Source organism: Papaver somniferum, chromosome 4 (genome assembly GCF_003573695.1).
Source record: "Papaver somniferum cultivar HN1 chromosome 4, ASM357369v1, whole genome shotgun sequence".
Taxonomy (NCBI): domain Eukaryota; kingdom Viridiplantae; phylum Streptophyta; class Magnoliopsida; order Ranunculales; family Papaveraceae; genus Papaver; species Papaver somniferum.
Genome location: NC_039361.1, coordinates 8,348,844 through 8,419,784, shown reverse-complemented (window position 1 = coordinate 8,419,784; position 70,941 = coordinate 8,348,844). Strand labels below are relative to the sequence as shown.

The following is a 70,941-nucleotide window of genomic DNA, read 5'->3' as shown; positions in this document are numbered from 1 at the left end:
CGCACTCCGGTGCAACTACGAATAAAAACTTATTTTGTTATCATAACCTGTATTATGCACTCAGGTGCTTCTTGTGTATTTCGTGGATAAATCTAAGTTTATTGCTCTGTATCAAGACGGTAATGGGATTTATTTTAAACAAGTGCAATGGACTGATATCTTCAATAAATAAAACGGCACCATTACCATCAACACTACATGGAAATAACATCATCTTCACCATAAAAAAAAAATCTTGGGTAGCATGTGGACAACGTATAACGGTCACCCGCCAATACAAAAATCATGAATATCATAAATGGAACTCCGAAAGAACTTAGATTGACTCTAATTACAATAGTAAATGTTATAAACAAAATTAACAAAAGCAAACTTAGAAGAAGGAGAGAAAAATGACAGTGGAAAATACCAAATAAAACCCAATCAACTAAACGAAGAGATAAAGTGAAAGTAATATTGCAAATTCCCTAATTCATCTTTATCCCAAATCAAAAAATCATCCAAAACCCAAATTCAAAATCGTTTTTAAAACTTCAATGTTAGGTTAAAATCAACTTAATTAACGGAAACAAAATTGTGGAAAACTAGTTTTGATCGGATTAAATAAAACAAGAAATAAATAAAAAAATATATTAAAATACTAGGATCAAGCTTACTGGTTTGAGAAAAGATTAGAAAAGAGTTTGATAGTAAATCGAATATAGATTACATCCAAAAGTTAGAGCACGTTTTCTTCAAGTCTAGATCTCAAAATCAAAATCAGAGAAGATGATCCATGTAAATTAGGCGTCGTCCTCATTAGAATCGTGTTCATCTGGCCCCGGAAACACAAAGTTATTAGTCAACCAAGATATTTCAGTAAACCACTATAATGACTAGTTACTGGATCTGGTCGAGATACCCAACTTTGGATATTTTGGAGGTATATTAAAGAATCTTGGATATTTAAGCCAAGTTGTATTTTGCATGTCTTCTTCATCCATGAATTCAAATCCAATGGTTAATCAACCAAAAAACTGATTAACTGAACGAAATCAATGCATCAATCTTTTTTCCCTAATGGATCGCTATAAATAAAATGCATATACAACTTTTAAACTCATATCGAGAATATTAACATAGACACTGATTATATGAAGTGATTACACTGTATTTAGACCCATAAATTAGCAATTTGCTGCTCCGGGGGATGGATATTTATCATATATGGGTTGAACCATGGTTTCAATTGAGAATGAATGAAAGTTTAGGTTTGCAAGTTCATTTGGTGTCCGACTCAAAGGAATCAGAAAGGAGTTTTTAGTGAATGGTTTTTAATTCGAATTACCTGGGACCCAAAGGCCTGATACATAGTGAATAACCCTGAAAATAATGCAAACACAACTATGGGAACCCAAACATAAAATAATGACTCTGCTAAGCATCCACAAGGGGCGAAGTGTGCAAAATTTTCCTTCTTTATCGATAAGAAAAAAGAGTGTACAAAATTCATACTAAAATTGTATGAATAACATCTTGGTGTTTCAACACAGTGGGGAATCATATTCGAGCCGAGTTTACAAACACAACCCAAAAATAAACGATAATTGAATATTTAATCAATAATTTAAATATTCGATACACAAGAGAAAATAAAAAGAGATAGTTGCAAAACTAAAATAATACTAACACTAGTTTCAAAGTCTCCCAAAATTTTACTTATTTTGAAGAGACTTTAGTCATGCCAATTTTCATATAAAAGTATGTCCCTGAAAAGTACAAATCCATGAATTTAAAGTCCATATCCGACAACATGACCATTTAAAGGGCTTATATGAAGCCTTTAACCAATAACAACGAGTTTTGATAATTTTATAAAATTAAATGAACTCATTATTCATTAACAATAGTGTTTAAGAGACTCTTTTAAATTATCTAACGACTATTCTCTGAAGCTCTCCGTAATTTTTAATACACTAACTTCCTGTAAAACCCATAATTGAGTTTTGGAGTCCAAATACCCGTCACTCTACTCAAACTCCTTTGTAATAACAGTTTTAAGAAAAGTTCCAAAGTTGTCGTGGCTCTCTCTCTCTCAAATAGTGTTTTCAGAATAAAAGAATATATATATATATATATAATAAAATAAATAACTTCAGTCATGGAGGAGTAAATTTTAATAAAATCTTTGGGTAACAGATGGTTCATGAGCTATAAGGAATGAATCTTGGGTTTGCGATAGGAGTAGATGTAATGATTTTTTTCTTGTTTATATTGATGAAGAAAGTTGTTGTGGTTTTCACTAACATAAGACTTTCTTTTGATCTTGGTTAGATGCCTTTTTTTTATATTGATTCCTATGCGATAAGATTCATGTTAATTTATTTGTGTAGATCGAGGGAGAAAGTTTGATATGGTTCTCTACAAAAACAGGACTTTCTCTGGATCTTGATTGATGCTTCCCTTTCTTTGATTTGTACCTATCTCTTTTCTCCTCCTTTAGGTTGTTGTTGGTGTTGGTTTTTGTTGATATAATATCAACAAAGGATATGGGGTTGGTGCTTCTAATGCTTGCTTGGTTAGTGTGCTCGTAAGATTTTTAGCGATGCGGGTTTTAGTTAATATGGTTCTCTTTAATCTCATATATCATTGATCTAGACTGATTTATTTTCAGTAGTGATGATGATATTTTTTTTATATGCACTAATTGATTCTATAATCTTTGTTGGTTGATTTTGAACTCAGATTGTTTAAACATGGTTTTATTGTTGTGAATTTCTTTTTTGTTTTTAATTCTCATAATTGTTTCTGAAGACTAATTTAGAGAAAATCTTGGTTTGGGATGCGATTGTTTGAGGTAATAGGCATAAATTAGAGAAAATATTTGAGGTGTTTTAGGGGAACCAAAATAGGTGGCTCTAGCTAGCATGGATGATCTTACATTAACCTTTTCAAATTTTAACAATACTAGATTTGTTCCCGTGCTACACACCGGTCGTACCTACCTGCACCTTTTTAAATGTGTTACTTTCGAAAATTGATAGTCGCTCATACCTTTTTGTTACCCTACTCCAACAAAGCTTCTTTTTTTTCGTGATAAAATGTTGATGAAAATTGATAGTTTTCGTATACAGTAGTTTGCATAACAACAACATTAGCATAATTCTACCATTTTCCCAAGCGTTCGTGTTTGTCTTTAAGTACCACCAAAATATGAACCTAACTTCACCAATAAGGATGGATTAGATATTACATATATATTTGTTACAATCTCGCTACCATAGAGTACACACTCACAAGAATTGGAATAAGAATGAATGAAAAATGTAAGATGAACGTATGTAGATAGGGTTTTGACAATGTAAAATGAAAACAGAAATATAATCAAGAAAAATATTTGTACCTTTGTTTGTTAACTACCGGCTATAACAGATAAAGATATGAACATAATGACAACGTTGAGAGATAGAAAAGAAAACCTTCTTTGTAAATAGGGTGTGCGGCTTTGGGTTCCGTTAAGTTGTTATCTCCAAATGTTAACGGACTTCGCTTGTGAGTAAAACATGAAAAATAGAATCACTGACATTTAAATCATGAAAGCTCACCACACAGAAAATGCAAACTAAGACGGTGGCCAAAGAAGTGAAAAGATGGTGCCCCTCTGTTAACCCCTTTGTCAACACCGAAGGGTCTTTGCGCTGATGGTCTGACTGAGCATTGCCACTAATATGGTTGTTACACTCCATGCCATGATAAGATGTAGCACTGGATGTAGCTTCACCACACAGACCGCTTAGTTCATCATATCATTGCAGAAAAACCATCTAAGGAAACTCTCCCGCCCATCCCCATCGATATAACTGGCCAGCCACAAGAATCCATTGCACGTATATTTGGGTCAACACCGACTACATCTAGAATAGAACAGTTAATAATTATACAATAACCATTTGATATTTAAGAAAATAAATAATATAAATATTACATATAAATTTCTTCCCTTTTATGAATTATAATTATTAAAAGAATAAAATGAAAAGTCATTTTATTATACAATAACTATTCGTTAAATTTAGCCAATAGAATCCATTTGTTACGTATAAACTGTTTAGGTGAGTGTGTACAAAATTGGACACGAGTTTTAGTAGTCTTTGAGTTCATACTTACTGGCCTATAAAAGGAAGTTTTAATATGTTAATGAAATATAATCATAGTTTTGGTATACATTTCTCACTCCATATATTTTGTTCTTTAAAATCTAACATTTGGTATTAGAGCCAGGAGATCCTCGGGCATTGACGAAGAAAAGAGATTGTTTGTTTATTGTGGGTGAGAAAAATTTGAGAACAACAAAAATTTATGATGAAGAAGATATCTTTATATCTTGATAATACAAGTTGAGAACGCAATAAGTTTACATTCTAATTTCATTATATCCAAATTGCCCGAATAAAAACGTCAAAATACCCTTTCACTCCACGTTCAAACTTTTAGACCAACATGGTAATAAGGAAAAACTTTTATCAACTGTCGACTATCATCTCGGGAAAAAGCTTCATCTTAAATCTATCAGGAAAATACTTCACCCTAAGACTATCAATTGTAGCTTCAGAGAGCAATATCGTTATTCTTTTGTCACCTTTAACATTAAAAACTTAAATTGAAGTCCCCATTGTCCATCAATCCTCCAATGAAGCATGAAAAATAAATATAAAAACATGTTCACAAGATGCTTGCTTCTTCATTTCATATTGATATGTGCCATCAAATAAAATCTCACTAGGAAGATTTTTTTCACCGATGTTAATACTTCTAATTCGAACTCTTTTGTCTTATAGTATTTCTTGACTGTAAAGGAAGAGTTCAAAGATAAGTGGGTAATAAAGGATGACTATGTTACTATGCTATCCGGTCTCATATTTATGGGGAACAAAATCCTCAAAGGATAGAGATTGTTCTAACTCAGCGAAGAACCTCTGGGGTTGTTGTGGACGTTGATTTTTTGGCACCAATTTTTAAATCAAAGAATAATCTTATGTTATAAGAATGGAAGAATTATGTACTCGATCGAATCAAAACGATGAGGTTCATGGTTCCCTGGACGGTGAACGAAATCTGAAAATGAACTTTTTTGGGTATTCCGAGCGTTATAAGGGTTTGGGGAAACCTGATATTGATGAATATCGATGTGTTGGATCCGAGAAACCCATGGATTCACCCCCATGATTGGTAATGAATGGAATACAACCGGAACTACTGAGGAGATGGTAGATATTCATTAGGGAATAATGGTGTATGTCAACAAGGAAATTGTTGACGTAAGAGGTAATCATAGAGCAATTATCGTGAAGGTCCAAAAAGGGAAGCTGGTTACCCGCGCTTCGGATTTTAATATTGGAGAGTATTTCAGGATTGAAAAGTTAGTTGTTCTAGGAAGACTCAGTTGGCAACCACCGCTTTGAATTTTATAGTAGGACTAAAAAGTGAAGTTATTATACTTAAGTTATATTTTGGTTTGTTTTGACTTTTGCTACCTTACTCAGTATTTTTAACATTTTCTTCTTTAATTGAAATTGAAGAGTTGACCTTCCTTAACTCTTACTCTTAAGTTGGTTGGTTATTGTTTATCCTTTCCTTTTCAAATTGCCTCATTGACAGTTTTCATCTCTACTTACCTTTTTTATCAAATTAAATTATTTTTAATTTTATTTTGGTATGTTTTAGGATGTTGTATTTTAAATTTTGTGTTGCTTAGACCTTGTAAGATATTTTGTTTGATATATCTTTCTATCTAACTTGATCTTTTAACTAGAATGACATGGATATGGAAAGGGATATCCAAGGGTTTCTCTAGATTGCATTATGTTTAAGGGGTTTTAAACTGAATCGAACTTGGGGTTTCTCTTGAAAAATCTCCAATGGATTCTTGATTGTTGATATCAGACGTTGCTTCTGATCTCAAACTCTCTGTTGCTCATAGAGAGTTTTCTTCTGGTAAGGAATCAAATCTCTTATGTCACAACCCTTTGATTTTTGTTCGTCGTATTGATCAATAAGAAATAAGTGGCGGCACTGCCCCTAGATGTAAAAATCATTTTTTTACATGTTATATCAACGAATTTAATGTAATATTTGTGAATATATTTGATTTTGCAGTTGTGGAGGACCTAAAATATTTCGAGTCTCATGAATGGGTTGAATTGAGTTGATGGTAGTGGTTCTGCTGCAACAGTAGGAATCACTAATTAATCATGCTCGGGAAAATTTAGGCTATGTTTTACATGTTGAATTTCCATAAGTTGGGGATGCTGTAACACGAGAGTTTTGGTGTTGTATAGAGTATAATGGAAACCAGTGATATCAATTCTCTTGTTTCAGGGAAATTTTTCGAAGTTAATGAAGAACTTAGCAAGTCTCGTGGTTCGGTAAGTATACCGATTAGTTAGTTCATGATGTTATTGGATATTATGTTTCTTGAAGTTTTTAGGAATGAAGCTTGATTGTTAGACAATAAAATCCATTTGTTATGTGCACCCACTTTAAGTGAGTGCTCACAATATTAAACACGAGTTTTAGTGGCTTTTTAGTTTATACTTTGTAGCCTATAAAAGGTAGTTTTAATATGTTAACAAATACAATTGGAGTTTTGGTATATCTCTCTCACTCCATATACTGTGTTCTTGAAAATCTAACATTTGGTATCAGAAATAGGTGATCCTCGGGCGATGACGTAGAAAAAAGATATTTATACATTGTGAATGAGAAAAATGTGAAAAGAAACAAAAGTTTATGATGAAGACGATTTTTTTTTTTTTTTTGACAACGTATCAGTCTTTATATCTTGATAAATAAGTTGAAACCACAATAAGTTTACATTCCAATTTCATTATACTCGCTCAAATTGTGCGAATAAAAACATCAAAATTACTTTTTCACTACACGTTCTAACTTTTGGAACAACATGTCAACTATCTTCTTAGGAAAAAACTTCAACTTAAATCTATCAGAAAAATACTTTACCCGAAGTCTATCAATTGTAAGTTTAGATAGCATCTTTATTTCTTTGCCACCGTTTACATGAAAAACTTTAACTGAAGTCCCCCTTGTCCATTAATCCCCCAATGACGCATGACATATAAATCGAAAAATATGTTCACAAGTTGCTTCCTTCTTCATTTCATATAGATATGTACCATAAAATAAAATCTCACTGAGAATTTTTTTGCCTATGATGCTAATAACGTCATGCTTCTCGTGTCCATATCCATTTACCTCCCACAAGCTAGGTTTGTTATTCTCAAAGTTTTATAATAATGAAGATTTTTTGATGGAAAAAAGATTGAGAAAAAGAAAAGTAGAGCAATAGAGTTTTGTTTTGAAATGTTCAATTATTCTCTTAATTTACATTATATTCTCAACTCCAAGATTTGAAAAATATCTACTAATTAGATAACTGGAAAACAATGGTTTTCAAGTGGAAATAAAAAATAAAAAAATTATATATTTGGAAAGCAAGGATTTAGGTAGTGGTCTATATTCCTTATCGCACCTTTTGAATTTCTTGTTTAACATACGAAGTTAAATTGTTTTTGTTTATGTTGTTCTCTTGTGTTTGTTAGTATTTTGTGGACTACCTTTCGGGAATATGACTTAAACCTCCTTAGAGTAGTTATGACATCTTAACATTTCTTTGTTATGCCTCAACCACGATAGTGAGTCTCTAATCAACTCTTTTATGTTAGCTAGGTCATTTAATTATGAGTTAGATCATTGCTGACAATCTTATTCTAGGGTTTCATTATCACATTTTAGGCTATAGAAACTCAGATCTAGGTTGTTCCGTTGACTCTACAAACCCAAAGTTTTGCTGATATAAACCTTACTTAAAACTCCTTGTTAACAAACTTTTTTCTTCTATATTTATGATTTAGATTTAAAACTCTTTTGTTTGTCGTATTTGGAAAAAATTTCTCGTTGGTTTCAATAAAATCTGCAAGCAAAGAAGAGTCCGGGCCTCGACACATTAAGTGGTTTGTCTATACACGGGCCATTTGTTTTCACTATTTTCTCGACATATCTCAATAGTATATCTCTGACGAGTACATATCAGGTTCAATAGTATGGTTACACAATGAATTTGAGGACTCTAGGACAAGGAACATTCCTATTTATTTATTTATTTGGAATTTTGTTGTTTAATTCATATCTAGGTATTCACGTTGTTATAAATCAGTTATGGTCTGTGCTATTTTTTTATATATATATTCGAGTCGGACCCAGGTCCCTACCCAAACTCAGACTTAACATACTGCCAGACCGAACCCTCGAAACCCAACTTTACTGTAGGATCAGAATCTCGCAACAATTATGTCTCAGCGAAATTATCAATGGTACAGCACAATAGCTTTGTAGAACAGTTTTAGAAATGATAGAATAAATGACGTCATTTAAAGTCATGAGAAAGATGTGACAGCCTTGCCAAAATTAGAGAGCGTGCGAAATTAACATTTGTAAGGTTGCGAGAATATCGGAAACTATATCCGAAAATAAAGGACAGATTAGTTGTCATCCACTATGTATTTCCCTATAAATAGTCATTCGAGTTGTAAATAGAGAGGGAGATCTTTTTTAAGTAAGAAACAAGTAAATAGAAGAGAGAAAGTTCAGAGCAGAGATCATTCTTGACTTATTTATCTTTCTTGTAAGAACATTCAAAAATTAATCAATAAAATTAAGAGTGAAAACCTAAAAATGAGCTGATCATCCATGAAATCATATGAGTGGTGTAGTGTAGGATTTCCTGCAACTACATAATGGCGCTAGAAACAGGGATTGAGTTGAAGATAATTCTAGAAAAAGCTAAAGATTGATATTGAGATTCGTGAAAATTTAAAGAAATGGCTAGAAGAAGAAATATATCCGAACAACCGACTACTATTAGAAGAAGCAAAAGAATTGCTGGAAGAGAAAGAAGTGAAATGGGAGAATCTACTAGAATGAGAAATGATAGAGAAAATCAAATTCAACCGCCAATTCAACAAACACTAGTTCAAGAGAGGAATACAGATTATGACAGGGTGAGTATACACACTTGGCGATCAAATTCAGCAGAAGAAATAGAAGAAGAGCAACAAAAAAGAAATGATAGACATGAAGAGAGAAATCAAGAAGTAGATGAAAGAATAATTCATGGAGGTGAGGAAATTGGAGCGTTAGAAGCATTGAGACGAAGAATACATGAAGAAAGAAGAGCTGAAGCAGAAGAACGTGCAAATTTAACAAGGCAAAATCACGAATTAAGGATGGAGAATATAAGATTACAGAATAGAAGATCGAGAAGTATTACAAAATCATATTCAAGATCGACTAGAAGAGAAATGAGGCGAAGTTCACCCACAATCAATGCTGGAAATAATATTCAAGAAGAAATATCAAATCCTAATGAAGAAAATCGCGAAAATAGAGAAAGAACTGATGATCGTTACGTTCCACAAAATGAAACTTTTGATGATAGGCAAATTGGATGAAATCAAGAGAACGGAAAAAATCAGGGACAAAATAACCAAGATGCCGAAGGAAATCAAGAGGAATGAAGAAGAATTTTACATGTGAGAGAAACTCAAAGAAATCAACAGACAATTGAAGAAGAAATTGAAAGACATTATGCTGAACAAGCACGTTTAATCTGCGAACGTGAAAGATTGAGAGCGAAAATGGAAGAACAAGAACTTCAGGAGAAAATTCGCCAGAACAATCATGACAATCGAGAAAGAAGGCGTACACAAAACCAGAATAATGATAATCTCAATGAGGTGTATGATAGAGTAAAGAGAATGGCTGAAAGACAGCGAATTGAATTGATAAGAAATGAAAAAAAATAATGAAGGGGAAAATGAAAGGCATCATCATTTGCGAATTCAAGATAGAGATGAGGAAGAGAATCGCAGAAGAAGGCGAGATGAGGATAATGAAGAAGAGATGCAAAATTTCGCAAGAGGAGATAGACGTGAACGTAGAAGAAGAGAAGCAAAATTAAAGAGACCAATGGATCAAGATTCAGGTGTAAATAAACAAATCTTGAAAGAATTAGAAGAAATGAGAGGAATGCTAAATAACAGAGGAGAAGTAGGTAGAAGACAATTGGATGAAGCAATAGAAGAAGCTGCGAAAACTCCATTTACAAGGGAAGTACAATTAGGAGGAATACCACCAAAATGCAATTTGCCTGCATTAACCAGCATTTTCGATGGAACAACTTGTGCAATTCAACACATTAAAGCTTATGTGAGGTGCATGTTACAATGGGAAAATCATGATGCGGTATTGTGCAAATATTTCGCATCCAGCTTAACAGGAGAAGCGTTACAATAGTTTGAAGGTTTACCAAAGAATACAATAACCTCTTTCAATCATTTGCAGACCACATTCTTGGGAGCATATATAAGTAATAATTCCTCACGACCTGGTATAGAAGATGTGTTTGGATTAAAACAAAGGATTGGAGAAAGTTTGAAACACTTGACTAAAAGATGGATAACTATGTGTAGCGAAATGGCTGGCCGTGTAGATGAGAGATATCTCATATTATCATTCATTAATGGTATGTTTGCAACAAACTTGTTGTATGTCCAAATATTCATAGTCAAGAATATGATTACAATGACTGAATTGCGAGAACTTCAAGAAGAATACATTGCTTTAGAGGAAAGACAAAATGAAATGGAATCATATCCAGTTGCGAACACCATCTCACAAACAGCGAATACAAGCTTATTACCCAAGATAATAAACACAGTGGCGAATACTTCGCAAGTACAACAAGAAAAGGTGACAGGTAACAATCAACAGAAGTTGGTAGCTACGGGAAGTCGAGATCAAGAATAGTATGAAAGAGAAAGAATTTTTACAATCGTGCAGGAAATAACAATATTCAAAGACTCGATCAACCACAAGAAACTTATGGAGGTCAAAGACCAAACTTTAATAGAGGGCAAGGAAGTCACAAGGTAATATGGGAAGAAATCAAGATGCCACCTCTAAATGCAAGTGTGGAGAAGATATGGGAAGCTATAATTTTGATGGAGAATATACCAACACCATAGAACATGGGAACGGAACCACCCCCAAACCACAGAAGTCATGAATTTTGTTCTTATCATCATTTTCATGGACATACCATAAACGATTGCAGAAATGTAAAGAGAATTATTTTGAGAATGATAGATCAAGGAAAACTAAACGACTTTCTGATAGGGCATCCGCAATCTCAACCATTACCACCACCACCAGAACATCACAAAGTGAATACAATGAAAAAGAAAGAAACATCCTATTATGAATATTGCGAAAATCTCGCGATTAGAGGAATGGCAGAAACAGATCATTTCTTTTACCGCAGAAGAAATTCCCGAAGGAGAAGAGGTGCATGACAATCCATTGGTAATAAAATTAGAAATTAATCCAAAACCGAAAGAAGATGAGGATGATGAATCTGAAGATTCATGGGCAATCAATAGAATTCTAGTCGATACTGGAAGCTCTGTGAACATCTTATTTTATCATATTTATAAAACCATGGGCGGAAGAGATGATGATATTATACCATCAACATATAAGATTTATGGTTTTAATGGTACTGCTAACAAGCCTAAAGGGGAGGTTACTATGCAAATTCCATTGAAGGGAATATCTTCTGAAGTCTCATTCTGTGTCGTTGACATAGAATCACCCTACAATGCATTAATTGGTCGACCTTGGCTACATGGGATTCTAGGTGTAGCTTCAAATTTCCACCAATGCATCAAATTCCCTCACCCTAATGGTGTAGGAATCATAAAGGGAGATTGGGTTGAAGGAAAGAGATGTTACGAAACTGAGATAGAATCTTGTGAAGGAAGAGCAAACAAGAAGGAAAACTGGCGACACAAAATCAAAGACGTACAAAGAAGTGAGAGGTTGATGGTGGATACAATCGAAAAGAAAGGAGAAGAGATGTTGCGAAATTAATGCTAGTCAGAATAAAAAGGATGAGCATACCACTACCAAGTAAGCAGTAGCAGAAAATAATAAAGAAGCAGAGGATGGCAAAGGTAATAAAAACAAGAAATGTATGAATGATTAAGTTGTTGCGATAATCTCGCAATAAGTAAAATTCTCAAAAAAAAAAAAAATGATTGAGCAACAAAATTGAGATTGCGAAGTTCAGATACAATATAATGATTTGCGAGACTCTCGCAGAGATAATGAATTTTACAGAAAATAATCAGAGAGAAATGACAAAAGAGAAAGAGGCGAACCTTTATGGCGTACACCCTAGTTCGCGAATACAATTTCGCAAGAGGCAAATGTAAGACCTAAAGTACGTCATATAAGGGGGTACCTATTGCATGATTCAGGGAATGGCTACACCGCCACCGAAACCTGAGTCATGGAGATTTGGGGTCAATAAAGCCCATCTAGGAGAGGCACCTTGGATTCTCAACTTGAGCATATGACTTGGGTTGGGCGACTAAGGTAATAAGGACTCTCCCAAGGAGTGCAGATCTGATCAAGGCGCCGAGGTACACGGTTGAGTCAAGAGTGTCGGGGGCGTTTGAAGCGTCCTTTCCATTCTTGACAAGTCTTGAATTATATTGCACCCGTCCTGAAGAAAACCCCACTTAGGGTGCAGTCTCGTAACCATAAGCCCTATAAGTAAAAGGAATAAGAGGCTGCGAAAGCAACTGGTTTTTTTTAAGACTGGATGGGAGGAGCTAACCTTGTATGGTAGAAGTACGCCTCCTTGAAGGGGCAACCAGGGGGAGATAAGGGAGGAACCCTCCATTAGGGAGCTGATAAGTGTCTTAAGACGCAAATGTCATGAGGCTTTTTATTCGCAAGGATATTAAGGCTTGTCATATTTGTGCAACAATCCTGAAGAGGCAATAATACAAAAGAAAAGGATAAGACGAGATCAATGGGTTTTCGCATGAAAGTGCGAAGACGTCCTGCGATTTCGTCGCACGACGGCAATGTCATGGGGCTTTATTTTCGCAAGAATATTTAGGCCTGTCATATTGTCGCAACATTCCTGAAGAGCCCATAATACAAAAGAAAAAGTTAAGGCAAGATCAATGGGTTTTTGCATGAAAATGCAAGGACGTCCTGCGATTTTGTCGCAATGACAAGAGGTGGCATAATAAGACCTTTCATTAGGAAGGCAAAATAAGACCACACATGAATGAGATTTTGAAAAGAAACAAAATTCACTTCGCAAAAGATTGCGAAATTATACAATAAGAAAAAATTTATGAAATCTCTCATTTGGATTCAAATAACAGAGGCAAGTATGGGAATGTATGAAATTAGAAAATGTTATTTATCTCCATATGAGAGATTTACTCAAAAATTCAAGAATTAATGATTGTATTGATTAACTGTATTGCAAAGAAGAATTGTTTTCATTTATGCAGGTTAAAATGGAAGAAACACAAATATACAGAAAGAAGGAATAAATATACAAGTATTACAAAGAGTCAAAGAAAGAAGTAAAGACTATTTCTTGGTTAATCCTTTATTATCTTCATCAGACTTGTTTCCTTCTTCATCTTCGTCAGAATCTTCATCACCATCACTATCAGATTCTTCATCGTCAGCTTCGCTATCAGAGATAATCAAACTGGGAGTATTCTGTGGGATTTCTTCCAAAAGACAAGGATAATCAGAATGTGTGATATTATGATCATTACAAACCATCTGGATGATTTGATTTCGAAAATGCATAGCGTCATTATTAAAATTCTCAACGGTGATTTTGATTTGATTCTTTAATCTAGAATACTTGTCGTTGCGAGAAGAAAGATTCTTTGCGAGTTCCTCCTTTTCAGCTTCAAGTTCTTCAATATTTTCACGATATCTATTTTCAGAATCTGCGAACAAAAGACAACCAATTATTAACTTGATGAAAATTCATAAGAAGCAAAAGATTAGTAAAGAAGAGCAATTAGCAACCTTCTCTGTCAGAAATCATGTCTCTAATCAAGGCTGTATGTTCAACTTGGAGACTAACATTTACGCCTAAATCTTTTCTAGCATCATCTAAAATTTTCGCAGCCCAGACAAATTCATCTTCACTACATATGAGAAGACGAGAACGAATTTGATTTTCCCTTTCGCAGAGTTCAATATTCTTGCGGTTAGCTTCATATCGCTCAAGTTGAACTTCAAGGAGAGCTTCTTGGAATTTCGCCAAAGCCTTGGCACCTTGATCAGAGATACGATCCTTATCATCTATGAGACCGCTAATCTTGGTTCTTAACTCAATAAGGAGACTCTTAAATCTGTTGGCTAAGCCTAAACTGGATATATGATCAATTTCTAAGAGGCAAAATTTTGATCTAAGTTCATTTAGAGAAAGAGATGAAATTATATCATTTGAGAAGCTATTTAAATAATTGTTAAGACGTTCAAGAAGGGTATCATTATCCAAGGCATTAGGAAATGAGCGAAGAAGGGTAGCTTCATCAGAAAGACCATAAATGTCTGCAAAAAAGATCATGTAAATAAGATAAAACAACAGGATGAATGAATAAAGAGAAAAGAGAAAAGTAGCATACCGTAAAGCTGATTATTAGCTTGTTGAAGACTAGAAATTTTTTTCTTGTACGAGGAAGACTCAATTTCTAATTGTCTATTTTTCTCGTGAAGACCTTTAACTTCAGCTTCCAATTCTTCATTCTTCTTGCGAAATTGAAGATTCTTCTTTTCAAGATTTTCGCGTCTTCTCTCTAGATCTGAGGCAACCGCAAAAGAAGCTTTTCCATCCTGCGAAAAGAAATAAAAAATATTAATATAGAAAGAGATTTTGAGTTATAAAAATGAAGAAGTAAAAGAAATAAAAGTATACCAGACTATTGAGAGAATGCAAGAAGTCGGGAGTCACTGATCTAGAAACTCCACGAAGAGAGCTATCACTATCTAGTAAAGGGACGTCACAAAGGGTAGCGAGATATTTGCAGGTATTTGCGAATTGGCTATCTCCCATTCCTTGTAGAGAATCAGAAAAGAGGCCAGAAAGCTTAGCCATAGAAGATTCAGGTGGAGAATCTTCAGTTGCAGCAAGATCATCGTTATCCTCATCACCCTTGTCACTTTCGAAATTTTCGTTAAAAGGAACATTTGAAGGAGAAGGAGAACGAACTTTTCTTTTCTTTGGAGGAGGACCAGTTGATTTTTCCCTGCGAAGAGCACTTTTACCTTTATCACCAATCTTCGCAGCATCAGCAGATTCTTCTACTTCAGCAATAATCTTCACACATAGATAGAAATAAGAAATGGAAGCATGAAAGTAATAGTACTATTTAAAGTCATAAGAGAAAATTTCTTACCTCATCTGTGTATGAGCGAAGAGCTAACAGAGTACTAGATTTCCCAGTCCTGTTATAACTATCCTTCAATTTTTGGATCTGCGGAATATCGCAAGATTTAGCGAACAAAATAGTAAAAATAAATAAAGAAATATAAAATGAGTTAAAGGGGAGAAACACACCTCTTTCTCCTTCTCGGGCCAAGAGAAAACCCAAGGTTGATATGCAGCGAGATTCGCAGGAAGAACGTTTGATCCAGCAATGTAGGGTCCCTTTAACATTAAAGGAAAAACACACCATTTATCATCTTTGGATTTGCGAGGAGTTGTGTTTTTACCAGAATGCCAGTCAATATCTTACATAAGAATTTTGGCTTCATCAATGTTATCTTTCCTTCTTAATCGAATACCCCAGCGAGTATTCTCTTTCTTCAAGGAGATAAGTTCGTAGTTTTCAAAGAAATTCGCCACTGTATACTTCTCAGCAACTATTTCTAGGTTTGCGAATTTTGTATCCCTAAGTTCTTTGGAGTAAAGAGATCCTCTACCAGCACCACGATTAGCGAACTCTAGCATCAGACAGATGCAGTCCCCACTTAGTTGGAATATGGCTCGCGAAAATCCCGGATGAGCGAGAATTTCATAAAATAAAGGAAGATCTGGGTTATAAAGAGGAATAGGGAGACCTGCGAGAATCTGACCTAGCGAAATTATGATTGATTGATCATCACAATTTTGATCAGAGAAAAGCTTGACAGAAAGAATTGATTTGGCATTCTCACCAGGAATGGTGGAGAGTGTAAAACCTTTATCAGCAAGATCTTTTTGGACATCTTGTAAATTATTCTCATATGTATGACCACTTGGAGCCATGTTTGAATATAGAGTATGGGAATGTATGGAAAGTAAAAGGATTGAAGGAAGAAAAAATTACAGCATCAGAATTTGCAGAAGAATAGTAGAGTTGCAGAGATGAGAGAATAAAAATGGAAGAGAAAGTAAAAAAGAAAAGTGGAAAAAGGGGGGGAGAAGAGTATATAAAGAAAATTTTTTACTCGAAGAAATAAACACCATTAAGACGAAAGACGTGAGAGGTTGAAAAATAGCGGTCACAGAAGACGTGTCAAGAAATAAATGGAAGAGAGAGTACGTGTGATAAATGTGGAATATGAAAAGATAAGCAGCTGCGGCATTTCTCACATCATTCTCTACTTTGCAGAGAAGATATGAGAAGAGGCAAGATGTAGGATCAGAATCTCGCAACAATTACGTCTCAGCGAAATTATCAATGGTATAACACAATAACGTCGCAGAACAGTTTTAGAAATGATAGAATAAATGACGCCATTTAAAGTCATGAGAAAGATGTGACAGTCTTGCGAAAATTAGAGAGCTTGAGAAATTAACATTTGTAAGGTTGCGAGAATATCGCAAACTATATCCGAAAATAAAGGACAAATTAGCTGTCATCCACTATGTATTTCCCTATAAATAGTCATTCGAGTTGTGAAGAGAGAGAGAGATCTTTTTTGAGTAAGAAACAAGTAAATAGGAGAGAGAAAGTTCAGAGCAGAGATTATTCTTGACTTCTTTATCTTTCTTGTTAGAACATTCAAAAATTAATCAATAAAATTAAGAGTGAAAACCTAAAAATGAGATGATCATCCATGAAATCATATGAGTGGTGTAGTGTAGGATTTCCTGCAACTACATTTACAACTACACTAATACAAATCTTTACGACGAGGATTGAACTCGTAGATTCCTTACTATTGGAGTAGATTGGAAACCATTGAACTACAAACTTGGACCCAAACTGTGGTATTTAATAATCTAGCAAAGTAATTGAAAACTTGTTAAGAGTTAGGTGATCTTTGTTAGGTTCCTTTATATTGTTTTCCTATAGCCTTATGTGTTTTGAATATATAACCATTGTGTATAGTGCTAGTGCTTCTATTTAGGAGCTTTTTTCTTTAGTGTAACAACGAAGCTTAAAGTTTTACAATTATAATCAGTTGAGAACAAGCTCATATATTGGCCAAGTCCTTTGGACGAGATTTGGCTGCTAGATTAGCCAAAACGTTTTGCAGATTAAAATAAAAACGTTGTCTATTTGTTAACACTATTTATCTCTCCATATATATCTCGCATGTGAACTAGTACCGAGATTGTTTCGTTAAATGGTTCAGCGCAGCCAAAATCACCTTTTCGTTGAAGGGCTCAACGCAGTTCCATTCAACGCAAAGCAAAAAAACTTCTGCGTTGTTCCATTCAGTGACTAGCATACTAAATTAGCACTACCATAGGACTTAGGAGGTTGTCTTAGCTGCCAATGTAGATGCTAGATTAGAAGACCATATGACTTAGCCTTTAGAAACTATAAACAATAAGTTTAGTGTTTTAACAACAACCTTCCTCCTTGTATTGTGGTTGCGCATAGTTTTCAAATCTATCTCTTCTCTTCTGTTTGTTTTCTCCCTTCTTTATAATAGTCTTTCTTAATTCTTAAGTTAGATATTGCCATAATGTCAGTATTTAATTTGCTCTACATGAGTAGTTCTCATTTTCACGAAAAATTGGAATCCTCTGTGAAATAACAAGATGTTATAACCATTTTTGGTCGTGTATTTTTTTGGTCCGATTTTATAATCGTGACGCGATTACTTGTATTCTTTTGGAGATACATTTAATATTTTTCATTGCAGAAAAGGCTCAAAAGTAATACTCAATCGTCAGTCGGACGATATACTATCATATACAAGCCATCATGACACTCCTATTAGTCTCGTTATTGATAGAAGGGCTCAACACCATATTTTGATAATTTTATCACGAGTGATGGCAGTCATCTTTCACAACTTGCTTGTGGCGACATACAAGATGCTAACTTTAGAAGACATCTTATTGTGTACCAATGGAGAACGAAAATTTTCTTGAATTTAAAAAATTATGGATGTAATTTTATCTTTCTAGGTAGTTTTAGTTTTGTTATACCTTTCCGGACATATCGCGTTGTATTCTTTTCCTTTAGTCAAAATTTTATCATTATGAGTTTTACATGTCAAGGTTTCAATGAGGCAACACATGTAAACCTAACACCGTCCCAGATCTCTTCATTTAGAGATTTCAACAGTTTTAGGATTTTCTTTCTAGTAAATGTTTTCTCCTTTACACCAACTTTGCAATAATACCAACAATTTCATCAAATACATAGCTTCTTCTTTGTTTATTTCGTATAGGATAACAATACTTCCAATTGAACCAATATGTTTGGAAGCCAAATTCATTTGGTGTCCAAATCAAATGAATGTATCACAAAAGTTCCTTCTTACCTACTAATGGACCCAAAGCCTGAACAAATTGTTGATGCCTTAAAAATAATCAAAAAGATATACTACACCCAAATTTGGACCCCAAGAAAAAACTTTGGATGACTAGCCCATAAAACAAAACGACACGTGTCATGATACACACAAAATAAAAAAGAAAAACCCTAATTATCCCCAGAAAAGTAAAAAACGTTTTTTCCTTTAATAGAAAATAAATGTTACGACATTCAAAAAAACGATACGAAGTAAAGAAAAGAGGGTAGAAGCCGAAGAAACAGATATACACAGCGGCCGTAAAAAAAATCAAAAAGCCGAAACCCTAAGAGAAAAACAGAAATCACCCAATTTCATCACTTCCTGTCCTCATTCTCATTCGTTATCCCCTTTCTTCTTCAACCTTCTTCGTCGCGCCAAACCCTCTGTGGAGAAAAATAAATTCAAACCTTTTTGATTTCGTCTTCCTCATTATTCTAGCATTCATTCTCTGTTTTACCAGGTATATATCTTTTTTTTTTTGGGGATTCTTATGATGGCTTTTGTTTAATTATCGATTATTGTTAATGGGTTTAGTTTAATTTTGTTGATAATGGGATTTGTATGATGAAAACGAAGGTTTTTGTGGACAGAGCATTTTTGATGAGTTTGGGGGGTTAGGTTTGGGTTTTTTTTTTAATATTTGTATTTATTTGTGGTAATGGGTTTATGTGATAGTAACTTTTGATTTCAATTGAATGTGTTTTTTTTTTTTGTTAGTTTTGCATATGTATTCATTTGATTGGGTAGTTGGACTAGAGTGGGAAGGAAGGGGAATTTGTGTTTGTATGTTATCTTGATTGTAGTTTAGTCTTACTGTGTCTGTGTGAGTGGATTGATAATCTTTAGTGGGGTAGCTTGGGGTGTAGTATGTTTATTAGTATGCATTTCCATTAGTGTTTATTGCGAAATTCTAGGTTTTGTGTTGGGTGTTGAATGTGTGGTTTCTCTATTTTCAAGTTAATTCCTTAGGTTAAGATTTCCTTTTTGTGGTGTACGATCTTTATGTTTAGTGCTTGATAAGTCGTTTCAGTAACGGGGAACAGAAACTTCCATGTTTGTGCATAATCCTTACTCAATAATTGGATAGGTTTCTTTAGATAAGATAAATACTGTTATAGGAATTTAAATAGTCCTTTTTTGGCAAATGTTACTTATTCAACTATTTGGCATGTGGTTTCCAATATGCCAAATATGGATCTCCAGTAATGAGATGAAAGTATCCTCTGGATTAGCCTTGTGAGAAGTACGTTATTTACCCTGTTTATCGCAATGATTCTTGTTATCCTCTATATCATACATCCTTCCAACTAGTAACATAGAAAATAAGGAGTACAGAAACTCCTTTCTGTATGTTCTCTAAGTGATGGCTAGGTAATTCATACATGCGAAATTTAGAATATGAGATTTCCTAGTGGACCTTTGGCGCTGTGATCTTTTCTATCCATGTCTGAATACCTCGACTTAGCTGGAAATTAGGTGCACTCGGGTACCCGAGAGAACTTCCTCCTACTTATTTATCGTGTTCATGTTTAGGTTGCAGTGTTGATCTTTTCAATTCCATTATGTGAATTTTCACTACTTGGAGTTTGTGTTTGCTGTTTCACTCTCCAAGCATCCAGTAAGTTAGAACCATGGGATCACAACAAAAATTGAATGCTGATCTTTTTACCTATTGTTTATTTACTTGCTTTGCTTTTCAGGTTGTCAATCTACTGAAGCTTGGAAGACCTTATTTGCATTCTCTTGCATGATTCAAATTCGTGCCATTTGAATTTTATGCATGAGTCAATTGACAAGATTTCAAGAGCCTCGCCAGCACGAAGGTGCTGAAAGTCATGTTTGTGGGATTAGGGAATGTACCATTGTGGGTGTCGTCAGTGAAGGATCTTTATCCACTTAACAATCACGATCTTTTGGCAAGGGAAAGCTTCAATTTGCCTTGCTAGTTGCGTTTGGAGCTGCAAATTCTGCACTTGACCAGACTCTTTTTTCATTTTTTAATTACATAGTTCTTAAAGTTCGGAGGTTACAGTCAAATGTCAGAAGGCAATATGGCAATAATTAAACCAGAGGTATGTAACAAGTGTTGCTTATCTTTTTATTTCTTGTCACATTTTTGTTTTTAGCTTGTAGGCATAAAACATTAGCTTTGGTATTTGCTACAATCTTTGTGATATGTGTTCAATGGTACCGAAGAAAATAATTACCTGGTGTTTGGTCTCGAACTTAGATGTTGGACTTATACCATATGCTTTAAGTACCTGGTTCTGGGGGCATGCCATGTAATATTAGAGATAAATACATTCTGCAAGTGTGGTTGCATATGCGCTGGTTGTCTTATTTACTAGTTATATTGTTATGAATGATGAAATTTATTCCCATGGTATGTATTGAAGAAGTATATCATAAATCATAGTAGTAAAAAATAGTTGTGGTAGAGATTTGAGAGAGGTGGTTGAGCATTTTATGCAGAATTATCTATTGTGAAAGTGTCTCCCCGTATGTTATTTCAGTATTTTTTAAATCATCTAGATGGTGCCCAAATGTAGACAAAAAGGTTTTGGTATTTTGGTGCTTAAGAAGTAGCTAATCTTAAGCACATCAGTTTTTACCTAGACTCGGTTTATTCTAAAGTTCAACTTCATATTCCATATGCTTATACCTGTGTGATTGCGTTATTATGTTGTTTTACCTCTAAGAAACCCATCATTATAGATGGTATATAGATTGGGGCGTTCTTTCTATTTTTTTCTTGACTACTCCTGTCTTATTTCCATCACTTGACATGATTCTTTCTCTATTCTTTTCCCCTTTTGGCCTTCTTAGAGTCTCGTGGTACCGTTTTTATTTAATATCTTACTAATACTGTTTTTTTTTTTTAAACGTCTCAACCTTAGGCTATGAAGTCTTATATTTGGATACAAACTTCTGATGGCTCAATCCAGCAAGTAGAAGAAGAGGTTGCTATGTTCAGCCCAATGATTTGCAGGGAAGTGCTACAAAATAACATGGGATCAACTAAGAACTGTGCTATTTCACTTCCTCAACGAGTAAATACAGCCATATTAAGCCTAATACTCGATTATTGCCGGTTTCATCAAGTACCAGGTCGCTCCAATAAGGTTTGGCCTCTCTTCCATAATGTTTTCAACTGGAAGCTTTTATCTGTCCCTTAGCTTTTATTAGCAGTGGCGAGTCCGGATAGAACTAATTTGAAAATATAAGTAATAGTTGAGTGTGCCTGTGGCCAGGAGCGTAAATCTTTTGATGAGAAGTTCATCCGAATTGATACAAAAAGATTATGTGAGTTGACGTCTGCTGCTGACAGTTTACAACTAAAACCTTTGGTTGATCTCACCAGCCGAGCACTTGCTCGGATGATTGAAGGGAAAACACCTGAGGAGATTCGTGAGACATTTCACTTGCCTGATGATCTCACAGAGGTATAATTTTCTACGTTATCTTCGTATTGTAACTCTGGGTAATTTCTTCCTTCCACTTTGTTGCTCATGCAGGTTTTTATGTTTGTAGGAGGAGAAGCTGGAGCCTTTAAGAAACACAGCTGATGATCCGCGAATCAGGCTGCTCAATCGACTTTATGCCAGAAAGAGGAAAGAATTGAAGGAGAAGGAAAAGCAGAAGGTGAACTGGATACCTTTGTTTTTGATGCTAAGATGTTACATTCATTTCAGAAACCTTTAGAATAAGCAACTATTGCATAAAATTTTCTATTGGGCTTTTGTGGACCAAAAATTTCTCCATTGACCACTTTTGGTCTTGCAATTACTTAATATTTGAAGGATAGCAAATGGGATCCCTTTTTCTTTCGTGTCAGTGTATTGGTTACAATATTAGAGTTGTTGACTCAAATCTGCATTCATTTTTCTCAAATAGATGCATGCCTTTATAGGTCATAACTAGGTCTTCCATATGTTGCAGACTGCTGAGGTTGAAGAAGAGCGGGTGGACGAACGCTCTGTTGACGATCTGTTGTCGTTTATCAATGGTGGAGGCGAAGGTATTCTTCAGTGAAGTACTCAGCGCACTTAGAATTCATGTACTTCAATATATTTTCTTTCAGGCATATTCTGTGTAGTCTTGTAAATGTAAAGCTGTTCAAGATTGCAATTTTTAGCGGGAACTAAATGCTAATGCTTCATATACTTGGCTTTATTTACATTGGGTAAATATCTGTGCTAATCCAGATTAATTTCACATGTTGTATTTGGGAAATGGCTACTGCTGCCCAAAGATTACTTTCTATCTATGCCATTGTCCCATTTTCTATTTGTCCTTTAACGTGCTTCATCTGAGTGTCATTTTCTTTTTCTTTCTGCCACAGATGCGAAGTCGGCTAAAGCTCCTAAACATAAAAAGAAAAACCGTAAAAAGAAAGATCAGCCAAAAGACCCATGTTTGAACAATGGTAAAGACAAGAAGGTTAGTGAGAAAATGGTAAATTTTCATTAGGTAAGTTATCGATGTATGTAAACCAGTGTTTTTGAATTGTGGATATACGTGTTTCAGGAACCTGATGCTCTTCCTTCTGCACGCTTAAATGGTGAAATCAGCATCAGTTCTAGTCAGACTTCAGAATTCCTAGATTTAGCAGATGACTTAACTAAAATTGATTTTGATGATGATATCGACGACGATGAGCTAGACCCTGCGATGAAGGAAGAACTTGATAGGTAAGATGGGGTTGGGTGTGGGTGTGGGACTTATTAACTTTCAATTGTTTAGCTTCCTAAACTAGGTGATCATGTAAATACTGTTTGTCCTCCTATTAGTTGTTTTGAGTCTAATAAGGGGTTTGTATTAGTACACTTATTTTCTTTTCTTAGTCTGGAAAAGACTAGAGACAATCATCTTGCAGTTTTGGTGCTTCTGTTGCTATCTGTTCAGCAACTCCATTAGCTAGCTTATCATCCCAATTTATTCATGTGACTTGCAACTTGAAGAATACTACCATGTTGTAACTCGTCCATGTTCCCACCCTCTCCTTTCAGTTTTTCTTTTTGTTCCCATGATCATGGTCGTATGATGATTTGTTCTTGTCCTATTCGTTTGATCAATTATTCTCATATATAGTGTAAACGTTGTCTGTTTTGGTGTCTTTTTTTTTTTTTTAATACATTTGCCTTCATTGTGAACTGTTGTGCTATGACTAGCTCCTGGTATCTAGCTTGGTCGGATAACGTATATACATATGATCATATATCTGTTTTTTCAGATAGTATTTCTTATTTAGTAAATTGTGTGATCTTCCAATTGCAGGGAAGTAGAGGATTTTGCTAGGAGACTGAATTCAGATTGGCCTGAAAGAATGCAGGAGATCCTGTCACTAGGCAAAGAAGGAAGGCTTGCTCCCATTTCATTGAATGGAAACGGTTCCTTGAGGAGATACCCTAGTGGTATGTTTCCATATCCTTCATTTATAGTATTGCTAGGTTTACTTGGGGGGATACCCCAAGTATCCTGTACGGAACTAGATTTAACTGTTATTCTCCAGTAATTGTTCTTGTCATTTGTCGTTTATTAATCATGTTTGTGATTCCGATGACAGGGCTAGACCAGAGATGAGTCCATTTGCTTGGGGGTGGGTCCAGCGATTCTTTGCATCACAAATGGATTTTTCTTTTCATGAATGAAATAAATAATGTTATAGGTACCAATACAAGTTCTAACGCAGGTGGATTTAATTGTAATTTTCTTGGGGTTACGATATACTTTGTAGATGCGGGTGACAATATCATGTTCATACGTTGTAGATGCATACAAAATCGTGCTCTTTCTGACAATTATAATCTTTTCTATCTGATTGAACAGGTGAAATTTTCTTGTTTTAATTGATCTCTTTTGGTTAATCTTTACTACTCCCTTCATGGATCTATGGTGGGTATAAAGTGGTTTCATTCCCTCATATGCAGCTAATGGGGAATAATGTGACTAGCGCAGCAATAGAAAAGTAGAAAGAATCTTAATCGGCGACTTTGTGATACTGTAGTCGTCTAGTTGGGTTCAAAACTCGAATTCATAAAAGAACAATAAGAGGTAAACAGGCCGAAATTCGAGTTGATTACAGTAAAAAGAACCAGTGAAAATCACCCTGGTGATCAAGGAGATGTTAAGCAATAGTACTTGACATAAAATCCGAACTTGAAAAATCAAATACAAGTTTTTGTTGACACTCCCAGAGGACCATTCCTTGAATCTTCTTCACATTTTGTAGTTTCTTCAGTAGCCATTCCAAGCTGTAGCAGCCACTCGTGAATACAAAATAAAACATCTCAAAAAAAAAAAAAAAAAGAAAAAAAAAAGACATTACTAGTTGTGAATCATAACAGTAAGTTAACAAGAAATTACTTGATTAGGTGTATCCTCTGGTTTGATCTGAGCACCATCGTATACGAAACAGATTGTATTGAATGGACTGGGAACAATTTGAATTCTTTTAAGCTCACAGTAAGCATTGATGAGCTTACTCAAAGGGGAATTGCGCTTCATTCTGAAGAAAACTTCATCTCCAGCACACTAGATTAACAATGAACAGCCAAGTAAGTACGTACACACTGTTATAACTCAGAGCATGAATAATTCAAGAAGACTATAGAGAAAGAATTTACAATTGACTTGACCGTGATACTAATATGACTGCTGGATCCCTCTGGTATAACAACTCCAGACATATTTGTCGGTAAAGAAGTGCGGTTTCTTAGACCAAATCCCATGGTGATGAAGTGGTAGAAGCTGTAAACTCGCTCAAACTCTCAATCCAATATTATAATTAAACAAGTTTCTTCCTTTTTCCTTTCCAATTCAACTCTCAGACCTTGGAGACAAAAGTGATATGTATGACATCACTGCATCCTAGGCACACACACTTTGGTGTATCCTCCCAGCGCGCCAACCGTTCGTTAATCTATCTTGATTTCTGTGATGCTTTTTGAAGCTACGGACACGATTAGTGGACCTTTGTCGCTTCTACGAGAAGCTTTTAATGAGTCACCTTTCTTCTGATTCTGGTTTGACCATAATTTAGCAGTGGCCTACAGGCCCTACGCTACTCGTAGGCCTATGGGAAATGAAGGAGAAAAAGACTGTTTTACTTTTCGGGTCAATACTCGACTTATGTTGGTGGACTACTTAATGGGATTAATCGGGTCAGGAGTAGCTGCTAAGACCGGGTTTTGTCGTTGTTCCCAAACGATAACTCTACGCGCACTTCGCAATAATCCCGAAGTTTGCACCGCCACTCACAAAAACTTGGGCCCACCTAACACTTTAATAATAGTTTACTCAACTGTCACACGATTATTTCTCGGTAGTTTTCACGGAATAAAACCCGGTTCGTCTAGCATTACTGATTCCCAAATTACTTCCCACGTCAATTTGGGAAGAGTCTTTTACGGTGGTTCCATATTAATATGGTGGATGGATGATGGTTGTCTGGTTTTGGGGAAAAAAACAGATAATGGTTGTTCCTTTTCTAATTTTTGTCCCCACTTACACAAATTTTATGTCAAAAGGGATAATGCTTATCCATTTTATAATAAGTTATTTTTACACATAAGGTTTTTAATTTAAAAACGGTCAATTTTCACTTTTTCAAGGCGGATAAAGGAGAGGTCTAGGCCATGATTTTTAGAATTGGGAAGAGGTTGAAAACCTCCATAAAGCCCAGACTTATGCAAGCAGAATGCTTTGCAATTTTAAAAGTGGCTAGTTGGACCAGAATCAAAAATTTGTCAAGTATTTGTTTGAGAAATGATGCAAAATATAAAATGTTTTACTGAATAAAACTAGTTACCATGTTAGCCGGGCTGATATGAGTTTTTAAGATGAAACAATGTCCTTTATATAAATGTAGAAGGGAGATCCTAAATATCTAGCTGGGCCGCACATCTATGGACCGCAGATCCTATATCCCTACTTCCCACTATTAAGTGACGTAGTTTAAGTTTGCATAATTTTTAAGGCAAGTAAGGAAAATGAGTATATTTAAGCATTTTTTTACAATTATACCCTTATGGATAATAATTAGTGAAATTTTGAAATGATTTATCTCTCAAACTACACCACGGATGTTCGCAAACTTCGTACGGTTGAAAAGCATTTTAAAACACTTACTTAACGAATATAAACATGCCTATCAAATTATGCATATTTCTTATATTTCTTATAATCAATTAAAAGGATAATTTTAGAAATATGTGTTATTTAATGATATAGGTCACTTAACAAAATCTAAAAATAAATAGGTCACTTGATAGTGAGACGGAGAAAGTATTTTTTAATGTGTCTAAAAACATTTTTGTCAAAACATTTTTGCACAAGAGACTATCTAGAAATTTATTTCATAGGAGAGGGGTGGTTGGACCTATAACCACCATTCCACATCCTAATGTTAGAGCCGTTCTTCTTCCACCATTAGCTCTCCACATGGGACAAAATTTGAAGTTGTTTCCGGTCAATGTAGCATTGCTCTTATATATCATTATGTGGTTTCGGTGACAGAACCGGACAAAAGATGAATATACGATGTTTCATACCCTTCACGATTTATAAAAGGGGATACCAATCCTACCAATGGCTGATATCATTTCATCGATCCAACGATCAGGATTGGTGAGATCTTTTTGTCCTATATAAAATAGTATCAGCCCTTAGTAGGACTGATATCCCCTTTATAAATCGTGATACCCTTGGACGAAAACTAGCATTTCAGATATGATTTGAAAATTGCCTACTGTGTGGTTGGCGCTAAGGTCACCCGCAAAAATAAAGATTTCGGTGTTATCTTCAAAGATCTGTGCGAATGTTTTCTATTTCTTGGACAATATACTTCACATGAGAATGACATTAATTTTGATCCATGAGTGGAAGGACCTATTTAAAGAAGAATGTGGGTCTTTGATTTTTCACATTTACCATTATTTAAGCAAAACGTATACATTTTAGTTTCCAAATTTTTTATGCACCAAAAGGTTCCATCAACTTGGTTTAGGTTGTCCCTTCCCTTCTTGACAATTTTGTCTTTCGAGTCGATTCTTTTCATCGCAAATGGATTGGTGTAAGGATAGTGTTTTCATGGACGACATGAGGAATTTTAGAGCTACCAATTAGCGAATTCGTTTAATTTTCTCCCACATCTCAGTTCTTCAATTCATTTTTATATTTCCATAATGCGGAAAACTGGAATGTGTATCAACTGATAAAATATAACTATGCAACTGTTTAAGCTTGACTAGAAGTGGACTAATTTATACTCAAACAACATGAAAAAACAAAAGAATTCCTTTTTTTTGTTCACTTGGTATTAACGAGGTATATCACGACATTAGTGTGTGACATATAAACAAACCACTAGCGAATGAAACTACTGTGAGACATAGAACCAAACGCTTTTCTTTTTTATGCAAAAGAACATATCCAATCCTCGAGCTAACTTACATAACTTCTGATTCACTCACCAATAATCCCTAATTGTTTTTAACAAACATGTCTGAAATGTTACACCAAAAAATCAAAAGAAGCTCTGTCAGTTCTAGCTTTGTTTGCAATTACATCAGCCACATTGTCTGTTGTTCTTTTAACATTATCCACACCAAAAAACGAAAAAGATTCAAACAGGTGGCGCTCTTCGATCCTTTGGTTCGTCCAATGTACATAAGAGGCGGCGTTCTTGATAGAGTTAACTACATTAGGATAGTCTCCTTCAAAGGTTAAATTGTCTAACTTCTTTCCCTTGTCCCACAATATTGCTTCTTTCATCGCCAAACATTCTGCCTGCTCAACATCTACTCCTCCATGGAAGTGTCTGCCTCTGGTGCCCATCAGGAACCTATTGAGTCACAAATGATTAGTCCAACACCAAAATTATTGGTAATATAATCAAATGAAGCATCTATATTGATTTTCACTTGATTCTCCTTCGGTGAAACCCAAGTTTTGTGACTTTGATGTGATAATATTGAGGTTCAGCTGAGCAATGAATCACCATTTTCTGAATGAATTGTATTGTAAACCAGATATTTTGATTTTTATTTTCAAAAACTTTTATGCACCTATTTTTCAAGAAACACCAAGCAGTTATCATGACTGTTAGTACCCAAAGATTTCTGCTTTGGTTTGACCACAATTTGGCAGAGAGTCCTGTAGGGCCTACACTCCAAGGCCTATAGGAAAGAAAAGGAAAGAAAGGATCTATTTTATTCTTCAGTCAATATGAAAATAGATATCCAAATCCCAAATGAATGTACTACAATACTAGGTAAATGTGGAACCCAAAATTAGAAATTTGGTGGGATTTTAGAAATTAACCGAGAATCATTTATTTTTATTACAGAAAAGAAAAATGACATATAAGTCGAAGAAATGATCTTGGCCGGTTTCCATTTATTATACTAGGTGGCATGACAAATTAACCACACCACTATGGGAAAACGGTTCAACGACGGAATTACTAACGAGTAATATTGACTATAGGGCTAGAAATAAAGGTTTTATCCTTGACTATTTTGTTTGTACCACTCGAGATAGACAATATCGCCAACCGTCAACTTCATCATACATATAAGTACCACACCTTCCATCATATTCCTCTTTCTCTTTTCCTACAAATTTTTTTTTATCCCTTATTATTTCTCTCTAAAAATGAATTTGAAACCAAAAAATTTAAGGAAAAAAGAAGCATTGACCGGATTGAATTATCAGGAAGACAAAGAATATGAGTTAGAATGTCAGACAACTAGTTGGTGATGGTAATTCTATGCACATATCTATCCATCCAGAGCAAGTTAATTCAATCGCTCTTCGAGGTGGGTGGTCTGAGTCCAATACGATGTTCAAGTTCCTTTCCCCTATTGTTCATGATAGAGTCCGACCATATCCTTGGTGGCGTTTATGTTTTATACAATCTATAAACTATAAGAATCAAATTGTTCAAGCTATATTAGAATCATGGTGGAAGACAATAAATACATTATTTTCAAAGATTTCGAATGTGGTAAGTTTGTATTTTCGTATAATTCAATTTTTAGATTTATTTTGTAGTTTTATAACATTAAACCAACTTTTTTAGTTTAATTATGTATATATTGTTTGTATGAGTTACACCATTGGATTTGTACATGTTGACGGGGATTAGATGCAAGGAAAATGTATTTCCATTTGACAAACTGGAGTTGGAGGAAGGAAGATGGGCATAACGACTTTAATTATACTCAAGTGATCTAGAATGAAATGCAGATCAGAAAACCAAAAGCCTATGAATTAAAGTTGTCTGAAATGTTTATTACATCGTTACACTAGGAAGATGAATGAAAGCATAATAGCAAAGAGCCCAATTTTTCCCTTGGTTTTATATATCAGGTGTCCACATCGAACATTCTCCTATCGAGACTTCCTATTTCATTTAATTACCACCCAAAAATCTTCCCAACCTCGAAATCCCCATATGACTATCTCACAAATACTACAATTAAAATCACATCATTTTATCAGCACTTTTTTTTTAGTGGTCCTTATGAATAACTAGAAATGATTTCATTAATCACCAAAAGCAACCAAATCTAGATAACGTAACATAAATGGCTCTCGGTCTTCAATTCACTTGCGCTAAGAAAATCTCTCTTATGTACTACTTAGAATGCCACTCCGTAAACCCCGGAGATGGAACGCGAGTGTCTAACCTAATCTAGGTTGGATCAATATCAACACAGACGAAGCAGCGAAGAAATACCGTAAAATAGCGGCAACATGTTTCATTTGCAGGGATACGTCTCTCAATACCCAAGTAGTCATAAAACAACCGCTACGAATCACCATCCCTTTCACAGCCGAATCATGGGCCATATTCAGCAAAATAACGAAGCTGGCTAAAGGTTCAATTCAAAACTGATTCAAAAAATCTACTTCGATTCCTAACTTCAGACGTCAAACCTCCATGGTATATCTCGGGAATGATCCGGGTAAACAAGCAAATCAAGAGTCAGATCCCCTAATGCGCACCATAACCTTCAACTACAGGGAAGACAATCAAATTAAGGAGGACTGACCAATTTGCGGCGGACAACAACCAATGGGAAGCCTTTCCACTTTGATTTGGGACCATATGATACAACCTGCATTAATCAAATTTTAATAGATAACTCACTGGGTATTATCTACCCTTGTGTAATTGTCGCTTGATTTTTAATAATATGCTCATACTTCAGAAAAATAATAAACAAATTTTCAATTTATCCCTGTAGCAAATCCAATGATAATTAAGATAGTCCCTCTATCATTAACATATGTCCTGAAAAAGTGGGTTCCCCATTTCCTCTGGAGATAAATGTCGAGAATTTGATTTTCCAAACACAATACATTTTTTTTTCTTCTAAATACAAGGCATTTTCTGAGAATTAATGGGGAATCATTGTTATGTTATTTTTGAAAAGAAAGACATAAAAGTGAGGTGTAGGAGCGTTTACAAATACATACGAAAAACAATATTTTTATTCAACAAAATTTAATTAACTCTGACGTGCCTAAAGATATCTTTGTCACGTACAACTCCTTGTTTTTTATACCAAAGGATATCTTTGGTGACATTTTTGTGACGAGAACCCTAAGAGCATCTCCAAGATAAGGTGCAAAAAATCCTATGTGGATTTTTTATTTAGTCTTTTATTTAGAACGCGCGATTGGAGATATAAGAAAAGGACAAAACGGGATCCAAATATCCAAAAAGGGTCACCCCTTATCTAAGTATTTTAAGTAATTCATAATCTACCCATCACTAATCAGGTTTAGCAATTAGTAATAATTAGTAAAATCATAATATTATTTGATAAATGATTAGTGTGTATTATTATTTGTGTTTGGGTGAGTGAGGTGAGTAGAAGGAGGGAAAGAAAATTTAAGAGGGAAATTCTTTCGGTGAAAATGGAGGATGATTGCGAAGAGAGAATTGTTACTGCTGAATCTTTGACTCAACTACAACAAGAAGCATATCTTGATTCTTCATCCAATGCCAACAACTCACAATTGAACGTTTTTGTGGAACCAACACCTTTGAATCATGATTTTTATGAGCATGAAGTGTTTCGTGAAGAACCAACCCAAGAGAGTAAACTAGTTCAACATATAAGCACTCCCAATACTCAGGTAAAGCTGCGAATAGGTTGAAAAAATGATTTTTTTTCTTTGAATCCACCATTTCTGCCGCTGAAAAAGTTCGGTACCGGCATGGTCGCGATATGAATACAATGCCGAAACCTCCAATACCGGCATAGAATTCATACTACTTCCATACACGGAAGCTCGATATCCCCCATTTTGAAACTAAAACCGGCATAGTACGCAACCAAAAAATAATGCCGGTACAAAAGCTACTTTTTACCTACCACGAAATATTCTACCGGCATGGTTAAATTTTCGGTTCCGGAGTTTCACACCAAATTCTACCACGATCAGGGTCAAGTATCATATCATCCTTATGAGGAAGGTGCGAACCTTTAACTTTTACTTTGCCCTTGCCTTGTGTCGGTTGTTGACTTCGCCCACCAACTTCGCTTTGGCTTGCTAATTGCCTTGGATGAACCTCATTATCTTCCTCCTCACTTTACTCTTCATCTTCCTCATCATGCTCAAGTGTTCCAGTAGGTTCACGGATTACGAGTCAACTATGGTCAGCACGACTCTCCCAAATTCTCCCTCTTGTATCAGCCCCCAAACACTTCTTGCGACCTTGATCTTTCCCTCGAGGAGGCAGAGACTGAGGAGTATCAAGATCTTTAGTTTTTCTTTTGTTAGCTTCCTTGGATTTTTCCCTATATCATAAGCACAGGAAATGAATATAAGACAACTCACTTTCAATTCCGATACCGGCATAGACGCATGCAAACCAAACCATGCCGGTACACAAAACGGCATAAAAACTTAGTAAATAACACATGCCGGTACATAGTTCCGGCAGTGTATATTAACTATCGGCAATGCCGGTAGTCAAAGGTAATTCATAAGCTGTTCCTGGATACCAAAAGATCACTACCGGCACCCTCGAAAAAAATAAAATCCATTCCGTAACAAGGTACCGACATAATATGCAACTTAAAACCAATGCCGGTACTGGTGACAAATTCATTGGTTTTCCTGTAAGTTTTAAGTTCACTATCGGTATACTCGAATAATTATAAAAGAATGTCGTAACCTAAAACCGGCATCGTATTCAACCCAATTTTTATGCCGGTATATAACATTTAGTTTCAGGCAACTAAGGGTTTGAAAACGACATTGCATTCATACTAAAATAAAAGCGTAACTCAATACCGGCACTGCCTTCATTCTAGAGAGAATGCCATAAGCCAATACCGGCTTTGTATTCGTATTAGATTCAATGCCGGTACTCGCTGAAACTCAACTGTTTGAGTTAGGGTTCGAGATTCTAACCTACACCTATTGTTATAAATCCATTTAAACACTCATAAAGTAGTTCAAAATCAGTTACCTTCTCACAGAAGCCATATTTACGAGAGGTTTATTGTCCGAGTTTGCCGCTTCTTCTTCTTCTTTCTCTTGAGCAATCAAAGCAAGCCTTTCTTGTAATTTTTGTTGAGCAATCAGATTTGACTTCGATTGGGCATTTGGTTTCTTTCGTGGAGGCATTGTTATGATTCGGGTAGGTTAATCGACGAAGAACAGATGAAGAACGACGATGATTTTTTTTTTTCAAAAACCTAAACCTAGTGTGTGCCGGAGCTGATTTGAGAGAATGGGGGATATATGAATTTGGTTTTTTATATTCAGTTTTAGTAGAAAGGGTATTATAGTCTTCTCATAATGTTTTTTAATTAACCAAAGGGTATTTTAGTATTTTCATACCAAAAAATCACCTCTTAACAGACACTACTGGTTGGGGGAAGTACTTTATATCCCCCAATTAGTTTCAATATTCCCCAATCGCGCGTTCTTTATTTATGGGGTATACACATAGAGTAAATATATGACCTCATATCTAAAAAACCATCTCCAACAGTGAGAATTTCAACCCTTAGAATTAAAAGAAAATTAGTTAAAAACATGACGTGGAGGTGCAACCGGAGGTGTAGATAACACTTTCTTGAGAACTTCTCCAATGGAATGTATGTGAAGGAAAAAGTCTTAATCCACATACACAACCATATTTCAAAAAAATCATCTCCAACCCATTGATGTGGGAATGAGGTGGCAAAAAAAAAAGTTAGACATCCTCTAGATGAACCTCTAGTTTTAGACATTCACTTAGAGGATGTCTTTCCATCCTAGTCACATTTTTACTTATAAAAATCAATGAGAACAATAACTGAATTTTTTTTAACCAATTATATACCAACAAGTAAGTAAAGAAGGATGAAACAATATAATGGGTTGGAGATAAAATTTATTTTTTCCGAATATTTAGGATTTTATACCTAGAAGATGTCTTAAAAGTGATGCCACATATGCAACATCCACCCTCACCATTGGAGAAGCTCTGAACACCTTCATATAAAATCTTATGTATCACTAAAAGTAATTGGTTCCTCCTAACTTGTAGAACCCTACTGTTAGAAATGGATTTATGCCAAACGGGAATATAAAATCTTATGTATCACTAAAAATAAATAAATCTACCCACTGTTAGAGATGTTCTAAGACGGTAAAAACTCTTTTCTTCCTCAGAATCCAAAATGCAGCAAGGGAGCTAAATTCCACACCTTTTTCCTTCTCCCTTTGAATATATATTTTGCCCCAAATATTATTAAAAGATGAAACGTCGTATCCATATCTGCTAATTAATGGGGCGTACTAGCTTGTTGGGTTGGGTACCCAAATTCATATACGATAAAGTACTTTGTAGTTCGATTTATCCTTGTTAGTAAGGTTGACCGTATCAGGCATACTCCACAAGAAAATAATCTAGCGCAACATAAGAAGTGCAGCATGCTTTGTATGCAAGAAAAGAACAAAATGATATAAGGCTTTTTGATAAAGTATCCCTATTTTTTAACATTACAATAAAAAAAAGTCCCCGTTTTTTAAAAATTTGTTAAAGTACCCTTGCCTTGACCGTTTTATTCAAAAAACGGTAAATAACAGTTAGCAGCTGTTAACGCTTAGGTGGCAGGGTCAAAATTTCCAAAAATCCCTCCCTCCTGAGTAGAGTTGGATTTTATTTTCTTGAATCGCCGACTTGAAACGCCGAGTCGAGTCAACTCCAAATCAACTCTACTTCTTATTGCTTGCAATTCCTGTCTCCCATGTTTATGGTTGTTTCCCGGCCATAATTTCATGTCATTTCATTGCTAGCTTCCCTGCACAACCTAACATTCATCTACTCAAACCTATTCATTCTCCATTCGTCATTTGCGTCAGTTCAGCTACACATGCCAAGGCATATAAACCTTGTTCTCTGTAGTTGCAATCTGGAACTCTAACATACCACCACCAGCAGCACAACTGCATCCATTCTGTAACCACCAATGCGCATAGCACCATTAGAAGCTTCATCTACTTGCAACAATTTCATACACAACCAACTTCATAATAAACCCTGCAACACTCACCACTGTCTCAGTCCATCGCAGTTCATATACTCCTGCCATTTCCTGTCTCCTAATGCAGCTCCAGTTCTTGAGATCCATGTACTTCGACTTCAGATACATCCATACAATGCATACTCCTTCCATACAACACCAGCTGCAAACCGTATAAACTAATGCAAATCCAGTTCATAGTTCAAACACCACCAGCTCATCATCACTGCGCCTTTCATGACTGTTGTCCTAGCCTTCATCTGTACAGCAGCTGCAACCTTGTTCTGCCAAATACAAAGCCCCTAGTTCCATTTCAACCACCATCTTCTAAGCCTGCAACACAATCCCTTCCCGTTCTCTTCTAGTAGTACACATATTCATCACAACTCATTTCTTATCTGACTGTGGTCCTAACATACATCTAGGATAAATTATGTAGCTTCAATCATCCCAAGTTTCAGTTACCTGCAACCACCAACAATTCAACTACAGGACCATCAACTCAACCTCCATTTGCAGCAACATAACATTCATGGCCACAACCAACAGCTAATTCAACCCAGACCCACTCTTTAATTCGTAACCAGCTTCTGAATCTTTCTAACATCAGCTTCATCTCAACTCCGGCTAGAGTTCAATACCACCACTGCTTTACCACCAACACCACTGCGAATCCAAATTCTTCTCAAAACGAAATCAAACAAATACCCATTATATTCACCACCAAATCAAGACTGTAACCAACACCAATTCCATCTCAATCGAACCCATACTTCATTTTCCACCAGCAAAACCTTTTCTCTTAAATTCGAGCAACATAACTCAAATCCAAACCAAATTAACACTGATTCAAGCTTGCTGTGTTCTTCTCTGTGAATCTCAAACCCTAGTTTTCTCCTCTTCACTATCAGATTCAATAGAATCCCTAGAATTATTTTGTTTCTTAAAAATCCCCAAATCCGAAACCCTAAAGTTATCTGTGCAATATGAGAATCTTCTTTAGTTGGTTTTTATTGATTTACAATCTCTTTCAACTGCAACTTCTTCTTTTGTTAGCGAACCCAAATCATGTTCTCCCGATATAATATTCGCAACATCATAAATTCTTTCTGCAAAAAATCAGATCCATCAAGCCCTAATTTTCCATTTTTTCTCAAACTAAACAAGCCTTAATAGAAGAAATTGCAGGAGAAGATGAACTTGAAATTAATTGAATGATTTGAAGAAGTTAAAGGAAAAGATGAAACTTGATTCTCACTTTCTCATTACGCTTCCAAGGAAGAAGGAGAAGAAAATCAGAAGGGGTCGATGAAGATTTTGGAGAATGAAAGGATTTGGGACATTTATGTTTGGATATGGGCTTTAGTGCAATTTGTGTATACAATTTTGACTTGGTGAACTGGTCTTGACCAATTAATATGGGTCCAAGACGGAAAACCAAACAAAAGGACACTTTAAAAAGTTTAAAAAAACGGGGCATTAATTTTATGAGTATAAAAAAATGGGGATACTTTATCAAAATTTTAAATGATCTATGTCTCCCTACAAAATCCCGGTGAGAGAGGAAATGGGATGCACTTTACCAATTTTGGATAAAGGAAATGGGATGCACTTTAGTACCAATTTCTTATCCAAAATGCTCGGGTCATTAAAATCTGATCGTTCATTTCCTTCACAGGATTTCCCCGCTGAAAAAGAAAGAAAAAGAAGTGCGCCGTGAAAAATAGCCAATTAAGTCACACTGTTTACCTGGTCAAAGTGAGTGCATGTTTGCATGAGGAGTATACGTGTTCATTTAAAAGCAGTTGTGGATTACTTCAGATCTTCCCATTCTACCAACCGCAACAGAAAGCCAACCTCTCCATAGTTATGACGAAACTGAATTGGTCATGAGTTTGTTTGACTTGTACAGCAGTTCTTAGGTAAAACCAGATAAGCTATGAATGCTCTTGGAGATTTATCTTGGTGAGTAAATCCCTGCAGGATATATAGGATTTTTAGCTGTAAAACAGGATTCGATAACTAATAGGCAGTTATCCTCATTTTCGTAGAACTATTCAACAACACCAATCCATTTCTCCCCCATCCTTATATATATATATATAGAGAGAGTTTTTATGTTTCTCAAGCTATCTTGACAAGAAAAAGAAACTCAAAAAAAGGATGGGGAAATTCCTGAAAATACTTCTTCTTTTAATATCTTTATTTTTCTTTTCTGCATCTGTTTGTTATCCATTACCACTCTCAACTAATGGGAGATTGGTAGTGGATGCTTCAACAGGCGATCGCGTTAAGCTTCGATGTGTAAACTGGGCGTCTCACATGCAAACCATGTTAGCAGAAGGACTCGATAAGAAACCATTACCCTACATAGTGAAATCAATGTCTTCATTAGGTTTCAATTGTGTTCGATTCACGTGGGCAACCTATATGTTCACAAAACCATATAACGGAAATCTTACTGTTGATGAATCATTCAAAAGGTTAGGGCTCTTAGAAGCCAAAGCTGGGATAGCTTTGAACAACCCTGGTCTGTTGAAGTTAACAGTACTTGAAGCTTATAAGTAGTTGTTGATGAGCTTGGTAAGCAAGGAATCATGGTGATCTTGGATAATCATGTTAGTAAGCCACAATGGTGTTGTGGTGACGGTGATGATAATGGATTTTCGGAGATAAGTTTTTTGATCCAAAAGAATGGCTACAGGGTTTAGCTATCGTGGCGAATCGGTTCAAGGGTAAACCTCAGGTCTGTTGTTCATCATTTTAAAAACCTTAGCATTTATTATTCTGATTTTGTAGCAAAAAAAGAAAAGAAAAGATCTATGTAGTATGAGGCGCGAGGCGAGACATATCGCCTTTGACTACATACCATCACATATATATCAAGTGATGCGCCTTGGGAGAGCCTTTAAAAACATATATAGTTACTGATACTTGGTTTGCTTATTTTTCATACAGGTTGTGGCTATGAGCATGCGGAATGAACTACGAGGGCCTCGACAAAACAAAGATGTCTGGTACCACTATGTCCGTCTTGGTGGTGAAACGATCCACAAACTGAACCCTAAACTACTAGTCATCATTTCAGGATTGGGTTATGATACAGATTTGAGCTTCTTAAGAAATGTAACTCTACACACCAATTTCCATAACAAGTTAGTCTACGAGGGCCATTGGTACGCCTTCACTGACGGGCGAAGGAAAGACTGGGTGAATAAGACACCAGATCAGATATGCGCAATTACTATGAAAGAATTTGATGATAAACTCGAGTTTGTGACGCTAGGAAAGAATCCAATTCCTCTATTTCTGAGTGAATTTGGTGTGGATCAGCGAGGACTGAATGATGGAGATAATCGATTTTTAAGTTGTTTTCTTTCATATGCAGCTGAAAAGGATTTAGATTGGGCAATGTGGGCATTGCAAGGTAGTTATTACATAAAGAACGATGTAGCTAATTTTGACGAAACCTATGGTGTTCTGGATAAAAATTGGGATCAGCCTAGAATCCCCAAGTTCAGAGAAAGATAAAGGCTCATTGAAGATATATTACAAGGTATGTTTCAACCGCGACTCATTTCGCTTTGCATTCTTGATTTGTATAACCAGCTAACCAGTTTTTCATGTGTGTCATGCAGATCCAAGATCAAACTTACCAAGAGATCAGATAATATATCACCCGCTAAGCGGCCATTGTTTACTCGTAGATGATAAGAATAGCAGCAATACTCAAGCTAACGATTGTTTGAACCGAAGTCACTGGAGCTATGCTGGTAACCTAACTCAAGTAAAATTGACAGGCACCTCAAAATGTTTGAAGATTGTTGGAAATGGCCTTCCTGTGACAGTTTCGGATGACTGTTCAAGTATTTGGAAGGTGATTGCAGATTCCAATATACGTTTAGCTACCACTGATAAAGAAGGGCGATCGCTTTGCTTGGATTACAACCCTTCAATATCTCCTCTAGTTTTAAGTAATGAATGTTTATGTGCTGATGATGAATCTAGCAATTGTAAAGAGAATCCTGAGACTCAGTGGTTCAAACTTATAGAAACAAATGTCAAATAGCAGCTAGTCTGATCATCATATTTCTTTAAATATTAATCAAAAACAAGTTTTGCTGGACACATCTAAAATTCTACATTTTTTGCTCAACTTAAGAACCATTTCTAAAGCACGCCTAAAAGGCTAAAGTCAGTTCTTGAATCATCTTACGGTGAAATTACTGAACCAGAAAAACATCAATTTCATCTCCATCTTCTATTCCAAGCTGCAGCCATACATACCAAAATAAACATCTCAATATAAAAAATAAAAACAAAACACTACTACTTGTGAATTAAAAAATAAAAACAAAACATTACTACTTGTGAATCATAATGATAAGATAACAAGAAATTACTTGATGAGGGGTACTCTCTGGTCTGATCCGAATACCATCATATAAGAAATTGACCGTGTGGTGGTTGTATCTACCGGTAATTTCACCGTAAGCATCGATGAGTTTACTCAAAGGGGAATCGCGCTTCATTCTGAAGCAAACTATATCAGAGTTATCACCCTGGATTGACAATCGAATAGCCGAAGTAAGCAAGTAGACAATTGCATCAACTTAAAAAAGCATCAATCCAATAAGACTACAATAAACTTCAAAAAAAAGGAAAAAAGACTATAGAGGAAGAAGACTTTACATTGAACATGACTGTGATATGAATTGAACGTTTGGATTTTTCAGCAATTCGTTTTTGATCATCTTCTGGTATAACAACTCCAGACATGTTTGTTGGTAAAGAAGTGTGGTTTCTTAGACCAAATCCCATGGTGATGGAGTGGTAGAAGCAGCAAATCACTCAAACTCAATCGCACTCTATTTCAAGAAAACAAGTTTCTTCCTCTTTTCTTTCCTATTCAAAGCTCAAGAGTCTCAGTCAGACCTAACAGAAAAGAAATGTTTCAAAGCTCGAGAGTCTCAGTCAGACCTTAGAGAAAAGAAAAGTGGTTTATGACTGTGTGTTTAGTTGTACATCCTAAGGCAGATGATTTTGGCATATCCTCTCCCAACCCTTGATTTCTGGTTCTAGGGGAAGCTTTTAGTGTCCTCCACTCCTAAGAGCGTCCACAGTGGTGCGAGTATAACTAAAGACCAAAGACTAAAAAAAAAGATCAAATTTGGATTTAGTCTGTCCTGTGGTGTAGCAGGTGACGAGTAAATTTGGTCGCGCGTTGATATAAAGTCCGCTTCATCGTCCAGCGTAGATAAAGATTACGCCTGGCATGGGGCGTTGATAAAGATAACGTCTGGTATGGGACGTTGATAAGGATAACGCCTGGTATGGGGCGTGAACTATAGCAACGCCTGGTGTGTGGGACGGAGATTATACGTTCGCTCGGGTTCAAAAAGAATGGGGCGTTGATAAAGACAACGCCCCAAGCAAATTTCCTAAAGTTTTAAAACTTTAGGCGTTGACTATATAAACGCCTGTTGTCCGCGTTAACTTTACGTACGCCCGACGGGGCGTACATTTAACCAACGCCCCATCCAGGCGTACATTTTACCAACGCCTGTTCGTTGGGCGTTAACTATACGAGTGCCTGATGAGTGGCGTATACTATATCAACGTCCGTGGTGTAGGCGGAGATTATATAAACGCCTGACTAATATTTTGGTTTGGTCTTGGTCGCCGACCAAATTTGGTCTGGTTTTTACTCTTTGATCAAATTTTGATCGATAGTCCATTCCACTGTGCCAGTCCACTGGACCAAATATTTTGGTTTACTCGTCCACTGCAGTTGCTCTGAGCCTATATTAAATGGATGAAAGATATCCAAATCCCATATGGTAACACAGATACATGCACTAGGTTTGAGACTTTTGAGTCCACAGTCCACACCCACAAAAAAAATAAAAATAATAATGGGCACCCGCACCTGGGTGAATAGCAAATACAACGAGGGACCTATAAGCTACACTGTTGACTTGGTCAAAGTGATGCCATGTGTGTATGCACAGTGGGTTTACGTGTCGATTTAAAAGCTGTTGCAGAATGGATTACTTCAATCTTCATTTGATTCCCATCCCACTCACCTACCAAAACAGAAAAGCCAACCTCTTTTGTACACAAACCAGAAGATTGAAGAAGAAAACACCAAAAATCCACATGAAAAAAAAAGTAGTAGAGAGAAAATCTTCACATGAAAACAAAAGAGAACGAAACAAAATAATCTGCGACTTCGTGCGGGTACTGCTGATTAATACAGTGGGCACACAACTTAAGTACTCTCCCAATCTCATTTGTTCTAGTTTGTAGTTTAATTGTATATGCTATTGGAACAGAGTCAACACCATTTAAAAATAGATTATGATCTGATATTGTGGATCTGATACTGTACGTTTGGCTTGTTGCCGTTACTACAAGTCTAGCTAGTTGGGTTCCAAACTCGAATCCCTAAATGAGAATAGAGTTGATGCCTCCACCACTTGCAAAGAATATCGAATATGTATTGCCAAACCCCAAAAGCAATTTAAGCTAGTCTCTAGTGAAGAGAATAATACACTACCACACAACAGTTAAGCTAGAAATAATTACCTTATGATGAAGAACAGAACATAATTATATATAAAGAAGCTAATTAACAAGAACAAGGAAAAAAAAGACAGAAATTACGCAAAAACTAACTTACAGACCTTACAGTCACAAGAAAAAGAAGTGTTGTTTATATATCAACATGGCAACCAGGAGATCCAAGTAATGGAACTTGACCTAAAAACCCTTTCTTAAAACCAACCAACATATCACATTTCACAACCACACCATATTTCCCACTCTTAATTGCACCAGCTTTATATCTTACTCTTCCCAACAAAACTAATCTTAATCCAACAACACCATAAGCTTCATCCATGACTAAACCGTTCACAACCTCAAGCGAAACCGGAACCGCCACCCCGCCACCTAATATCGGAGACAAAGCTACCGTAGTTTTCTTATCGTGAAACAGATCAGGTAACATAACTGGTGGTGTTATAGCTTGATTACGATACGAAACATAAGCTGAAAGATGATCGTAGAATATAGATACCCTCTTGTTTGAATTTCTTGTAACAATTGTGAACTGCATGGAGGTTGTCAACAGTGTTGGTGCGGTTGTGTTCAGTTCGTATATTGCAGCACCGACAACTGTGAAATTTGGCTTGTGAGGACGATATACTAACCATACTATAAGCGTGGTAACACCTGCTAAGAGAAGAAAAATAAGAATGACCGAGCAAGCAAGTTTACGAGAATCACCACCGGATTTCAAGTCAGAAGTCATGGCGCCGGCACGTTCTTCTGATCCTCTTCCTGATTTATTTTTTGATGACTCTTCTTCGGCTACCTTTGTCTGTGCTTCATGATCATGCTCCTCAGCTTTTTGTGTGGGTTCTTCTTCATCCATTAAGGAGATGTTTAGGGGGGTTTATATAGAATTATAACTGATAAGTTGGTGAGAAAGTGATAGAGATTAAAGAAAAGAAAGAAAGTTAGTTCGGAGTAAAGAGCGCTGAGTGAAGAGTGGATGGTGACGAAGCTGGATATAAAGAATTCTTGAGACAGTTGGAGCAAAAGAAAAAAAAAAAGAGGAAAGGGGAAAGAAATGAGTGTGTCTTCTTTGAGTCGTTTTCTTCATTTATATATACACAGTAAAATATTCCTAGAGGCCGGTGGCTGGGATACCTAGACCGTGAGACCAGCCGGACACTCCGTCGGTACAGAATACAGATCTTATCTTGGTAGTAACAAATATTCAAAACGAATATAATTAAGAAATGGAATTTTTATTTGTCATCCAGTGGGTTTTCTTTTTGTAGTGGTATTCCTTTAACTTTAATTTTGGGTGATTCTTTTTTTCTTTTAATTTCTTTTCTCCTGTTTCTCTTTTTTTCCTCTCTTTTTGATCTAATTTTTGGCTTTTGTTTTACCAAATTTTCCCTATTTCATACTTTAAAGTTCATTAAATACTCTTTCTTAAATGGAAGAAATGGATAGATATCAAGAAAGCTTTTTACACTGCTGATCATGGTCATGCATGGATGCTTTAAAGGTGAGGTTGCGAGGTTATTGCGCATACAAAACATATTTTAGATTACATGCAATTATTCTATTGTTCTGAATTCCATTTCAACTGACTTTATTCATAAAGAGGAAAAAAGAAAAAAAATCTAATCAACAAGAACGCCAATAATTAATCTATAAAACGAACAATTAATGCAAAATCCTAAGCCACTTGAATAGGGATCGTAAGTACATACTCTTTAATCATGACTATGGACTTTGCCAACCAATTTTCTGCTCTCTTAGTTTTATCTGATGGCATAACATGGTCATGGTGGGCACAGAATGTGGGCATGGGCAAACATGTTTTTCGACCGACAAGAGCTCTGCGAATGCAGCTCACGCTCCTTCAACAGGATCCTTTCTTTGGAATGTGATAGTAATCGAGGTTTGAAAAAGTTATTACCTATTAACCAAATTGAAGCTTTATCATTCTAATAACAGTGGTTTCGTAATGATTATCAAAGTGTTGTAAGCCTCCTCCTGGGTTATCAACATTGATTCTGCTCAAGTTCTTTTCCAAGATAGTGTCATAATTTTTGCAGAGAAGGGTAATACTACTACCCCAAGTATACATTCAGTACCTGGCAACTGAAACAATCCGATAAAATCAGAAAGTATCACATATATCTTTGTGCATATGTTGTGCTCCTGGTAATCTCTTTCTTGTATACTACAAATTACGGCTGGTATTTCTAGTACTACTATACTTGCGATACAGATCAAGTTAACGTTAGTATGAATATTACTATTTATACAAACACAGGTAATAGTAGGACTTCAGTGATGGTGGTGTTCTTCACTTTCTTCCTCTGGTTGATTGGTGGGTTGAAGTTGGAAATGGGGGCAGGGTCTAACAGGTTCTCCCCTAGACCATAGGTTAGAAAGATCACCTCTAATCTTTCCCAACGTTATAAATGTGCCTGCACACACCATAACACAAGAATTCATTATAGAAAACAGAGTAATAAGATGAAACACGGTAGGACGGATTAACTTTTGCTCTCTGCAAACATATACTTTAGTCGCCATGCTCAATTGATTTACATACCGAGTGTGAATGGAACAATGTAAAGAAGAGCCGGTTGGCCATGTCCATCCATCAAATTTAGAGCCACATACGTGATGAGGAGACCTACAAATCCAACACATTTCAAAGGGTTAATTAGGAGAACCAACAAGTGTTTCCATATATTTGTCTCACAATTATATAACACCAAAAATGTATCTGGTTTATCTTACAGCTATGAAGTCTTACCTAAACCATATGCTGACATTGCCCAGACAAAATACCCAGCTCGAAGAGATTTATTGGAAAGCCAATCATACCTGAAAGACATTAACAATATCATTTCAAACCGGCCCATGTAGTTTATACTGTGTCTTGGTTCTGAAAATTTGTTTCTAACTCACCACAGACTAGCTGGAAAGAAAAACTACATCGAAAGAAGGTACTGCCCAAAGTTTTTAAACATTGAAACTAAGCCAATAAATGGTTCAGAGATTTGACCTCAATGAAAAGGCGATAAGTAATCCTGGTAACAGAATATCACCGAACCCGATAATGCTGAATCCGCCCCAAGGATCAAACATGCGTGGGATCTTCAGTAGCATTGGAATGCCATCCTCTCCACTTCTGTCACCACGAGCAACCTACACAACTGGGTGTCAGTCCAATCTAACCTTCTACAATCAAGCCGTTACGGCATACAGATTACAGCGATATATTGATGAATCAGCGGTATGGAATACTTACCACAATCATCACACTTTCATTGAACCAACTCTTGGAAACAAATACCCAAAATATGTCATACAAGAAAGCACAACTGAGCAGCACGGTTCCCACCTGATTCACCCAGTTACGCATAAGATATCACATACACAATTATAGCATCATCGTGAATAGAATGCCATCCTTGACACTGATAAATAAGTAAAACAACACATTCTACACACTTCCACTATAAGGAAGAAAAATATCCCTATTTTATGACAATTGTTCATATGCTGAGTAGTCTTCTTTTTCCTTTCTTCCAACAGTGAAAGATTAATTAAAAGATAATTATTATTTTCTGTTTGTAGGATGGTTCATCTGGCCATGGACCGTTTATGACAATAAAAGAGAGAGAACAAATATAGCGAACATGCTTTCAAACACTTAAATCAATGAAACTACGTGAGAGGAGATCATCACCTTGAGATTGGGTACACGGACAATTTGAAGAACTGTGATTATTAATGCAATACCCTGATTGGAAAAGGGAAAGTCAACACATTCAGAATTGGGCAACAGAATTTGCATTCTACTGTTGGTACAGTATGTCATCAACTGAAAGAGGAAATAAAAGAAACTTGAGTTGAATGAAATAAAAGCTTCATTCTTACAAGGATGTCTTGGCCAATCCAGGCAAAGTTGACACGCCGATAAACTGCCCATACCACAGCAAAGGTTATGCAGAAAGGAGCAACGGCTAATGTAAGGTAAGAAATAGCCCCAAAGATTGGAACTTTAATAAATGTTTCTCCAGCAGATTTAAACCACCTGCAATATTCAAGCAGCAATTTTGTTCATTTCAAATAACTGAATAAAACCTTATAAAAATTTCATTTCAGATGAAAAAAAATAGATTATCATCTTTGTGGAGAAAAATAAGCCAAGGCTTGTAAATATTGAGTTAAACGAAATTTCATTTGGGAGGCATATACCTCAGAAGCAAAGCAACTAAGCAAGTTTGCAGGCCCTGTAAAAGAAATAACAAGGTCCACTCTTAGTTGCAGAAAGCCAATGAATCAAATAGTGATTTCTTACAAACATGAACCTACACATCTAACATATAAGGTGAGATGCATGCGTGTATATATATACTTCATTTGCATGATAAATATATGTGAGAATGTAGTATTTTGGAGATAAGAATGCACCTCTACCCCTCCAATGCAGAATAAGACCACCAAAAGCTCGATGAACCAGTAGGACATAAGTTTGTAAAGCATAATCAGGAAGCACGAAGCGACCACAACAAATAAAACTGCAGACATCGTATTAATGTCTACTACGCCACTAGAACCTTGTTCAACATTCACATAATCAAATGAAGCATCCTATAACCAAAAATGCAGATCACTTATTAAGCCGAGTCATGAGGTGGGGAAGGGAAAAGAGAGACAATCAGTGAAGTAGAAGGTATGAGAAAGATGGAAATAAAGGGTATGCAAAATCACCTTTAAAATCTTATCTTGTTCAATAGCTGCTTCTCTTGCACTCCAAGCAGACCAAAAAGACGAGCATAAGATGGTACCGACTGCCATGAGCCATAAGAACACTTCTGCTATATCGACCAGTGGACGCTCTGGAGAGTATAGCTGCACAGCAACTGCAAACAACCCCAAATGTCAGAATGATCCGATACAACTTAAAAAAAAATTAGGTAAGTTCCATACAACTGACAAGTAAAGACTAAATGTTGAACCAAATGGAACATCAGATAACAGACTAAATACTTTTGAAAACAGGAAATAAGGAGAAGTTTACCATTAGAAGTGTTGTTCATGCTCGACTCCAAAAACAATCCAGCATCTTGTGGGAGCATGACAGCGGGTATAGTGATATTAAGATCGGTTTCATCGGGATCACACACCATCTTGTACAGTTCTGCAAAATGTGACAAAAACAAAACAATCAAAAGGCACGAAACATATATGTAAGATAATATGCCTCCAACATTTTATCACTCCCCATGAAATAATGAAAACAAGATAGAAAATATTGGCGAATCAAGTTTAACGGTCATTTGTACTTTTGCTAGATGGCTCACATATGTCTCCATCTACAAATATGAACTTTCATCTTGCGGTTGAATGACATAAAAGCGAAGTACCTTTTTTGAAATTTATGATGAGGATGCCTGAAGCGCCAGCAGCTTCAGCAACGTTTGCCTTGGTTGTGAATTTGCAGTTACCCCTATGGACCAAAATCACTTCTCCAGCAAGCTAATGCAAAGGACATAAAATTCAAGATTATGTGAATACTAACAAAAACAAATTCTACGGGTCTTCCTCTTTCACCAACACCATACACATTTAAGCATGACTATTGCATACCTTATTCTTGGGCGGACTGCACAAATCAGGAGGGTCTGCAAGTGCAAGTTTACTATGGTTTGCATGTTTCTCCTTTGACTCCATAGTAGTACCAAAACGAGCACCAACACCAACAAACTCCCGACTCTCTACATTATCAATCCATGTCTGGACTTTTACCTATCAATCACCAGAACACAACATAACTATATGTTCAAAAAGTTTCGATAACAACTATCGAGAAGTTTCAAATTAAGTACAACTAGGATAAGCAGAGTGTTAAGTAATTCCCCAACCAAATCATGTAAGGGACGCAAAAGCCATTAAGACTAGACATACAGCGTGTAACAGGAGAACAAATTCTTTCAGTTTCTCTTTGTGATCAACTAAGTAATGCCCTAATGGTGGATAATACCTAAAATTTAGGTGTACAGCAACAGAAATGAAACCCCATAACTAAAAATTGAACCCAAATAACAGAAATTGATGCCTCTAGTAAGGAAAATTAACACTGCCCAGCTAATAAAATCATCAAATTCCTCTCTAGAAGAACAAATTAGACCATTTTTAACATAATTTTAACAAAAATAAAAAATTACATTTAATTTGAACTAGAACCCCCAAAAAGGGCAAAAATTGAGGAAAATAAGAGAACCCCGGATTAGAAAATAGAGATAGAAGAAAAGGGTTCAAAGTAAGAGAGTTACTTACCAGAACAAAGTTATTAGAACAACCAGGTTTCTTAGGAGCTTTATCATCTTCATGAACAATATCACCACCAAACACCAACTGAACCAAACACAGTTGAATCAACCCTAAAATTAACAGCACCCTTCTTGAATCCATCAACAGATCAAATATTTACAACCAAATCAAAGAAAATTCAGATGTGGGGTTTCTTGTATCTGCATCAAATTTGAAGAAGAAGAAGATGAAAAAGTCACAAAAAGAGTCTTCCTTTTATTTTCTTCAGCTTTTTTCTTTGTTTGTTTGTGTCACTGTTTCATCTTTCTTTTAACCAAACAGATATTATCAATCAATCAAACCAAATTAGATTAAGGGTTAATTAGCTAAGTGTTAATAATAATGCTTGTTTACTTTAGGGTTCTAAATCTTAAAAAATCTTGCAAGAGGAGCAGACAAAGTGACAAATGAAAAGAGTAGGAACCGTTAAAAATCCAACGGGACCCACAAAGAAGATGATGATAAGTAGAGAGATACATGAGATGTGAGTATAGCCCCACTCACCTATCCGTACATTTAGGGCATGGTCGGACTCGGCTGTATCCTCTGCTTTTGCAGTAGAGGCGTTACACGGGGTGAAAATCCATCGGAATAAACAAAACGTAAACTCGTTACGAAATGTACGTTTAAAAATCGGTCCGCGTGTTAAAACCCCAAAAATGTCACCATCCATACACAAAAACTCCAACAAACAAATTGTTCACAAAAACCCCACTTAATATAATTGGTCTATATTACCCTTTTAATTTAAATCACCCCAACAAAAACAAAAATCAACCCCACTTTAATTCTTATTATATTGTCACCACCAACAAGCAACGCCACTTTCTACCACCGACCACCACCGTCGCCGCCACCACCTCCGACCGCCGCCGCCACCTCCGACCGCTGCCGTCGCCTCCGACCGCCACCGACCCCCACCGCCGCCACCTCCGACGTCACCGCTGCCGCCGACCACCACCGCCACCTCCGACCACCACCTCCGCCACCGACCACCACCGCCACCGACCACCACCACTACTGACCAAAATTTAGATAAAACCGATTTTGGTTTCATCATAAAATAAGATGAAACCCTAATTGGTTTCATCAGAATTCAACTATAAGAAAAATTCAACAAGGATCTTATGTTGCAGTTGTCTTGGATACAACAACATCACAACAACACAGATCCATGCTCTATGCTACAACACATATTATCAACTGCCAGCACCACCATTTTCGACCACCACCGACTAAAACCAGGAACATCTCCAACACCCGCCGACGACCACCACCACCACTGACCAAAAATTAGATGAAACCAATTTTGGTTTCATCATAAATACGATGAAACCGATTTTGGTTTCATCATAAATAAGATGAAACCATAATTGGTTTCATCAGAATTCATCAGTAGCTGCACTTCATTTAAGCTTCATTTCTTCTCTAGTTTACAGCATCATCTGCTTCATTGACCATTTCAACTTAAAATCAGATCCCTCTTTTTAACTCATTAGAGATCCTTCTAATTTGACTAAATCATCCGTTGGTTAAGGTACATTAAACGATAGCTTCATTAGTTAATCAAACTTAAGAAACTTCTGAAACTCGTGCTTGAAAAATATAGACCTACAGCTATTTTTCAGTCAGAGAAGAATAAAAAGAGATAAGCATATACAAGATAACTTTGTTTGTGTTTTAAGGATATGCAAGTAACTGGCTCTATTCTAGAGCATCAATATTCGTAACATACTGCGGGTTCCATTGATGTGCACCTCAGATACTTGAAACATATGCCAACGTACACTGAGAGTGCTAAAACATCTGCCATTCATTAACTTGCGTGACCTAGACAAAATAAGAATCCTACAGTTTCCTTATAACTAAGACAATTACGAGATCACCAATTCTATATACTCAAACAGATGGATTAAAATAAAAAAGCAGGTTATATATACCTCAGTTCTTTCGTCACGCATCATATTAATGGCAACAACCTCAATAATATTTCCTAGCTCAGCTCCTACCATCCCCTCTGCCATACTAGCAACGGCCATATAATCTACATCTTCAGCATTGTCTGTCATCCTCTTCTTATTAGATTTCCACTGCTCCAGCTGAAGTTTATAATGTGCTTGAAGTTTATAATGTGCTTGAAGTTTAGATTTCCAGTGCTCCAGCTGAACCATGGCAGCAACCACCATTTCCTTGTCATCTACAGCTCCACATTCCACCACTGCGACACATAGCTTCTTAACCCATTCACAGCTCCATAACCTCCACCTGCATCATTTCAGTTCACAAGCCAATGTCATTATCTTCTTTATCCTGCATACCAACCAACACAAGGCTTCAACTGGTTTAAATCCTACCAGCAATCCATGGCTTAACCTGCAATTCCAGTCCTTGCGCTAGAGCTAACACCACCAGACAACTGCACCTACATCTCTGACATCAGACCACAGTAACAACAACAGCATCAACATTACATCTTCTTAAACACCAGTTCTCAACACAACTTGCACTTCTTATTCAATTCCTTCTCTTCACTTCCATGACCACCTCACTGAACTGTAGTACCACCAATAAACACTTCCACTGCTTAGCCAAAATCCATCGTCACCTGCAATTTCAATAGCAGCTGAGGCATCAATTCAGTCAACACACAGCACCAAAAACTTCATTCATATTCTTCTCATTCTTTTCTCATCTGAATATGCCCAGCAACAACATCTTGCGACTCCAGAACCCATCTCAAATCGAATCGTAGTTTGCCAAGTTCATTAATGCATCATTTCGATTATCTATAATTCCATTTCCGCTTAACTGATTTCATTATCACCAGCAGCCACAACAGCTCATCTTCGATTTCTTCTCATCTCTGTTTCATAATTCCAACACCATCATTCTTCAGATCCATCCACAACACCAGCGGCCTCATTCATTTCTCGAATTGACAGAAAATCCCTAATTTTTTCTTCAAGAGCACCAACACAAACCCTCAATTTATACAGATCCCCGTTTCAGTTCATCCAAAACTCCACAACTGAATTCAACAGAAGCTAGCAGAACCCATCTTCACATCTTCTCAATCTAACCCAACTCTGAGTTTCAATTTCTGAATCAACCCCAGGCGATATGCAGATCCAATTTCTTGCAATCTCAGATTCAACCCATCTTGAATCTTACCAAAGTCCATCATCTCTATCTTACCCTTTTCTCATCTCCCAATTCTCGATCAGCAGCAACGATATTTACTCTCAATTTCAGTTGATAAAACAGCGGCAACTGCTGCTTCTTCTTTTCTCAATTTTAGGGAAATGAATAAGAGAAAACGTCTCTCAAATTCTTCATCTCTCGAATCAGCGTCGTTCTTCTGGTGCAGTTCCATTGTTGCTGATGGTGATGATGGTGGTGGGAGAAGGAGACAGAAGAAAGAAGAAATCAGAGAAGAAGAAGAAAAGGTCGAAGGGTACGTTTGGCTTTTTTAAAAGTAACAAAAACTAAATTTACACATTATTATTTGGCTTGGGGTTTTTGTCCCAGTTTTATTTGAAACGGTTTTTATTTGGTAGAAATAATATGACCGGTTTTTTCTTATCACTAATTTGTTCACCTAGGGTTTTTGTCACTAGTTCTGTTTAAAAATTTGTAGTACAACACATAAGCCTAGTTTGGTATCGGTTAAAAATTTATGTTTTGCTACTGTGCGTTGCTGTGCTGTGCTTTAAATATAAACTAGTCTGACGTTTGGTAACTATAATATATTAATGTGTAAAGTGTCGTGAAACTAACAAATTGTAAATTCTGTTTGATAAATTTTCACGTTGAAGTGCTTATGATGTGACTAGTGACGAAAATAGACATGGTTTAAAAATTATTTTTAAATTAATAATAATTTTTTTTTACTTTGAATATGAAAAATAAAAATAATTACGTTCAACGAATCAAAGTTTTACACAAAGCTTTTTGTTGGTAGCCTAGCGACAAGCTGAGCTCCAACACCCTTTGAATATAATTTAAATAAGAATAAAAAATAATAATAATTCTTATTCATATTTTAATCATTTAATTTTTGATTTTTTTTTTTAATTTTTAATTTTTACCTTTAGATACTATTATTATTGTTGTAATTATTATTTTATAACAAAAACTAATAAAATTTGATTAGAGAAATAGTTGTACATAAATAAATATTTAAGGGTAGATTTTGTCTTTTTAATATAATAACAAGGTTAAAATAGAGAATCGATTAATTAAAATTGAGTGGGTCCACAACTTCTGCTTTTTTTGCTTTTAAAAGCTACTCCTGGGTAGCTTTTGAAAGTTGTCCTAAAACAGAAGTGCTTTTGGAGAAAAGCGCTTTGAAATTCTTTTACAAAACGCTATTTTCTTAAAAAGTTTGTTATAAGTTGATTACAAAGTGTTTTTGAAGGAAAAAAAAAGCAATCCCAAACGGGCTATAACTTCCCCCAAGAAAATAGTGTTTACTTTTTGGCCTATTTTGCGTTTCCTCCCCTCCGAAGATCGCGAATTAGCGTTTCCTCCCAAATAAATTGAAATTAGTGTTTCCTCCCCTCGTCATCTTTTCCATCCGTTACTCAGTTAGCTGAGTAAGCCCCTGTGCACGCGTGTCCCAGATTGTACACGTGTTCCATGATCTTCACAGAATACCCTCGACTAAAAGTGAAAAAAAAATCTCGTTTCTCAACTGCAGTACCAACACAATTCAGCCCCACCGTCTCCCAAATTCAAACCCTTTCTTTATTCGAACACCATCAACATCATCACAAACCCATTCCTGCAGATCAAATCTATCATTTTAACGAACAACAACAATAGTTCTCTCTAATCGTTTAACATGAATCTTGAATTACCCATTCAATTACACTCGGATTCATCCAAACCACATCACCCTTGTTACTGCCAACACCCATCACCCACAGACTTTGATCGATACTTGATTTCGAGATAAACCCATCTTCAATTTCTTCATGATTCAACAATAACAACAGCTAATTACAAAACCTAGATTCAATTTCAGATTGACTCTTTTAAATCGATTGCAGAAACAGGTCTTGATTTTACATCTTGAACATCATCTTTTCCATGTCTCACAAATTCGAACAACATCTCTATGCTCTTAAATCCCCTTTCAATTTTCTTGATTTCTCTGTTTGTTTCGATCTGTTTTGTCGGCAATAACTGCAGCAGCATAGTTAGTGTTGGGTTCGTGTTTTGAATTTCTAATTCATATGTGAACGCGAAATTGGAGAAAGAATCTACCGATTCTACCATTGAAGATAGTGAAGAATTAATGGTCTCTGTTGGTATTCCTTGATAATGAGATAGGGAGACTGGGATGGGTTGCTGAGATGGAGTTTTCTGTTGGTTTGGGTTCTTGACGCTTCCTCTGATTTTGTCACCGGATTATGGTAGTTTTGATGAGATTTGAAGCTGTTCGTGAGAAGAAATTGAAACTAGGGTTGGTTGCTGTTAAGGGGAGAAATGGATCGTCATGGATTTGGCAATTAGGGTTTGAAATCAACGTTCTAGTTTTTTTTTTAGATATGAGAAATTAGAGATTAAATAGGTTTACTTAACAGATGGGTTTGATTTGGTGTTGTGGGCAGTGAGAGTCAGGGAACGAAATGGGAAGGAGGAACTGATGTTAATGATATGGTTTATCTCAGCGAAGAAAATGAGTGTATTTGAGGAATTTAGTGTGACACGCGTATGTTTTCGCCACGTATGTATTCTTGCTGACTCAGCTAATTGGAAGTTGGATGGAAAAGGTAACGAGGGGAGGAAACTTTAATTTCAATTTATTTGGGGAGGAAACGCTAATTAGCGATCTTGGGAGGGGAGGAAACACAAAATAGGCCTTACTTTTTGATTATTTTTATTGAGGCGGTTCGTCGAAAGGGGAGGAATCGAGGATGTATGACAGTCTCACTTGGGCCAGTTGATGGACTATATAGGCAGTCCCAATGCTAAAGTTATTACCCACTTCATCATTAAGATTGTAACGTATTGTCCAAAGTTTGGATCAGTTCTTGTTGGACTAGTTGTAGCAAGGTTGTTGGACTAGTTGTAGCAAGGTCGATTATATGGGAACGGTTTAGATTGTGTTAAGTCGATTCAGTATTCACAAAATTGTTATTACTTTGTTTGCTTTTTTTGTTTTCTAGTCTAGTCTGTCAAGGTCAAGTCAACTATGTCAAAGTCAGTAAATTTGTTGACTCAACTATATCAATCAACTCTCTCTTTGTGTTGTTTTGGTTTGTGAAGAATTCTGAATCTAAATTCAATGGAAAATTGCTCTCTCTTTCTGACATGGTATCAGAGGGTAAACCAATCTAGGTTTTCCTTTTTTTCGATCTTGGAGAGTACCTTACCTCCAATTCTTTATCATGTCTTCAATTTCCTTATCTCTTAAGTATGCTTCTACACCAATTCATATTTCCCTTAATCTCAAACCGATGAAGTTTATTCGTCGATAGTTGAAATTCATGCTTCTGATACTGATATCCTTAAGGATTTGATCTTAATCCCTTATATACTTCATGCCAACATCAAGATCATGCAATTTATTTTTCGTTGCTATCTGCTTTATCTGAAGAATGTCAACCTCAGATTCTTGGTTGTTCTACTTCATGTGATGGTTGGCGTCGTCATGAATTGGATTTTAATGCTTTCGTTAAGTATCGACTGATACAAACCCGTGGTGATCTACCCGATTTGAACAAAGGTGCGGTATCATGCAATTGTATTTCAATAGGGATAGAACTTTGTCTCACCAAACTTGCTTAAATTGGTAGACCAATTCATGATGATGATCTTGTATTTCACATTTTTCATGGATTACCTGCAGAGTATCACACCTTTGTCACATCTGTGAACACTCAACAATTGGAGAATTTAGTGATACAGGGTGTGTCAGTACTCATTTAGGGAACTTAGTTAACCTCAATCTAAGTTGAGGGAAGAATCCTATTCTAGGAAGGAATCCTTGTTTAGGCAGAATTCCTAGTTAGAGAAGAGTTTTGTTTTAGGCAATACTCTTAGTTTAGGAAATAGATTCCTAATAGAAGTCCTTGGTCGGCTGAGTACGATGAAGGCTATAAATAGATGGCTTTGGCTAATAGCTAAGGACATACATATATACTAGATACAAAAAACCTAGAGAAAGCTTGGAACAATACTTGTGCAAGCTTAGCAAACAGTTTAAGGTTAATCCACTGTTCAGAGAAGATTGTGAGCGTAACAAAGAGAGAATTGTAATCGTTTTCTTGTTCATAATCTAGAGAAGATATTTTTCTTCGAATTACTTACTTGTGTCTCTGTTTTCTAAGTGTTCTCGTCTATTATTATTCTGAATTCCGCCTCTATAATAATATCTACCAAGGTTAAGAGATTACACGTATCAAGTTGGTATCAGAGCAAGGTTAGTTTCTAGGGTAGATCCATGTGGTTTATGGTTTTTACTAGATCTGTCTACATAAAATTTGGTGAGGTACTTGAGAAGCTAGAAAACGTTAGGAGAACAATGGGATAAGGGATGACAAAGTCAGATGATGAACCTAAGCATAGCGAACCACAAACTACGGAAGAAAAGGTGGCCGCGTTGCAAACATAAATGAAGTCGGTTAAAACCACCCTTGAAGAATTGACTGAATGTATTCATTCTCATACACCCAAACCGAAGACGGAGATGAAAAAGCGGGGGTCTAACAACATCACCCAATATTTCGCTTAGCAATCTGTATGGACTAACTCCGAAATACTTTGCTAGAGAATCAACTAGACAGTCAGACTCAATCTAGATAAAAGTATCTCAAGGAGTTAATATCTCTCTCTTGATTTGATTTTTACTCAAGCTAAAATCAATAGCGAGTCTTTATCAAATACAAGGAATAACTTGGACGGTACCAAAGACCAATATCCAAGGATCAATCAACAACCAAAGTTTGGATTTCCAATTGATGATCACGAATGCACAACCTGTATTATTTCAATTATATAAAATATAATGCGGAAAAGAAATAACACAGACACCAGAAGTTTTGTTAACCAGAAAACCGCAAATGCAGAAAAACCCCGGGACCTAGTCCAGATTGAATACACACTGTATTAAGCCGCTACAGACACTAGCCTACTACAAGCTAACTTCGTACTGGACTATAGTTGAACCTCAATCAGTCTCCCACCGATCCAAGGTACAATTGTACTCCTACGCCTCTGATCCCAACAAAATACTGCACACTTGATTCCCTTAGCTGATCTCACCCACAACCAAGAGTTGATGCAACCCAAAATCGCAGACTTGGTAATAAACAAATCTGTCTCACACAGAAAAGTCTATCACAGGATAAATCTGTCTCCCACAGATAAACCCTATGTTTTGTCCCGTCTTAAGATATGAAATCAAGGTGAACAGGAACCAATTGATAATACGGTCTTATATTCCTGAAGAACAGCCTAGATCAATCAATTACCTCTCTATACAGGAGGTTAATCCTTCCTGACTACACATGAGGTTTTTCGAGGAATCACAAACAGTGAGACGAAGATATTTGTGAATTCTTTATCTTGCCTATCGGAGAACTCTCACGATCTCAAGCCAATCAAAGATTGTACTCGTACGATAGAAGATGCAAGATCAGATCACACAACTACGATAAAAGTAGTATCGGTCTGGCTTCACAATCCCAATGAATTCTTTAAGTCGTTAACCTGGTTTTAGAGAAGAAAACCAAAGGTTAAAGGAGAATCGACTCTAGCGAGCGCATTAGTATCACACAGACGTGTGGGGATTAGTTTTGCACCATGCTAGATGTCTCCTTTATATTGTCTTCAAATCAGGGTTTTGCCTTAGTTACAAAGAAATCTATATTCACCGTTAGATGAAAATCTGATTTAGATTCAAGCTAATATTTCTCAACCGTTAGATCGAAAACTTAGATTGTTACACACATTTGGGTAGACGTTTATTGGGTTTGTGAAAACCATGCCCAAACGTGTACGTGTATGTTGGTTCAACATAGTAACCCAAAAGGTTAACCATATGAGCATTTCATATTAACCTAGTTCTTCTTCACCATAACTAGTTAAATTGACTCAAATGAACTAGTTAGAGAGTTGTTTAATTGCTATGTGATCTTATGTAACTACACAAGACACAATTGAAACAAAGATGATTCGATTAGATGAACCGGCTCATGAACTTTATAGCCACGGTTTGCATAAAGCATTCATTAGTAATTTAAGTTTCATGTTCAGAGCACATCTTTAGATCATAACCTCTTAAGCTCACAAACAAGTTCGCGGATGTAAGACAACCGGTGGAGTTTTCCAAACTCAGCAGAAAATCTCGGCAAAGAGACTTCGCCAGTTCGCGGACTAGGTTCGCGGACTGAGTTCGTGGACTTACACGCAAACGAGTTTTTGGAAAATCCCAACAGAAATTCTCGGTACAAGAACTTCCGTCAGTTCGCGGACTGGGTTCGCGGACTTGGCAAAGCCAATTCCTCCGGTTTCTCTCAATCAACAAAGTTTGAAAACTTCGGATTAAGGAATACATGGTTATGTAATATAAACTCTCATTCTAATCATTGAGACATTCTCAGAGGACGTTATATAGCCGTTATTCACAGACAGTTTCGCGTCAGAGCAATTCTCAAAGTAATTGAAACTTTTCATGACTTTCGTCACTAGGTGAAGATAAATTTGATCAAAGCAAAACGATTTACCAACACATGATTTCGAGATATAGATAGGCGAGATATACTCGGCTCGAAATATCAAATGTGTATGATCCAGTCTATATAGCATACGACTTTTGTCTCATAAGAAGTAGAAGATAGAAGACATAGACTTTTGAGTGATAGATAAGTTCAAGTCTCCACATACCTTTTTATTGATGAAGTTCCACGGTTTCTTGAGTAGATCTTCGTCGTTGTATGATGAATCGCCATGAAGTCCTTGAGCTCAACTACACTTTTCTATCCTAGTCCGAGACTTAGCTATGTAGGCTAGAAATCAAGACTCCTAGTTTTGATCACTAACATTGACAAACATGCTTGAGATAGAAACGCATGCGAGGTCGACCGAGCTATGATCTAACAGGAGAAGAAGATTATATCTTCACTTGAAGTTTCATAAGAAGTGGACGAAGAAGAAGAAGAGGAAGAGGAAGAAGATGCAGAAGAAAAGAAGAAAAGTGAGTCTCTCAAAAGTCCTACTTCAACTAAACTTCATGGTAAGAATCTGAAAATTGATTTCCGTGTTGATATTCCATTTTATGATGGGGAGATTTCTTGAGAGGTTTATTAACATATTTATCACCCTGCGAATTACAATCCAGATAAGAAACAGAGGCAACAATATTGTTATTAGAAAAGGATAGTGTTTCTTACTACCTTCTCATTCGCAGGCTTTCTTTTATGTGCAACAACCTTATGCTGCGATTTGGGAATGTTAGGGTTCTGAACTGTAAATTTAGTGTTGGAGGCACTTTTGCTGAAATAAAAAGAGTATGGGAATCACATAATCAACATCAAATAAGGCAATAAACAAGATCAAACTCATAAAGAAGAAAAAAGAAAACTAACCTTGATGAATCCATGGAAAACAATAGCAGGGAGATTGTTTCGAAGAAAATTATGAACTATGAAGATCTGCAGAAGAAATAGTATGAAGATGAAGAAGAACTTAAAAAGATTGAAGAAGAAAGAAGAAAAGTTGCAATAATGGAATTTGCAGAAGAACGATGAAGTTGCAGAGAAAATAAAAAGAAAGAAAAAGAGAGTGAGAAGGAATATATATAGAGGGAATTTCTCCTCGAGAAAATAAACACGATTAATACGGAAAGATATAAGCGGTTAAAAAGAAACGGTTACAAAAGACGTGTCGAGAAATAAATGGAAGAAAGAATACGTGTGATAAATGCAGAATATGAAGAGGAGAACAGCTGCGACATTTCTCACATCATTCTCTACTTCGCAGAAAAGATATGAGAAGAGGCAAGATGTAGGATCAGAGCCTCGCAACGACAATATTTCAGCGAAATTATCAACAACACAATACAACAGCATCGCAGAACAATTTCAGGAAGAATATAATAAATGACATCAGTTAAGATCATGAGAAAGATGTGATAGTCCTGCGAAAATTAGAGAGCTTGCGAAATTAATATTTGTAAGGTTGCGAAAATGTCGCAAATCATACCCGAAAATAAAGGACAGATTAGCTGTCATCCACTATGTATTTCCCTATAAATAGTCGTTTAAGTTGTAAAGAAAGGGAGAGATCTTTTTTGAGTAAGAAACAAGTAAATAGGAGAGAGAAAGTATAGAGTAGAGATCATTCTTGATTTCTTTATCTTTTCTTGTAAGAATATTCAAAGATTGATCAATAAGATTAAGAGTGTAAACCTAAATATGAGTTGATTAATAATGAAATCATATGAGGGGTGTAGTGTAGGATTTCCTGCAACTACAAAGAGTGACTCAAATTAATTAAAGTCACACTAAAATCTGTTACTAAGCTTTCACACATATTAGTGTAACAAATTTATGATCAAATTAGAAAAAAAATATAGATTTTATTTTCCCCCAATTCGAGATGCCTGCACCAGCGCTGCCCCACTCAAACATTCACATGAAAGTATCACAAAAACCATTGTATTCATTGAAAGTGTGTACAAGTCAAGACAGTGTATAAGCTACAAGTATACAAGTTGCTAAAAACCAATGGAAACGAAGATTGCATGTACACTATAATTTACAATAATCGTATCATAACAACGCGGTTTAGATCACCACTCCATGAAAATTAACTTAATTACCAGTGTCTTAATAATGAACTGGTCCATCAGTGCATATACCTAACCAGACGACTATATACTTTCCTTGTATTCTTTTAGAGCCCAGCAAAATGAATCACTAACGGCTCCATGTACTACATCGGATGTGGTGTTGCAGAGGGGTCTACATCTGCAGATGCTAACGAAGGTCTTCCTGCACAGAGCATACAAAGTAAAAGGACATAAAAGAACATGAGAACGGACTGCGAACAAATAGGGATCAACGCAACATCAGACGAGAATCAAGTTTTTTTCCAGAAAAAACAACCTGAGCTTAAGTCCACATTTGTTGTGTTGTTTGCTGAAAATAACGAATTTCAAAAATATTAAGTAACAAACCTAACTAAAAAAAACTAGACATAGATAAAGCTCAGAAATTGATCGATACTATAATTCAAAAATAAAATAAAAATGGAAACGATAATGGAGACATTGATCCATACTCTGATTATACGTAGGTCTGCTGGTGATGCATGGTAGTTAGCACTGTTGTGCTTAACGCTCGTAAAGGGGGATTATTCATGTCACTGTTTTGAACTTGAGACTCTAAAAATGCAAAGTTCACCCTTAGCATCACTATGTAGAGCATCTACTGCATTGATAAAATCATTAATATATCTAAGTGGTTTATGCATAGGTTTTGAACGCAACTACGATATATAACTAAAAATGCAATATAAACTGCAATCACGTGTTATTATTTTTAGTGTGAGTGTACAGAAACATAGAGAAGATGTGAATTATGGATGGTGATAGGAAAACAAACTTCTTCCTTTCTTTCTTTTGAAATAGAGAAGGCTTCAAAAAATGCTTTTGAACTCCAGCAACAAGTTCCGTTACATGAGACAACAATTATAAAAGTGATTTAGTTCTAGAAATTATTCCAAGGGTGGTTTAGTCTGTTTAAATAGTTAGGAACTGTGCTTCTACAATAGGCACAGTTCAACAATCCGCGCTAACTGCAAGAGGCCTAAGAACTAGATTCTTTAAATATTGTTGCTGTACCATTTAAACATATAGGGACATTAACACAGTACACTGATTATGAGTGAAAAACAAAAGACTTGCTGGTGAATGCGTATATACCCATTTTCACAAGAATTTTATCCAGCTTGCCTCAACGAGTGTGTCCGCTTTATGATTTTTATAATGTTCTTAATTAATTTAGTATTAACATAAGACTTGTGAGATCACAGTAAAAGATAAAGCAAAGCAACAACTCAAAACTACAAATTTGCAAAGAAGGAAAATATAAACACACAAATGGATTTGTTACACAAAAAGGCAAACAACCATATAAGGACTTGTACACAACCATATAAAATCAACAAGGGCTTGTATATGTAACTTATTTTATTAGGACTTGTACAGAACCACATAAAATCTTGTCTGATAAGCAACATAATAGACTTTACCTGGACAAGTTTATATATTCTAGCAATAGGTATAATTTAGTTTTGTGAGGAATGGAGAAGATATGAGGAATGTAATTAGACATACCTCTTGATATGAACTACAGAAATATCCACAAGACAGAAGGGGAAATGTAGCCAGCGAGAATGGATTAATTTTTGATAAGATATGCTCAGCCCTGTTTCCAACTTCTCCTAACAGTTTGAATTGGAATCGGTTATAATTCAAAATATTTTCATGGAACATTATCGTCAGTAAGCATTGTTAGAGTGATGAATTAATTTACCAAAAGCGAACCACATAGTGAAAAGGAACCAACAATAAAAACACACAAAAGTTCAGTTCTGCTAAACCTTGAAAACATTCGCAGGTCAAGCCAATTGAAGGAAATGATGTTGCACAACAACGATTTTTATCTCTATCGCATCCCCTTATCAAAAACAAAAACAAACAAAATAAAAACAAACAAAACAAAAATCAAAAATTCACAAGTAAACCTTATCAAAACATATTCTTCAAGCTCAATAGAATAGACCTGCTGTGTTTCCTCAAATAATCGGAGAAATCAACAACAAAAAATAGAACCTTAAATATATAATACTCAAATTTAATGTTTCACTTATCGAAAGATTCAGAAGAAAAAAGAACTTCACCAAAAAGAAAAACTTTTGTTTATACTTCGAAATAATTGATGTTGCTTATGTTGATAAGAGTATTCCCTTCTTCCATACTTGAGTTTTATGATTATCATTAATAATGAAAAGATTTAGGATCTTCGACCAAAAGGAAAACCCTAATACCAAATCGGATCTCGAAATCAAACAAAAACAAACCCTAATGCGAAATCAGATACCGAAATCAAACTAAAAAAAACCATCAACTGCTTCAACAGAACCAGGAAAGATTAAGAAAAAGAAAAAAAAAACCTATTAATTAAAACGATTAAACGAAAGAGATTTGGTTTCCTTCGTTAAGATAGAGAGATAGACCTGGAAAGAAAAATCGATTTCTTCGAGAATATATATCGAGTAGATTCAGGAGAAAATAACGAGATTTGGTTTCAATTCATTCTGAATTTTGGTAAGATTTTTAGTGGGAATTGAAAAACATTGAGGCAGAGGAGCAAAAACTGAAAGTTGATTTCAAATGTTAAAAACGAGAATCGAAGATATATAATGTTTTGTAAATTTTATTTACTTTATAATTTTAATATATTTAATATAATGGAGGATTATTTGTTACACTTTAAACTTAAAAATATATAAATGAATTATAATTTTGATTTATTTTTACACTTATTTGAGGTGTCACACCTATATGTGTAACAACGGTTGTCACACTAATTAGTGTGATAATTCAGTGTTACAAATTACTCAATTTGGTGTAGTGTAGACCAAGTCTGCTTTTGCTATTGATTTATCCACTGCATCTGCTAATGTTAGTCAACAACACTTTTCAAATTCAACTACCTCTAGTTCTTCTTCTGGCAGTCAATCTCCTAACTTTTCAGGAGACAATTTCCACCCACAACACAATTGGAGTCCTAACTATTGTGGTTTTCACATACATTTTCATTTTCCTGGTAGACATGTCAATTTTAGTGGTGGTTCTTTCCGTGGTAGATCTGGTTTTAGAGGTTCTTTTTTCGAGGTGGTTTTCGTGGTGCTCGTGGTGGCAGGTCTCCTTCTAAATTTTATCCTCCATCTCAACCTCAAGTTAGGTGTGACTACTACATTGTCTGTCGATATTGTCGAAAACCTGATCACTTTGCTGCTCAATGTCACTTCATGAGAGTTGATTTTGGTTTTCCAGTGCATGCACATTACACTACTACTGAATAACTCTTTGATGAATCTTATGAATAACCATAATACCCTGAGCATGAAGCATATGCTGTATACAATGATCCTTGTCCTCCCTTTTCAAATACTTGATTGCATGATTCTGGTGTTACCTACCACATGACCAATGATCTTGCGAATTTGAACTTACACTCTCCATACGGAGGTGCGTATCAAGTCAAGGTTGTAAATGACTCAGGTTTGTATATTCATCACATTGGTTCTACTTTATTTGCTTCGTCTAGTAATAAGTTTCATATATCCAATGTTATGCATGTACCCTCTATGACTAAGAATCTACTATCTGTTAATCAGTTTGCTAAAAAGAATAAGTGTTACTTTCAGTTCTATCCTGATGAATTTTTTGTTAAGGACATTACTATACACAAAGAACTTCTTAAGGGACCATTTAGGGATAATTTGTATAAACTGGATTTAAACTCTGACACTGTAAAACAAGTCTTTCTTTCTCATTATACTACAAATGTTTGGCATAGTAGGTTAGGCCATCCAGCCTTCAAAACACTCATACATGTTTTATCGGTGATTGTTCTTCTTTGGCTTCTCACTTAGAACCTAGTTTTTGTACAGATTGTCAATTAGCTAAGTCACATGCTCTTCAATTTCCTTCTTCTCAGACTGATACTCATGGTCCCTTGGATCTTATTCATTCCAATGTTTGGGTTTCACCCATTTGTTCCATTAATGGATATAAATACAATATCTCCTTCATCGAAGCTTATAGTAGATTCACTTGGCTTTTTCCGTTAGATTATAAGTCTGAGGTATTTGCCACTTTTATTCAGTTTCATAAGTTGGTTGAGAATTTATTTGGTAGGAAAATTAAATTCTTACATTATCTGACTGGGGAGGCGAGTATAAGGTTGTGTCTACTTATTTGAAGTCTTGTGGCATTAGTCATCGTGTCTCTTGTTCTCATACGCATCAACAAAATGACACGGCTGAACGTAAACATATGCATCTTAGAAATACTGGTCTGTCTCTCTTAAACTATGCTTCTTTACCTCTTACCTTCTGGTCTAATGCTTGTGAAACTGCTAATTATTTGATTAATCGTCTGCCTTCTCTGGTTTAAAATAACAAATCTCCTCTTAAGACTTTATTCCGTTCTGCGCTTGATTATGACTTTGTCAAAAATTTTGGTTGTTCTTGTTATCCCTTCTTGTGTCCTTCCAAGTGTCATAAGCTAGAGAATCAATATGTTAAATGTATCTTTTTAGGGGTTTTGCAACACAAGGGTTATCGTTGTTTCAATCCTCATACAAATAAAATTATTGTTTCTCAAAATATTGTTTTCGATTAAAGTGAGTTTCTGTGTTCTTCTATGTTATAGTATTCTCCCTCAGTCAGACAAACCACAACCCTATATGTTGCTCTTATTTCTACAGTTGCTTCAGATTATGTTCCATCACTATCTACGTCTTCTTTATCACCACCTTTACTTGTTTTGTCACCACCTCCACCTGTTTCATCACCATCCTCTTCTACTTCAGTTGTTCCTTCTCCACCACTCATTCCATTCTGATTCTACTCACTCAATGATAACTAGGTCTCGAAATGGCATTTCAAAGCCTTAGGTGGTTACTTATTTTGTTGCTTCTGCGGGTAGATGACACTGAGTTAACTCCTACTTCATTCACTTCTACTAATAAGATTGCAGTTTGGAGAGGGTCAATGACTGATGAAGTTCATGCTTTAAAAGAAAATGATACTTGGTCTCTTGAGCCTCCTCATTCATCTCAGAATGTCATAAAACGTAAATGGGTTTTTCGGATAAGGCTCGCAAGGTTGATAGCTCAGTAAGGAATTCTTTTTTTACATAACCCACCCACCTCATGCGGCGTGAAAACAATTGGATCCCGAGCTGTGTACCAAGGTGCAGATATGGCAAATGCAAGTTGATTAGACATACCTGAAAATGGAAAAAAGAAAAAATATTATGGGAATTTCCAAGGTATTATTTATTAAATCAATCGCCCATACATTCCTGGCAAGCGGGCTATACGGAAACCCTGTTCAGAACCATTCATGCAAGGATAGGAACATGCATTAATATAGGGGGATTTTGTGTTTCCCCCTCAAAATAAATAGCTATTTTCCATTTCCTCCTTTTTAGATTGATAATTGGTAAAACCTCCTTTATGTTATAACTACCGGTATCACTCAGTTAATCGTTTTTCGGGTAGATAATTGCTCATGTGAAAAAGAATTAACCGACTTATATATGTGCTCATCATGAAACAGCAAATCCAAATGAACAATCAAAAGAAATGAAACATCAGGATTGTGGATTTGTTCTCTAGTTCCATAAGGCTGTGTTCTTTCTGCTTTTATTCTTCACCAAAAGCCCAATCTCTTGAAGAGATGTCTCCTCCTACGATTCTTAGAGCCAGTTATTCAATTTCTTCACCCACCTCAAATCCACTTTGGATGAAGAAAGCATATAACTACCAATGGACTCCAAATTTGATGCAAACAAAACAACCCAATACTAGTATTTTATACATGAAGGCTCATCCATTTAATGTTTTTAACCTTTTCTTTTCCATTCAAGCTTATATATCATAACATAAGTGATGCTTAAAAAAAATAAAAAAATCATAACATAACTGTGTGAAACCATAATTACTTGTAAACGTCGGAACGTATAAGCTGGTACCATCCATAGTATCCAATATCCAAAACCAAAAAACAAACATGGTTTGTTGAGAAAAGGATTCGAGCTTTGTAATGAAGAAAATGAGAGGCAAAATATATTACTTTTGAAATTTAATTTGTGATGCTACTATATATGTTTATCCTCGACTCATAAGATTTTATGAGGTCCAGTGTTGTCTAAGAAAACGTTTTTAAACCCTTGCACATTACTGGAAATTCTACAAAATGGATTTCAGACACTTTGTGTTTAAAAGATTCGGAAAATGGGTTGTTTGTCCAAATATTTTTAAATCACGGTTCAAATGGACAAGTAAAAAATAGTTTGGGTGAAATGGCCAAAAAAAATAGTAAGGATGAAACTGGTTTCATCCTACATTAATTTTAAAAATAGCAAGGATGAAACTGGATAAATCCTGTGAAACTGGATACATCCTGTGTAAATTAAAAATAAGAAAAAATATTTGAAAATGGGCACGATGAAACTGGTTACATCCTTCCTATTTTTACATTTTTGTCCATTTAAACAGTATCAAAATATAACTGTCCATTTCACCCAAGAATTGTTGATTTTGGTCTTTTAAACCAATTTTGTGTAAAAGATTAACTAATCTCACAAATCCAAAAAATCCAGGCGATATGGATCTGTTGATGTCACATGTCTTGAACACATTTTCCAGAAAGACCAATTAACAAATTTAGGTGGTCGGACAAACCATCAGAAATCGAAGAAAAGTCATACTCCCTTCTTTACTTGTCTAAATTGTGTTTTTTTTAGTAAAATTGTACCAAAAAATTGGTATATTTCGCATTAAAATTTTCTAATTATCAAGAAACAAAAACTAGGATATGAAAAATAATATATTAAACAAACAACTTGGAAGATCGATGGTGTACTTGGAAGTAATTTGAATTTCTTTCCAATTTTTGCAAAATCCAATTTAGGCAAGTAAACTAGGATGGAGTAGTAAATATGGATTTTCATTAATTCATTTTTAATTTAGGGAAACTTGATAAAGTACCCCACTTTAAAAATCCGACTTAGTAAGATGTCCCGTGTTTTCACACTTATCAAAAGTAATCCCACAGTTAAGTTTTCCATCTAAATTAGTCAACATTATTTTATTTTTATTTTTCTGAATTTCACTTATTTAACCTTTACTTATTATCACATTTTCTTTCTAATTAACATGGTCGCGGGCACGCGCTTTGCGCGTGCAAAAATAAATAAACTCTGCGGAGTGTATCCACGGTCAAAGGTATATCATAACACAAGTATCACTAATATGTTACATAGGGTAGGGAGCGTAAACATGTGAGGTGGTAAGTTTTAGGACGTGCCCCGTTCACATGTTCAAGGGTTTAGCTTCTCCTCACTCCCAGTTCTATTGCTGCACCTACACCACCATTCCAACAACTACCTCTCTCTCATTCATACTCTATATCACCAGCACTTTCATTCTTTTTTGTCTCAAGTTACTATGTTCCGGACGATGCACCTTTAATCAACCGTCCACCATTAGATGTAGAACTTGATTGCAGTGTATCGATTTACAGAGAGAACTCTCAATGAGAGGTGTTTTCATTACAACCACACACTGTCATTTGGACAGTATTAATACAGAAAGAGAAAGTCAAACATACACTCATGTGAATAAAGAGTGAGAGATACATCTGTCCTGCACGTGTGACTGAGAGAGGGAATATCTAATTCAAAACCTTAACCTACACTGCTTATTTACTCTTAACCTTCACCACTGCAAGATATGGTATTATCCCCCCTCAAGCTGATAGGTGATGCAATCACATGAAGCTTGTTTCTGAGCAGAGCGAATCTGGGAGCCGACAAGCTTTTGGTGAAGATATCAGCAATTTGATCAATAGTATTGACATAGAAAACATCCAGAGATTTCGATTGAACCAATTCTCTGATGAAATGATAATCAAGATGAACATGCTTCATCCTTGAATGCATAACATGGTTGGAAGCAAGAGAAATAGAGCTGATGTTGTCATAGCCTAATCTAGGAATACCTGGTAAAGTGACATGAGATCCTGGAGAAGATAGAAAATCCAAACAACATCAGCAGCACTGTGAGCCAGAGTTCTGTATTCAGCTTCAGTGCTGGATCTGGCAATGGTGGTTTGTTTCTTAGAAGACTAAGAAATAACATTAAACCCAAGAAAGATACAATAACCACCAGTGGATCTTCTGTCATCCACACAACCAGCCCAATCTGCATCAGAAAAACCCAATAGAAAGTCACTCCCCTTAGTGAAATGCAACCCAAATCCCAAAGTTCCTTTAACATATCTGAGAATCCGCTTAGCGGAAGCCAAATGTGAGCTTCTAGGATGCTCTGCATATGCTGACAAACCAAGTTAACTACAAAAGAGAGATCTGGCCTGGTCCAAGTTAGGTATTGCAGAGCACCTACAAGGGATCTGTATTCTTTAGGGTTCTCAAGTAGAATCCCATCATATTTAGACAACTTTGTAGAATTAGAAATGGGTGTATTGCATGGTTGTGCTCCCTCCATGTGATATTTGAGTAGAAGGTCAACAACATATTTGGTCTGAGAAAGAAACAGAGAATCTGCATTTCTTGTAACCTCTAAACCCAAGAAATAATGCAATGGCCCTAAGTCTTTGATGGGAAATTATTGTTGAAGCTCACTGATAACAAACTTGAGAAAAGATGCAGAAGACCCTGTCAACATGATGTCATCTACATATACTAGAGCCACAGTAAGTTGGTTTCCTTCTTGATGAACAAATAAAGAAGTATCAGCTGTAGAATTCTTGAAATTCAGAGAAAGAAGTGCAGAACTTAGCTTGGCATACCATGCCCTTGGGGATTGCTTGAGGCCATAAATGTCTTTGTGAAGGAGACAAACATTATTAGGCTTGGATTTATCCACAAATCCTGGAGGCCGAGTCATGTACACTGTTTCATTGAGCTCTCCATGAAGAAAGGCATTGCTCACATCCAACTGATGGATAAGCTAGTTATATTGCACAACAAAAGATAGAATGATCCTTATTATAGTTGGCTTGGCTACAGGGCTGAAGGTTTCATCAAAGTCCATTCCATGCTGTTGATGATAGCCCTTTGCAACTAGCCGTGCCTTGTGTTTGTGAATACTCCCATCTGGATTATACTTTATTCTAAACACCCACTTGCAGCCCATCACATTTTGTCGATCAACTGGTTGAACTAGTGACCATGTACCAGCATCTTGCAAAGCTGTATGCTCATTTTCTGAAGTTATTTTCCACACCTCCTATTTAAGAGCAGCAGTGATACATGTAGGCACTCTTGACAAAAACACAACAGGTAAAGGATGCTTAGTAGCAAAATATGACTTTGGTGTATAAATTTCATTCTTACCTCTAGTAGTCATGCTATGATCATTCACTGTGACTTTGGTGGTATTATCAGTTAAGGAAGAAGGTGAAGTATTGAGTGAAGAAGAAGCAGAAATAAGAGCATCTAAAAGTGGTGTGGGATGAACAGATGAAGATGCAGATTGATGATGAAGAGCAGTGTAAGGAAAGCTTGTTTCAGTGAAGGAGACATGCCTGGAAATGTAAATAGCACCAGAAACAGGATCATAACATCTGTAACCTTTTTGGGTTAGACTATAACCAATAAAAATGCATTGTTTACTGTTGGGTTGAAGTTTGTTTGTGGTATAAGGTTTGAGCCAGGGAAAGCAGGCACAACCAAATACTTTCAACAAATTATAGTCTGGTGCTCTATGAAAAAGCATTGCAAAAGGAGTGTGAAAGGCAATGGACCTAGTTGGTAGCCTGTTAATGAGGTAATTAGCAGTTTGCAAATCTTCCACCCAAAAAGTAGGTGGTAAGCCTGATTGAAATAAAAGAGTTCTAGTAACCTCAATTAAATGCTTATGCTTCACCTCAGCCACACCATTTTGTTCTGGTGTGTGAGGGCATGTCAATTCATGGGTTATGCCTTTAGAGGAACAAAATTGAGCAAGGAATGTATTAAGAAATTCACCTCCATTATCAGTCCTAATGTTAATGACTTTATGAGAAAACATGTTTTCAAGTCTAGTGACTAAGGCTACAAAAGAATTCTTGAAATTTTCTTTAGAATAAATAGGAAGAATCCAACAGTACTTAGTAAAGTCATCAATGACATTAGAATAGTACAAAGCGCCACAAGTGAATAAGGTATGACATGGACCCTATAAATCCATATGTAATAGTTCAAGTGGTTTTGTAGCAGAGTTACATGACAATTGAAAAGGCAGTTTATGAGATCTACAAATTTTGCAATCAGTACAAGAAAATGATTTTTTGGTTACATTTGGCAATTGTAGTTGATGACAAATTCTTTCAGAGTTTGAAAAGATGGATGGCCAAATCTTGTGTGGAGTAAGGCATGATCAGTGATAGTGGAAGCTTGATGAGCATGAGGTGATCTGTTGAATGAGATAGGTAAAGGCCATTTTTATGTGGTCCTTGGAAGAGAGTGGTCCCAGAATTGAGGTCCTTCACAGAAAAACCATGAGAATCAAGTGTCAAAGAACAATTGTTGTCAGAGGTGAATTTGTGTATAGATAGCAGATTGTGTGAGGATTGTGGAAAAACTAAGACATTTTAAAGCACAAATGAATGATCATTAGCAATTCTAGTAGAGTGTCCTGTGTAAGAAATGGATAAACCTTTACCATTTGCTGTGGGAATAGCCTCAACACCATCATAAGGAGTCACCTCTTGTAACTGAGCTTAAGAAGTTGCAACATGATTGTTTGCACCACTATCTGCAATCCATTCTTCAGAGTCAAAAATATCAGCAGCTGCTAGCATTGCACTGAGATTATATGGTGGAGGTATTCCTTGATAGGAGAAGTTCAATCTCTGTGTACAATTTGGTGCAAGATGACCATCTTGTTTACATAACTGACAAGATTCTTGTTCTGGTGCTGAAGAGTATCCTTTACCTGAATTATATATGCCAAGTATGTGGGGATTGGGATATCTA

General features: G+C 35.9%; 7 protein-coding genes and 1 long non-coding RNA gene across 8 annotated transcripts; 2 read left to right on the top strand and 6 right to left on the bottom strand.

The window, feature by feature from the left end:
• Positions 1-18,952: 18,952 nt before the first annotated feature.
• LOC113274700 (SKP1-like protein 21) lies at positions 18,953-24,522 on the top strand. Its single transcript, XM_026524088.1, has 10 exons — positions 18,953-19,147; positions 20,388-20,759; positions 21,585-21,809; positions 21,939-22,130; positions 22,219-22,329; positions 22,627-22,705; positions 23,030-23,127; positions 23,215-23,378; positions 23,965-24,101; positions 24,254-24,522. The coding sequence occupies exons 2-10, from the start codon at positions 20,724-20,726 to the stop codon at positions 24,268-24,270; spliced, it is 1,059 nt and encodes a 352-aa protein (XP_026379873.1). The 5' UTR covers positions 18,953-19,147; positions 20,388-20,723; the 3' UTR covers positions 24,271-24,522.
• Positions 24,523-24,712: 190 nt separating this feature from the next.
• Positions 24,713-25,510, bottom strand: LOC113273495 (small ubiquitin-related modifier 1-like). Its single transcript, XM_026523194.1, has 3 exons — positions 25,314-25,510; positions 25,054-25,221; positions 24,713-24,941 (listed from the first exon to the last, which is right to left on the bottom strand). Exons 1-3 carry the CDS (start codon positions 25,416-25,418, stop codon positions 24,855-24,857), a joined length of 360 nt encoding a protein of 119 aa, XP_026378979.1. The 5' UTR covers positions 25,419-25,510; the 3' UTR covers positions 24,713-24,854.
• A 9,146-nt stretch (positions 25,511-34,656) lies between these two features.
• On the bottom strand, positions 34,657-36,553 carry LOC113274699. Its single transcript, XR_003323159.1, has 2 exons — positions 35,259-36,553; positions 34,657-35,162 (listed from the first exon to the last, which is right to left on the bottom strand). It is a non-coding gene; the product is annotated as an uncharacterized LOC113274699 (long non-coding RNA).
• Positions 36,554-38,474: 1,921 nt separating this feature from the next.
• Positions 38,475-39,297, top strand: LOC113271954 (glycosyl hydrolase 5 family protein-like). Its single transcript, XM_026521877.1, has 2 exons — positions 38,475-38,655; positions 38,867-39,297. Exons 1-2 carry the CDS (start codon positions 38,475-38,477, stop codon positions 39,295-39,297), a joined length of 612 nt encoding a protein of 203 aa, XP_026377662.1.
• LOC113273494 (small ubiquitin-related modifier 2-A-like) lies at positions 39,290-40,210 on the bottom strand. The gene is made up of 3 exons (XM_026523193.1): positions 39,921-40,210; positions 39,632-39,790; positions 39,290-39,499 (listed from the first exon to the last, which is right to left on the bottom strand). The coding sequence occupies exons 1-3, from the start codon at positions 40,047-40,049 to the stop codon at positions 39,452-39,454; spliced, it is 336 nt and encodes a 111-aa protein (XP_026378978.1). The 5' UTR covers positions 40,050-40,210; the 3' UTR covers positions 39,290-39,451.
• A 1,587-nt stretch (positions 40,211-41,797) lies between these two features.
• On the bottom strand, positions 41,798-42,849 carry LOC113274698 (NDR1/HIN1-like protein 12). Its single transcript, XM_026524087.1, has one exon. The coding sequence runs from the start codon at positions 42,664-42,666 to the stop codon at positions 41,944-41,946; it is 723 nt and encodes a 240-aa protein (XP_026379872.1). The 5' UTR covers positions 42,667-42,849; the 3' UTR covers positions 41,798-41,943.
• Positions 42,850-43,837: 988 nt separating this feature from the next.
• On the bottom strand, positions 43,838-48,513 carry LOC113274697 (signal peptide peptidase-like 2). Its single transcript, XM_026524086.1, has 14 exons — positions 48,117-48,513; positions 47,427-47,585; positions 47,204-47,315; positions 46,858-46,977; positions 46,548-46,699; positions 46,248-46,427; positions 46,032-46,066; positions 45,711-45,867; positions 45,520-45,573; positions 45,079-45,171; positions 44,833-44,975; positions 44,581-44,651; positions 44,374-44,457; positions 43,838-44,245 (listed from the first exon to the last, which is right to left on the bottom strand). The coding sequence occupies exons 1-14, from the start codon at positions 48,249-48,251 to the stop codon at positions 44,103-44,105; spliced, it is 1,638 nt and encodes a 545-aa protein (XP_026379871.1). The 5' UTR covers positions 48,252-48,513; the 3' UTR covers positions 43,838-44,102.
• Positions 48,514-65,236: 16,723 nt separating this feature from the next.
• On the bottom strand, positions 65,237-68,467 carry LOC113271953 (uncharacterized mitochondrial protein AtMg00810-like). The gene is made up of 3 exons (XM_026521876.1): positions 68,180-68,467; positions 67,962-68,087; positions 65,237-65,284 (listed from the first exon to the last, which is right to left on the bottom strand). Exons 1-3 carry the CDS (start codon positions 68,465-68,467, stop codon positions 65,237-65,239), a joined length of 462 nt encoding a protein of 153 aa, XP_026377661.1.
• Positions 68,468-70,941: the final 2,474 nt, after the last annotated feature.

What these genes read in the sequence shown, in the direction of transcription:
- LOC113274700 (XM_026524088.1), top strand. Translation starts at nt 20,724, where the DNA reads ATGTCAGAAGGCAATATGGCAATAATTAAACCAGAG. An exon ending in TGGCAATAATTAAACCAGAG is followed by an intron (nt 20,760 to 21,584) that starts GTATGTAACAAG and finishes TCTCAACCTTAG; the next exon opens with GCTATGAAGTCTTATATTTG. An exon ending in TATCAATGGTGGAGGCGAAG is followed by an intron (nt 22,706 to 23,029) that starts GTATTCTTCAGT and finishes TTTCTGCCACAG; the next exon opens with ATGCGAAGTCGGCTAAAGCT.
- LOC113273495 (XM_026523194.1), bottom strand. Translation starts at nt 25,418, where the DNA reads ATGGGATTTGGTCTAAGAAACCGCACTTCTTTACCGACAAATATGTCT. An exon ending in GTATCACGGTCAAGTCAATT is followed by an intron (nt 25,222 to 25,313) that starts GTAAATTCTTTC and finishes TTGTTAATCTAG; the next exon opens with TGTGCTGGAGATGAAGTTTT. An exon ending in CAGAGGATACACCTAATCAA is followed by an intron (nt 24,942 to 25,053) that starts GTAATTTCTTGT and finishes TGGCTGCTACAG; the next exon opens with CTTGGAATGGCTACTGAAGA.
- LOC113271954 (XM_026521877.1), top strand. Translation starts at nt 38,475, where the DNA reads ATGAAAGAATTTGATGATAAACTCGAGTTTGTGACGCTAGGAAAGAAT. An exon ending in GGCAATGTGGGCATTGCAAG is followed by an intron (nt 38,656 to 38,866) that starts GTAGTTATTACA and finishes TGTGTCATGCAG; the next exon opens with ATCCAAGATCAAACTTACCA.
- LOC113273494 (XM_026523193.1), bottom strand. Translation starts at nt 40,049, where the DNA reads ATGGGATTTGGTCTAAGAAACCACACTTCTTTACCAACAAACATGTCT. An exon ending in ATATCACAGTCATGTTCAAT is followed by an intron (nt 39,791 to 39,920) that starts GTAAAGTCTTCT and finishes TTGTCAATCCAG; the next exon opens with GGTGATAACTCTGATATAGT. An exon ending in CAGAGAGTACCCCTCATCAA is followed by an intron (nt 39,500 to 39,631) that starts GTAATTTCTTGT and finishes GTATGGCTGCAG; the next exon opens with CTTGGAATAGAAGATGGAGA.
- LOC113274698 (XM_026524087.1), bottom strand. Translation starts at nt 42,666, where the DNA reads ATGGATGAAGAAGAACCCACACAAAAAGCTGAGGAGCATGATCATGAA.
- LOC113274697 (XM_026524086.1), bottom strand. Translation starts at nt 48,251, where the DNA reads ATGGATTCAAGAAGGGTGCTGTTAATTTTAGGGTTGATTCAACTGTGT. An exon ending in GCAGTCCGCCCAAGAATAAG is followed by an intron (nt 47,316 to 47,426) that starts GTATGCAATAGT and finishes CCTTTGCATTAG; the next exon opens with CTTGCTGGAGAAGTGATTTT. An exon ending in CATTGTTCCATTCACACTCG is followed by an intron (nt 44,246 to 44,373) that starts GTATGTAAATCA and finishes TGGTGTGTGCAG; the next exon opens with GCACATTTATAACGTTGGGA.
- LOC113271953 (XM_026521876.1), bottom strand. Translation starts at nt 68,467, where the DNA reads ATGGAGGGAGCACAACCATGCAATACACCCATTTCTAATTCTACAAAG. An exon ending in GGGGAGTGACTTTCTATTGG is followed by an intron (nt 68,088 to 68,179) that starts GTTTTTCTGATG and finishes GTTATTTCTTAG; the next exon opens with TCTTCTAAGAAACAAACCAC. An exon ending in ATCTCATGTCACTTTACCAG is followed by an intron (nt 65,285 to 67,961) that starts GTATTCCTAGAT and finishes GGTTCTGAACAG; the next exon opens with GGTTTCCGTATAGCCCGCTT.